This window comes from Oncorhynchus keta, chromosome 34 (assembly GCF_023373465.1).
Source record: "Oncorhynchus keta strain PuntledgeMale-10-30-2019 chromosome 34, Oket_V2, whole genome shotgun sequence".
Classification (NCBI taxonomy): Eukaryota; Metazoa; Chordata; class Actinopteri; order Salmoniformes; family Salmonidae; genus Oncorhynchus; species Oncorhynchus keta.
The window spans coordinates 40,179,332-40,251,420 of record NC_068454.1 but is presented as its reverse complement, the minus strand read 5'-3'; the positions used below and the strand labels follow the sequence as shown (position 1 = coordinate 40,251,420).

General features: G+C 41.9%; 3 protein-coding genes across 4 annotated transcripts; 1 reads left to right on the top strand and 2 right to left on the bottom strand.

Moving 5' to 3' along the window:
- Positions 1-7,556: 7,556 nt before the first annotated feature.
- Positions 7,557-18,845, top strand: LOC118367130 (polypeptide N-acetylgalactosaminyltransferase 5-like). Its single transcript, XM_035750206.2, has 10 exons — positions 7,557-9,227; positions 9,366-9,532; positions 9,867-9,986; positions 10,149-10,284; positions 11,611-11,730; positions 14,386-14,503; positions 14,757-15,086; positions 15,625-15,705; positions 17,218-17,370; positions 17,730-18,845. Exons 1-10 carry the CDS (start codon positions 8,083-8,085, stop codon positions 17,868-17,870), a joined length of 2,511 nt encoding a protein of 836 aa, XP_035606099.1. The 5' UTR covers positions 7,557-8,082; the 3' UTR covers positions 17,871-18,845.
- A 5,936-nt stretch (positions 18,846-24,781) lies between these two features.
- On the bottom strand, positions 24,782-32,844 carry LOC118367129 (cytohesin-interacting protein-like). The gene is made up of 8 exons (XM_035750205.2): positions 31,450-32,844; positions 30,866-30,915; positions 30,608-30,662; positions 30,394-30,496; positions 27,175-27,268; positions 26,805-26,871; positions 26,397-26,463; positions 24,782-26,168 (listed from the first exon to the last, which is right to left on the bottom strand). The coding sequence occupies exons 1-8, from the start codon at positions 31,780-31,782 to the stop codon at positions 25,714-25,716; spliced, it is 1,224 nt and encodes a 407-aa protein (XP_035606098.1). The 5' UTR covers positions 31,783-32,844; the 3' UTR covers positions 24,782-25,713.
- Positions 32,845-34,933: 2,089 nt separating this feature from the next.
- Positions 34,934-62,483, bottom strand: LOC118367128 (activin receptor type-1C-like). 2 transcript variants are annotated; one of them, XM_035750202.1, is made up of 9 exons: positions 62,266-62,483; positions 53,501-53,731; positions 46,853-47,104; positions 46,061-46,291; positions 45,720-45,887; positions 44,845-45,001; positions 44,144-44,268; positions 38,958-39,088; positions 34,934-37,505 (listed from the first exon to the last, which is right to left on the bottom strand). In XM_035750202.1, the coding sequence occupies exons 1-9, from the start codon at positions 62,333-62,335 to the stop codon at positions 37,380-37,382; spliced, it is 1,491 nt and encodes a 496-aa protein (XP_035606095.1). In that variant the 5' UTR covers positions 62,336-62,483; the 3' UTR covers positions 34,934-37,379. The 2 variants fall into 2 exon arrangements, with proteins under 2 accessions (XP_035606095.1, XP_035606096.1); XM_035750203.2 differs by lacking the exon at positions 38,958-39,088.
- Between the last annotated feature and the right edge of the window lie 9,606 nt (positions 62,484-72,089).

Sequence of the window (72,089 nt, the reverse complement as noted above, 5' to 3'; positions counted from 1 at the left end):
CATGCTCTCCTGCTCTCCACATGAAATATCAAACATTCTGTTCCTTACAGACCATTATGGCCTGTTGAAGGATGCAGTTTTAACATAGAAACAGAGCTTGTGTTATAATTCATTCGGATGAGAAATTCTAAATTATTTTTGAAATCGTTCTTATTTTCAACCCAATCTGTGACAAAACATTTTCATTGCCTTGGATGAGCACGGCTCCCAGAGAATCTAACGTGATTATTCCTGCCCTGGGAGAAGGGCTGTCTCCCTGCGCTCTGTCAAAAGGTCAATTATGGCCCCAAACCGCCATGCAGTGACACTGACCTGGAAAGAGTACTGATGACCCCACATCCAGGAGCCCAAAAGAGTTGATCATCTAACATGCACGCTGCCTGCAGCCATGGAAATCTGACATTTGTCCTTATTCAAATGAACACAAACAATATGCATCTCAGGCCTTTCCCTAACCTGTGCCAAACACAAGACATGAATGAGGACCAGCAATCTGTTTCGCAGATGTCCTCCATACATGTTCTAGTCTTTCCCTCCGAATGAAACCAACCCATGCAATCACACTGATACAGACGATACATGGTGCCCGTTTTTACACTTTCGATAATAGGTTCCGGTTGGATTTGCTTACATCAAACAATGTTATGAGCAGGTTTGAATAAGTATTGAGTGCAACGTTATTTTCACGTTAATGTGGTAGCCTATCATATACTAGTAATGGAATGCACACTTGCAAGCACAGCACTCTCACGCTGTGGTGGGCTAAGTATTGTACAGTACCACATTTAGCTGGTAATAATGAAACAGATATAGTACAGAGTGCTGGTGCCATAATACAGGTTTATACACAGTACATTCCCTCTGAATTGCGTTTGCCCGGAGCATTACCTTCCACTGTAAATGTTTATCCATGTAGACTTTCCATCTCATGCTGTTTGGTCTCTGTGCTGAAGGTAAAGGGGCGGCTGATGACCGTATGACACAGAGCAAGGGCTCTCATGTCTTCGGGGCGTTTCACAGAGCATGATCATGAAATGCAGAAACATGGAGCAGACGGTAAAAGGTTGAGCACGGGACCCATATTTCTCCGGGCACGTCAGTTAATTTCCTTTCGTTTTTGTTCCACATCACTTTTCTATTACGTTTTGGCCACATTGGCAACATCGTACAAATCATTATTTTGCTCACAAAATCTAATCATTACCCTCAAACGGAAAAAAATGGATAGCCAGTGAGGGGAATGTGGGGGAATTGTTATTTTTCACATTCTAATTCACATCACATTGAACCCAAAAGAAACACATATATCAGATTGGTTTGGCGCCTTTCGCCTGCAGCGATGCAGCACACACTGATATTAGTTTTAAATACAGATTGCTGGCAATGACACAGCAGAGGGGTCCCTGTCTGGTACACAAACCACAGCCAGGATTGCTTCACATAGCCGCCTCTCTGTAAGTGAGACACCTTCAATCAAAAAAGCTCAAATAAATGTCGTTCTTTGGCTCTGTCAACCGTAAACTGTTATTGATCCCAACAAATTAAATTGGTTCACGCTGATCGATCAAACACATTATCTGGTTTTCTTCTTCTCTTCAGTCTATTACCAGCAAGTGGAAACTCAAGAGGCATCAATAAATACAGCCGGGTCACCCAGGATAGATTCTCTATGCAGCCAGAGGGCTGTAAAAACAGTAGACCAAACCTAAGCACTTGTACTTAAAAGGTAATGGACCTGTATCGTGACTAAACGTTAAGTGCCTGAGGTAAGATACAGGACGGAGCTTTGTGGCACCTCCAAGGTCTGCTAGCAGACACTTGTATTTGTTTGTCTCTCTTTGCCCCTGCTAATATCTACCCCCCCCCCCCCTTGTGTAAGCCTTCCAGCTGGCATGCTGCTGTGCTTGGCAGGTTGGGGGGAACATGAGAATTAAACCTATATCGCACCAGCTACCAGTTCTCAAATATCAGCGGAGTCCAGCACTTCACAGGGGACTAGCAGGAGGAAAGCATGTCAAACGGCATAAACAACCAGCTCATCCTCACAGAGCTTCAAGAAAAAAAAAGTTTTCAGAAGAACATTTTCATCCTTCACAGGCATTTGTCAAAGATGGATTACATAGATGTAAGCATCGGACCACAAGTCATATTTGTGCACTAATTCGTGGACCAACGGGATGACTACGGGTACAGTTGTGGGAAAGGCACAAGGCAGGACAGGTTTTGGTTTCTCCAAAATAGGAGGACAGAGGGGGGACAGCTACTCCCCATAATTCCTGTCACTAACAGGTTTTCCCATTTCATAATTTCAATACTAACATCCTGAACTGCTAGAGTAGAACCACTGCCAGGTCTATTACACTGACCAGACAGGGAGAAGCGTGATGTCGTACTGTAACCCCACTAAAGCAGCCTTCTCAACTATTGGGTGTTCCCCAGCCCCACTTTCAGTACAACCATGGCTCACGGCCCAGAAATGCATTCCTTCCCTTCCCTTCTAAACAAACAGAAGCCATTAAACCCAAATATCAGAAGTATCAAAGTCATTCATACAGTACTAGTAAAACTCAGAGGTTGAAGAGGAAATTCATAGAGTAAAAAACACGATTCAGTTGACATTCTTATGAAATTCCATTAGGCTATTCTTTGTGATCATGACCTTAAATGCCTGAATGAGCTTAAAGACAGATCCAGATACCGTAAACAGAGATACAGACTATACCACAGGAAATGACACGTTTAGTTGACGTGACCGCACAGAAGGTGCATTTGCCTGGTGCTCGAGAAGAGCTATGGGTCTAATTATTCAACCCTTTGGAATAAGTCCAATGTTCTCGATACTGAGTGTAACCCCTTTATGACTGTCTAGGTCCATGGAAATGAAACCCTTTCACCTCCAGTGTCTCGTGTTAAAGAAGGCTTGCCTGAAGTCAACCCGAAACTATTTTCAGTTTTGGGCATTTCCTCTGAATACCATGAGAAGAATGACAGCTTGTCCACAAACTAAAGGGAGACTTCTAGAAATAAGACTATCCGCCCCTCCACTGTGATAGAGCACGGCTGATAAGTCTTTTATTATGGAAATTCATTTTAAACAGTGTAAAATGTGGGAGGCTCAGTTTTTTTGCCCATGTTTCTCCCACTATCACTCCAGCTATTGATAAGATGTCTAAATGTATTGCAGAATAATTCTGCAGGAAAAGAGATAAAAGGTTGCTGAATAAAATATGAGGTGAAGGCTGTAAATTGTAGCAATGCATATCATTTCATTCAAATGTAGGACGCAATTACCATCTGCTACACTCATCAGTTCCCTCCTTTATGACTTAATTATATGTTTAATGCTATCAGATCAAGGAAAGGGCAAAACAGATGAACGAGGGAGAAAGAGAGAAGATTCCGCAGCGAGACAAAAGGCAGATGAAAAGTAACATAAAGGATAGAATTGATTTCATTTACCGGGAAATAGAAAAAGCTCATTTAGATACAATGTTCCCTCATCTTCTTTGCCATTGTGAGATAATAAAGAAGCGTGTTTGCCAATAGGTCTGGTAGAAATGGAACAGAAAGAGTCAAGTTCCTCAAAACCAGATCGGCCCGCATTCATTTCTAAAGTACTGTGACTTTGTGACATTTTTTGAAAACGTTGTTGTGTGATCACGGACAAGAACCAATCTCTAATTGACATCAGTGCGGGATTTACGTAAAAGTAAATCCCGCACAATGTGTACCTTCAATTAACTCTCTCGCTGATGGAAACCCAGTCTACACAACCTTATACGATACACATCATTAATAGCAGTATTGAAGGTGCACTGTCCATATAATCAAGCAGATCATATCTTTTCACCTGCGTTTTATATCGCATGACATAACACTCTATGTGTTTCTGCATATGTACCAAGATGTTCAAATAAACTTCACCAAAGCCAGACCCCGAAATCATAATGAAATGGACTAAAACTTTATTTGAATGCATGTGTAGTCCAAATGGCTGAGGGGTATGTGGCTGCCTGGCCAGTGTCATCCCAGGTGCCAGCGGGCTCCATCTCCTAACTGTGTACCTTTGGCCAGAACTCATTACAGCCTGACATTTAGGACTCGCTGCCCATGCCAAGTCAGCCCACTGGATTGAGACAAATGATGTAGTTATTTTTTTATGTCACACATTAACTCACGTCCAGTGGGAGCCAAATCTGTATCACCTTCATATCAACTGGTGAAAGGATATGGATTTGACCATGGTGTTTGTGCTCCTTGCTTCCTTCTTGCTGGATGATGTGCGTGAGGTTTTGTTCACCAATGCAGAATAATTATGTTACCCTCTCATCCTCATATACACATCCATGGGTCATGCATGGTGTTCATAAAGTTCTGGTAGAGAGTCAACAAGACCTTCAACCTCTATGGTGTGGTTTCCGAGACACAGAGTAAATATAGTCATGGACTACAAAGCAACCTCAGTAGAGAATCTTCATTGAAAATGAAGGATTAGGCTTTATCGGTGTTGGGAAGCCGACCCTAAGAGTGGTAAATGCCTATTGTTATGTGACAAACCCCATAGTGTCTGTTAATAAAGTTCATCATCATAATTGACCTATCTTGTATAGTTACAACTAATCTTTGATAGAAGGCAACCAAATATTCCACACGAATATTTAAAAAAAAAAAAATATGACTGACAAGTTGCTCAACTTTACCTGGGTAGAATGCAGCGATGTTCCCTGTGCTGTTCTGTCCCCACAAACGCTGAGAAGAAATGAGAAAGAGACGGAAGACAAAGAGTGAATCAATAAGAATACATTTCATTGTTTCACCCCTGACAGCATATCCTATCTGATCTTTCTTTATCTACATCTTAATTCCAGCATAATGATAACGAATATTTTTGGACTATTCTATTCCAGATGATGAAATGAGTCAAACTATTCACATCAAGAGAAATGACTGAGATGAGAGAATGAGACAGATCTATTTGAAGAAGAAAAAAATTGTTTGAGTATTTCTGTGGGTAACAATGAGATTATGCTTTAAATGTATCAAATCATGTTCGGAACTTATTCTCCTTCAATCTTAGGAAATTTCCAATGAATGGTAGGGGTTTGATTTTGGACTACTAGACCAAAGGAAAGAACATGAAGAGAACAAAAGCTCCATCTTGTGGTGTGAAAGGAAATGGAACTTCAGAACAAGCAAATACATTCCTAGGTACTCTACACTACAGCACTGTGAGCACTATACTATACTATACTATACTATACTATACTATACTATAGTAAACCTCTCATAATAGAACCATTAGAATTCAATAAGGTAACAAATACTAGATGCAGGCAAGACATTGGTTAATATCAAGAATCTGTGAGATGGAGTACCAGAAAACATATTGGTTTGAAATACCATTCAAACCAATGATACTGTTTTGAGGGAAACAAATACAATGATACTGAATAGCAAATTAATGAGACAAATTAAGTGGGAATTAAATATTCCCTGGGGAGCAAACAATATATCATATGTAGTTGACCCTTGTCTTGTGAATGATATGGCAGACACTATTCTACCTGGTTGAAGGCCTAGTTTCATCATTATGGTACCTTTGCTGATTGAGATGTTCATAGATGAGAGGGTCTATGACACAGGGTGTGTCTCAAACGGCACCCTATTACCTATATAGTGCACTACTTTTGACCAGAGCCCTATGTGCCCTGGTCAAAACTAGTGTGCTGTAAAGGGAATAGGGTGCCATTTGAGACGCAGAAATAGTGTCCCTTACAGAGATTTGATGGACTAGAGATCTAGGGATGCTCCATGACAATTGAGTAGCAGGACTATATTGCTATATTATATGAAATGCTTAATTGCTGATTAAAGCTAGACAACCTCTGTATGTGTAAACATAGTATGCAGGAGATTTACAATATATTGAGTTTACAGCCATTGAGTGAACTGAAAACTTTAATTGAGTCTGGCTCATTTATCTGACTTGTACATTGTTAGGGGAATTGATAGATAATAGACCATTAAATTAAGCTGAAGTAAAAACCCAGTTGATGCATGTGCCATGGATATTTTTCACACAAATGGAAAATATGTTACAAAAAGAAAAAAGGGAAGTAATTGATTTCAAATTAATTGTGCAAAGGTCTCCCTGATGGGTACCATCTGTCAAAACAAGCTGTACATTCAGCAAATCTAATCGTAATTAATTAAATGGCTAACAAATTACATACATCATAGTTAACACTGGGAGAAACTACCGCAGGAAATGTTATGAAACAAATTAGCTTTAAGAATTAAAGAAAATTACATCACATAACTAAATATTACACTCATTTCCGCCAGCCATATTTCTTAATGAATTCCGTAATTAATTTAATTCACACATTGTGCATAATTTGGAGCTGAAAATGTCAGTGGGTCAGACTTAACCACCATTCTTGCTGGCTGTCGGTTCCAAAGAGAGACATATTAGCAAAACATGACCTCTTATGTAAATGACAGAGACCGAATGTTGTCATTTTAATTCCAAGGTCTGATTAGCATGTCCTAAAGATATCCTACAACTACATGTTGTCCATTTTACACATGCCCGTGTCAAATTAATAAGAGCTTCAATTGTCAGTCATGTTTTTTTCATAATCCCTCTCAATTTCAAAAGAAAATGGCTACCGGTAAACAAGGACAATATACAGCATATTGAGAATTCAGTACCTATCCCTATAACACAACATATGATGTAGATTTATTCACCTTAAACCAAAAAGTGATCTATTCATTCAATAAGCGCTGCATGTTTGTGGGTGCCACAATAGATAAATGATATTGAATACATGAATAACTTGTCCAATGAATAGGATATATAAACTGACACATGCATTGTGAGGCTTCAGGGCTTTCCTGAGGCCAATCATTTAGCCAAGCCACTAATGAAAGCCCATGTACTGTGGCTAAGGGCAGCCACCAGGAGAGACAACACAACATCCACCCCGCCTGCCTGCCTCCCACTCTCGCTCTCTCTAAGTGTTGGGGGGCACTTAAATGGTCTGGATGGAGCCAACAGGGCTCCCAAGAGATGACTGCTGATGAAGTGAAAACCTGTTGTGTCCTCTCTTAATCACTGGCTAATGGCTATTGCAATACAGCTTTTATGACGCTCGTGTGTGTGTGTGTGTGTGTGTGTGTGTGTGTGTGTGTGTGTGTGTGTGTGTGTGTGTGTGTGAGTCACTGAGTGACAAACACTCAGTTGAACGTTTTACTTCAATTGTGAATGTACGCATTGCAGACACCAAAGTAAGCGACACACCTGTACTGGTTACACCGGTTATGTTTGATTTACCCTATTATCACCATATTGACACGTCACACTTTGCTATAATTTCAAAGTTTAAAAAACGGATGTGCAAAGGTCCATTACTGACCCCAAAAAACTGTCGGGGGAAAGAAAAAAAGAAAGAAAAATCAGTTTTTGTTCAGGCCTACACTGTGCGACGCATCATGCTTTATTTTGTTTACGTTAGACAGGCCACGCCACTTTCACGCCACCTTCGACGTACCCTAAAACGGTTTACATAAAATGAAGCTGTCTATCCAGTCACTGTGTGTGCTCTCAACGTTGAAATATGTCGTTGACGGGCGCTACCTCCACGACAGAACAGGGCGCAAATGTGTCAAAGAACTCAAATGGAAGTCTGTGGTTTTGCATTCTCCTCAAGGGAATATGATATTTTCCTTTCTCATTCAAAGACATTAGGTGAAGGCAAGTAAGTGAACAACACATTGCAAGATAATTGCCTGTGTACTTCCATATTCGTGGGCAGCGCATGATACACATTGTACCGATCAGGGAAGTAAATGGGCAACGCGGAGGTAAGTTTTATTGATACATTGTTGCGTTTCGCTAAAAAAATCACAATAGTTCAACAAACTGTTGTTTGGCCAAAACCGCGTGGAATGCCACGCAGGCAATAGCCTACTAAAACTACCCCAAAGTAAAGAGAAGTTGAACGGGGAGGGGGAGAATAATGACTCGTGCATGCATTAATAAGATACTGTGACCTAGTATTTCCAGACGTACTGAAAATGAAGGCTGTAAGGAAATACTTTAGGGGTAGTGGGAGGGCACTTGCATTTGTTTTCATTGCATCTGTCATTTGGCTACTGTTTGATATGGTCGCACTTCGCATGTCAATGAATGATGTTAACAGCCAACTTCTGAAAGAAAGCGTAGCGAAGGAAAGGCTGACTGTCACACCGCAGGCCACGGAGCGTACACAGTTAGACTTAGACCTGGACGAGGCAGGTAATAAAGGTCCACTCCAGAATGAAAAGAAAGTCATTGAAGTGGGCAGAAAGCGAGGACCTGCTGCCAAAAAGGACCCGCAGTTGAAGGACAAAGTCAATTCACATGAGCAACCAGGGGGGAATGCCCAACCAAAGTCAGAACAAGGAAATTATGTCATTTTTAAGCCTAACCAAATCGAAACAGTGAATCATGTCACAGGACAGTTGAGTGTGCCTTTAAATACGAAAACGCCCGTCAAAGATAATTTGCCTGTCAAAGACCTGTCAAAAAAGGCAGTGGACTTGATGCTAAATGTGGTGAAGTCCGAGGATGAGAGAGTGGCAGTGCTTTCGAACTTCACCAAAGTGCCACCTGGTGTTCAAGAAGGAAAACATGTGGAAACATTGACCTCAAAAAAGACAGAGAAAGCAGAGGAAAATATAGGCCTAATGCAAAAAGCCAAAGCAAAAATGGACCAAAAGAAGAATGCGAGAGTCCGAGATCCACTGGAGCCTGGCATACAAGAAAGCTTTATAAAATACAAAGTTGCCGTGGACCGCACAGTTAAATCTGTCAAAAAGGATGTACTGAAAGGAAAGGAGGTGGTCGTCAATATTAAGGACAAACGGATCAATGCCGTGGATAAAGGTAAGCCGTATGCCTTAAAGGAGACCGTACTTCCTAGAGCAAAGTTTAAACGTCAACCAGGAGTTCCCACAAACTCCACAGACATTGGAAACACAGGCGTTCACAAAGTGCTGGCATTAGACATGACCGAAGCCCCCAGAGATGCCGACGCAATTGGGCAGTTTGGGAAAGCAGCCATGGTGCCCAGTGACAAAGAGCAGGAGGTGAGGAACCGGTGGAATGAAGGCCATTTCAACGTGTACCTGAGTGACCAGATCCCTGTGGACCGAGCCATCCCAGACACCAGACCGCATACGTGAGTCACACTCTGGCCTTGACCACATCATGCATACTCACGTATTCCCACACTTGTATTCCCTCATACAGACACCCATATAGTGATATAGTACAGTTAGCATTAGGTAACCTCTCTTGTTACTGTGTTGTTCTCCAGGTGTTCTGAGAGTGTGGTCCATGATGACTTGCCCACCACCAGTGTGATCTTCTGCTTTGTGGATGAGGTATGGTCCACTTTGCTCCGGTCCGTCCACAGTGTCCTCAATCGCTCTCCACCACACCTTCTCAAAGAGATCATCCTGGTAGATGACTTTAGTTCCAAAGGTAAGAGGGAGGAGGAGCTTTCCTGGTAAACAGTAGAGGATAGGTTCAGAGTTTTACCCTGCCGTCTGTTGTGTCCAGGGAAATTCTGTGCCCAACTGAAGACAATTTCATGACTCTAGGGCCAAGAAAATGTGTTCAACCTAGCTACTGAAGTTTTGTAAATGTATATTCTTAATTGTAGAATATGGCATTTTTTTGCAATATACTTTAAAGTTACAGATTTGGAGATCTTCAGACAGCAACGATAGCTTTATAAATAGGGCCTGGAGTTTTTCTTGGGCAGGTCACATAGTCGGAATGAACTCGGGGGCCCTAAACACATCTACTCTTTCAGAATATCTCAAGAACCACCTGGATGTGTACATGTCCCAGTTTCCCAAAGTGCGGATCGTCCGTCTGAGGGAGAGGCAGGGCCTGATCCGAGCTCGGCTGGCAGGAGCCGCCATTGCCAAAGGTAACCAACCACATCCTGCTATATCGTATGACCGCTCTCGCTTACATTGTATGCTGTTTAAACAAAATATTCAATGCAAAGAAATCTCAGTCTTGTCCTCCCGTACATGAGGCAGTCAAAGGGTTTGTTTGTCTTCAGTGGTTTGTTTGCATTTCCCTTCAGGTGATGTTTTGACTTTTCTTGACTCGCATATTGAATGCAACGTGGGCTGGTTGGAACCTCTGCTGGAGAGAGTGTACATAGACAGGAGGAAAGTGGCCTGCCCAGTCATCGACGTCATCGGTGACAAGGACATGAGGTAATGTATCATTACCATAATACTAAATGCTTGCGTCTCAAATGGTACATTTCCTGTATACTGTCCATTTGGAAAGTATTCAGACCCATTTGACTTTATATAGACAGGTGTGTGTGTGCCTTTCCAAATCATGTCCAATCAATTGAATTTACCACAGGTGGACTTCAATCAAGTTGTAGAAACATCTCGGGGATGATCAATGGAAACTAGATGCACCTGAGCTCATTTTTGAGTCTCTTAGAAACGGGTCTGAATACTTACACTACCGGTCAAAAGAACACCTACTCATTCAAGGGTTTTTATTTCATTTGGACTATTTTCTCAATTGTAGAATAATAGTGAAGACGTCAACTATGAAAAAACACATATGGAATCATGTAGTAACCCAGAAGGTGTTAAACAAATCAAAATATATTTTATATATAGCCACCCTTTGGCTTGAGAAGTGTTATTTCAAACTTTTGATTTCTTCACTATTATTCGACATTGTAGAAAATAAAGAAAAACCCTTTAATGTATAGGTGTTCTAAAACATTTGACCGGTACTGTATGTAGATAAGGTATACCTGTTATTATTTTGTATAAATTTGCACTACTACTACTACTACTAAACTACTACTACTTTAAAAGCTGTTGTCCTGTTCAATTGTCCTGTTAGCAATCGCCCATATTAGCGTACTTATTTCATTTCAAACTTCACATTTCTCTAGTGTAGGCTACTTTATCGGACTTATCAGTAACATTTTCTCAAGAAGTGATTATTTCGGTCGGTGTTACATTTTGGTTTATCGCCCCAGCTCTAATTTCAGAGTTATTATTCAACCTTATTGTCAAGGAGTTAGACCCCCCCCCAAATTTGGTCTGTCAGTATCTTCTGGGGGCACAATGTCTCTTTATTTACCTAGACTGGGCCGTTCTGGCTCGGACACTGCTTACTTATCTGACTATGTCCCTAGAGTTGCAAAATGTCTGATAACATTGCGGCAATGGAAGCTTTATGTGTTACCTACAAATCCTACCATCATTAGAAATATTACATTCACAGCTATCCATCTGATACATTTTCTGAATATTTGAGTCAACGGCCTTCTGACTTCTAGGGTTCATGTTGGACTTACCTGTATACATTGCTGTGAAAAGTAACTCCGACGACCAGAATTGTATCAACTTGTTTTTATGCAGTCAGGTTTGATGCAACATCCTGTTTACTGGATGTTGTTGATTATATGTGATTCGTCTGCGCTATCTTGAGTTTCGCACATTTCATTACCTCACGCATTGTTAATCCAGGAATGTAATATTTGTTTAATGATATTCTGTTTACAGCTATGCGTTGGTTGACAACTTCCAAAGAGGGGTATTCAAATGGCCCTTGGTGTTTTGGTGGCGCAGGTTATCAGAGGACGTCATTAAGAAGAATCACATGAAGGCTTCAGATCCCATCAGGTAGTTCTGGATTTCATTACGCCCCTCATTACTGTATGTTTACAAACACAGCAAATTGGCTAGTGTTTATTTTTCCTTCAGTGTAACATTTCTAGTGTTGATTCAGGGTGTTAAATTAACTCTAAGAGTGAGAATTACACATCACTCTGCAAGCCAGCGTAATGGGATTTGCTGGCCTGTAAAGCAGGAGGTTCCTAACACCACTGTTAGGGTAAAACTTGGCTTTCAAAGTAAGTAATTTTCACTGGGCACACACTGGTTGAATCAATGTTGTTTCCACGTCATTTCAATGAAACTACGTTGAACCAACATGGAATTGAAGTTGAATTGACGTCTACGCCCAGTGGGTTATGATATATGTCATGTATTGTCATAAACAGTTGCGTGATAACATAGGAGGAACGGTAGGAACTCACTTGGTGAAGTCCACAGGATTGAAAATTGGCTAATTAAAAAAATCTACATTTATTGGTCACATACACAGATAAGTTTCTAGCTCCCTCTTCCTCCCTTTATCTTTCAGCCCCTCCACTTCCCTTCTAACTCACCAAGTTACTCTCACTTTAACTAAACTAGACAGGGCTTTCACTCTTGTGCCTAATAGGTACACAAGAATACGCACAACAATCAAAAAATAAAAAAATATCAGAACGAGCGATGTCATAGTCCGGAATATACACTACCGTTCAAAAGTTTGCGGTCACTTAGAAATGTACTTGTTTTTGAAATAAAAGCCCTTTTTTTCCATTTAAAATAACATCAAATTGATCCGAAATATAGTGTAAACATTGTTAATGTTGTAAATTAATATTGTAGCTGGAAATGGCTTTTTAATTTTTTTTAAATTATGGAATATCTACATAGGCATACAGAGACCCATTATCAGCAACCATCACTCCTGTGTTCCAATGGCATGTTGTGTTAGCTAATCCAAGTTTATCATTTTAAACGGCTAATTGATCATTAGAAAAACATTTTGCTATTATGTTAGCACAGCTCAAAACTGTTGTGCTGATTTAAAGAAGCAATAAAACTGTCTGCCTTTAGAGTAGTTGAGTATCTGAAGCATCAGCATTTGTGAGTTCGATTACAGGCTCAAAATGGTCAGAAACAAAGACCTTTCTTCTGAAACCCGTCAGTCTATTCTTGTTCTGAGAAATGAAGGCTATTCCATGCGAGAAATTGCCAAGAAACTGAGGATCTCGTACAACGCTGTGTACTACTCCCTTCACAGAACAGGGCAATCTGGCTCTAATCAGAATAGAAAGAGAAGTGGGAGGCCCTGGTGCACAACTGAGCAAGAGGACATGTACATTAGCGTGACTCGTTTGAGAAACAGACGCCTCACAAGTCCTTAACTGGCAGCTTCATTAAATGGTACCCGCAAACATCCGTCTCAACGTCAACAGTGAAGAGGCGACTCCGGGATGCTGGCCTTCTTGGCAGAGTTCCAATGTCTGTGTTCTTTTGCCCATCTTAATCTTTTATTTTTATTGGCCAGTCTGAGTTATGGCTTTTTCTTTGAAACTCTGCAAACTTAACATTGTCACTAACCAGGTTTCCATCCAAACTGTTTATGTGTGTAAAGTGCATGATGGATAAACAAATGTCATGCCAGGCCTGATGGAAACAACATTTTTGGGTAAATTTTCCAAATGTTGGAAAAAACTAAATACGCTAGACAAGGTGGGCTCTCTATGTATTTGTAAAATGAATGTTGTTGGTGGAAACGCTTTTATGTGCAAATATTGTTATAATAACCATAATATTGAAGTAAACATGGAGTCATGTGATGACAATGTTGTGTGGTCCTCCCACTATGACTCATTGGGAAAGCATGCAATTTATTTAACTACAGATTAACTTCACAGTGCAAGGTGATGAGCTTGATGCTCCTTTCCAGTAAATATTGAGGGTGTTAATTGTGGTGACATGATGATCGATGCTTGGCTGCCATTTGACTAATAAATTGAATCTGTCTCTTTTGCCCATAATAATCTCTCTCATATGTGCTCTCTAGCCAACCATATATATATTTTTAATTTGGTACATGGGAATTTTAACCGCAAGAGGTATTTTTTTACGTGCACTACGCCATCACGCACAGCCTTTATCTGCAAGTCAATTTGATGGAAACGCATCTGTGGTGGGAAAATGAGCATATGAGATTTTTGGGAATATTTGCATGAAACCTAGCTAGTGTTGATTTAACACTGGAGAATTTGTTTTGTAGTAACAGTTGCGGATTAGTTGAAGTACATAAGTATTGAGGCCCTCTTCTAATACTTTGGAAATTCATCCTTCATTCCTTGTTTCCTCCAGTTAATCATCGATCTATACACGATTGGATAGGTCAATGCTAGTTTACGCCAACCTAATTACTTTCATCAATCAGTTGAGGTCAGCGACTACTTCAAGGAAAGGAGGAAGGAAGGATGCAGGATGGAAGTATTCCAACAGGGCCAAGTTTTGACTCCTCTGAATTACTCTTAAGTTAATAAGACCAAGGAGGAATGTTGTGTTTTGAGAGAAACTGAGTAATTCAATCTCCAGGAAATCTCAACAGAAAACGTTTCGCAGCAAAACAAATGGTACTTATTGCATAAGTTCAGGTTAGTCCCTCCCTTGTGTATGACTGTGTACTTTGTTTCTCAGGTGTCCCATCATGGCAGGAGGACTTTTCTCCATCGATAAGAAGTACTTCTATGAACTGGGCTCTTATGATCCTGGCTTGGATGTATGGGGTGGAGAGAACATGGAGATCTCTTTTAAGGTCAGTGACTCATTTCTTCTGGGGTTTTTTTGTGGTTTTTTTTTTGAGATTGAACTATTTGCAGGTTTTGTTATTCTTCAACCTGTTCCAGGAATACACACTTAACTACGCTCATGATCAAGGCCGCCTCTTAAATGGCACCCTATACCCTATGTAGTGCACTACTTTTGACCAGAGCCCGATGAGCAATAGGGTGCCGCGTGTGACTTCGATCAAATGTTCTGATCACATCCTACTTGTGTTGTTTTTGCAGATTTGGATGTGTGGAGGTGAGATCGAGATCATCCCATGTTCCAGAGTGGGCCACATTTTCCGAGGCGCCAACCCATACAAGTTCCCCAAGGACAGGCAGAAGACGGTCGAGCGTAACCTGGCCAGGGTGGCAGAGGTGTGGCTGGATGAGTACAAGGACCTGTTCTACGGCCATGGATACTACCATCTGCTGGATAGGAGTGTCATCGACATTGGCAACCTCACAGACCAGATCGAGCTCCGGAAGAAGCTCAAGTGCAAGAGCTTCAAATGGTACCTGGATAATGTGTACCCAGACATGGTTGCTCCATTGGTCAAAGCTGAGGGGCTAGTAGGTGTACTTTTTATTATAAAAATAATAGATTTTATATTTGTAGCACTTTTCCAGATGCTCAAAACCTTTATGCAGTTTATTCCTGTGGTTTATAACTTTATTTGAAATTCTTAAAATCATTGTCTCTACTGAATTAGTAGGAATCCAGTTTTTGCTTTTAGGCTGTTTATCTTAGAATATATTGCATTTGGTGCTCTTTTTCTGGCAAACAATTGTTACTCTTAGTTTATTTTTCCGTTAACTTATCCCGCATCTCGATGCTGACAGACAATTGTACTTTTTTTATGTGAGGGGGGTGTTTACTTGTCTGCTCTCAATGCCTCTGCAACACAGAGATTCCAATTGTCCTCTTATCTGAACAAAAAGTGACTGGATTGTGACAGTTGTCTGTCAGGATCTGTTGAAGGCTCAGAATGGAAAGAAATGATAAGCTTTTCTACTGTCAATAGTGCAGTGACGATGCCTACGTAAACTACTGTTATGACTGCTCAACGCATTGACATGAAATGTTATACCTGTGATCCTCCTTTGCTAGGTTTTCAATCGTGGAGTAAGAAAATGCCTCGCTCTGCAGAAAGGCTCCCTTGCCTTTGAGATATGTAATCTCAGCAAGCTGGTAAATACTCCTAAATTCCCCATTTGAAATGAACGGCTGTCTTATGACTATAACCCACTATGGAATCCCTGTTGAGTTCAACACACACCCAAGCGGCATTGAAAACCCCATTGTTATCATGAAGCCTAATTATACAGTGCCAGTTAAAAGTTTGGACACACCTACTCATTCAAGGGTTTTTCTTTATTTGTACTGTTTTCTACATTGTAGAATAATAGTGAACACATATGGAATCATATAGTATCCAAAAAAGTGTTAAACAAATACAAAATATATTTTGCATTCAAAGTAGCCACCATTTGCCTTGCACACTCTTGGCATTCCCTCAACCAGCTTCATGAGGTAGTCACCTGGACTGCATTTCAATTAACGGGATGTGTTTGAGCCAATCAGTTGTGTTGTGACAAGGTAGTTGTGGTATACAGAAGATATACCAATTCCATATTGTGGCAAGAACAGCTCAAATAAGAAAAGAGAAACGACAGTCCATCATTACTTCAAGACATGAAGGTCAGTCAAACTGGGGAAATTTCAAAAAATGTTAACGTTTCTTCAAGTGCAATCACAAACACCATCAAGCGTTGTGATGAAACTGGCTCTCATGAGGACCGCCACAGGAAAGACCCAGAGTTACCTCTGCTGCAGAAGATAAGTTCATTAGTTACCAGGTTCAGAAACTGTAGCCAAAATAAATGCTTCAGAGTTCAACTAACAGACACATCTCAACATCAATTGTTCAGAGAAGAATCAGGCCTTCATGGTCGAATTGCTGCAAAGAAACCACTACTAAAGGACACCAATAAGAAGAAGAGACTTGCTTTGGCCAAGATACACAAACAATGGACATTAGACCAGTAGAAATCTGTCCTTTGGTCTGATGAGTCCAAATTTGAGATGTTTTCTTCTAACCGCTGTGTCTTTGTGAGATCCAGAGTAGGTGAACTGTAGGCTGTGTAAGGGCTATTTGACCAAGAAGGAGAGTGATGGAGTGCTGCATCAGATGACCTGGCCTCCACAATCACCCAACCTCAACCCAATTGAGATGGTTTGGGATGAGTTGGACCGCAGTGAAGGAAAAGCAGCCAGCAAGTGCTCAGCATATGTGGGATCTTCTTCAAGACTGTTGGAAAAACATTCCTCATGAAGCTGGTTGAGCGAATGCCAAGAGTGTGCAAAGCTGTCAAGGCAAAGGGTGACTACTTTGCAGAATCTGAAATATAAAATATATTTGGATTTGTTTAACATTTTCGGTTACTACATGATTCCTCATGTTTCATAGTTTTGATGTCTTCGCTATTCAACAATGTAAAGAAAATAAAAATAAAAAAAAACCCTTGAATGAGTAGGTGTCTTCAAGCTTTTGACTGATACTGTATGTCTGGCATCACAAATTGCACCATATTCCCTAGATATTGCACTACCCTATGGGTCTCGGTCAAAAGCAGTGCACTATATAGGTAATGGTGCCATTTGGGACACATCTTAACTATCCCCTCTGTCCCTAAACCTCAGAATCAGCACTTCAATTACACCTGGATGAGGCACGTTCGCCAGAAAGATGTCTGTCTCACTGCTCAGGACAAAGGTAGCAGCCTGGCTATCCAGCCGTGCGACAACACCAAGCCACAGCTACGCTGGCTCCACAAGGCCTCCAACTCTGCTCTGGTAGGTTCGCTTTACAGTGGGCCTTTACCTCCTCTACTAGAGTTCTCTGGATATCGATTTTTGTGACGAATATTTGTTATTCTTATGCCAAGCTACTGTCAGCAACTAGCATACAGAAGATGTACAGTGTGCTTGAAGGTTGGAGTGAAGAGGAAATTCAATTCCTCTTGGAGGATAGTGGATGTTTATTTTAAATTGCTTCTTTATTGTTAAAACCATCGCATTTTTGGTCCTTAGCCCCGTCAGGGTTTGCACCTCAATTCACAACACCTTGGTTGGAGAGCGAGGTAGCAGCAGTGCTCCTTTGCTGATTGAAAGTGGTGCTTACTGTACTATTTCCCTGTGTCGTCTTTGTTCAGGTGGAGCACCTCGTTACGGAGCTTGCTTCCCAGCGTTTGTGTCTTGAGGCTGGGGCTCTGGGTGACCGCATGCAGCTGATGAGGTGTAAGCCTACCAGTCCCTACCAGAAGTGGCAGTTCACACACTACCACGCTGAATGACGGGAGTACAGGGCTACAGCACTGTTCATGCATTAGTGATCGACACTCCAGTACTTGACTGTGCTGTGTGTGTTTTGGATGTGGTCTGTTGCAATAGGAATACGCATGGTGTTGGTTTGAGGGTGGTGTTGGGATGTGCAATGTTTTTTTTTTTTATTTTTTTAATCATGATCAACTTTTGAATTTTGCATGACTTATGAGGCCCCGGAAATGATTTGAAAGGGCAGCTATTAGACAATGTAATCAGTGTTTTTGGATGCATTGTTTACTGGAGTTGCACTTTTTATTGAGCTCTTTGGTTTTACACTGTATGTTCATCAGCTTTGCAAAAACAAATGTTCTCTAAAGAGCCGTTGCATATCGACTATTTTTCTACAGATGTTCTCTATATTGTAGCTCTCGGTTTGACGACACAATTGACCATATTTCTTACTGTTTCAGTGCCAAATGGCTGGATATATTATGCCACTTTTCCATGATTCATGTAAATACATATTTTCTGTCCATGTACCATTTTCACTGTTTGAAATACCATTTTTATGTACAAATTGAAATTCATGCAGTGTGCATGAGCCTGTGTAGACATTACATATCACAGATAGCTTTGCTAAAGACATTTATTTGTATTTTTATGAGATTAAAAAGAATTGCATTGTATTATGTGAGGTTATGACTCCGCTCCGGGTTGACGTTTCCCCTAAGGTACCAATCTAGGTTCAACTTCCCTTCCCCCAATCCTAACCTCAACGATTAGTGGGGGGAAATGCAAAACTGACCCAAGATCGGTGTCTACGGGCCACTTCACCCTACACCTTATGTCTCACTTAGGATAATAAGAGCTGCTTCTTTATTACTATATGGTTATAGGTTTAGTACATACTGTATGTATATTTCTCTAACACTAGAGGGGACTGTTGTTGATAAAATTATATTCTTTCTCCTTTTTCTGAATAGATATTAAAAATTATCATTTAATGTGGGTTTCTTTTTTCAATTTTTTGCAACAAATATTTCACGAGAACCTATAGGCCTACACTTTTTCACTGTTCTTATGGAAATATTACAGCATGGAAAGGTATGGCTGTTACAGAGAGCTTTAGGGGTTAACTTTAGTAGTTGATCTTATGGCCTAACGGGAACTATATACATTTAAATAGCAGAACTTCTCGGGTTGATCACCTTAGAATAAAATAGAAATTGCGGTGAGTTTTAAGATGCTTACATTCATACTTCCAGTGCTTACCAAACTGAATTGAAATCTATACCGGCCAGGTTCCTTGGGAAAGTATTCAGACCGCTTGACTTTTTCCGCATTTTGTTACGTTACAATTACCCCATAATGACAAGGCCAAAACAGGTTTTTTTAAATGGTTTCACTTTTTTTTTTTTTAAAGCACCTTAATTACAAACCTATTCAGACCCTTTGCTATGAGACTTGAAATTAAGCTACGGTGTTTCCTTCAACTTGATTGGAGTCCACCTGTGGTAAAGTCAATTGATTGGACATGATTTGGAAAGGCACACACCTGTCTATATAAGGTCCCACAAAAACCAAGCCATGAGGTCGAAGAAATTATCTGTAGAACTCCAAGACAGGATTGTGTCTGGGGAAGGGTACCAAAATATTTATGCAGCATTGAAGGTCCCCAAGAACATAGTGGCTTTCATAAATGGAAGAAGTTTGGAACCAACCAGACTCTTCCTAGAGCTGGCTGCCCGGCCAAACTGAGCAATTGGGAGAGAAGGGCCTTGGTCAGGGAGGTAACCAAAAACCCAATGGTCACTGACAGAGCTCTAGACTTCCTCTGTGGAGATGGGAGAAAATTCCAGAAGGACAACAATCTCTGAAGCACTCCACCAATCAGGCCTTTATGGTAGAGTGGCCAGACAGGAAGTCACTCACTTCCAACAGGACAATGACCCTAAGCACACAGCCAAGACAACACAGGAGTGGCTTTCGGACAAGTCTTTGAATGTCCTCGAGTGGCTCAGCCAGAGCACGGACTTGAACCTGATCGAACATCTCTGGAGAGACCTGAAAATAGCTGTGCAGCGACGCACCCCATCCAACCTGACAGAGCTTGAGAGGATCTGCAGAGAAGAATGGGATAAACTCCCCAAATACAGGTGTGTAAAGCCTGTAGCGTCATACCCAAGAAGACTCAAGGCTGTAATCGCTGCCAAAGGTGCTTCAACAAAGTACTGAGTGAAGGGTCTGAATACTTATGTAAATGTCATATTTCAGGTTTTTATTTTGAATAAATGAGCAAATTTTTCTAAAAAAAAAAAATTCTTTATCACTATGGGTTATTGTGCGAAGATTCATGAGTGGAAAAAAAATGGTAATACATTTTTGAATAAGACTATAACGTAACAAAATGTGGAAAAAGCCAAGAGGTCTGAATACTTTTCCGAAGGCACTGTAAATCTGCTTGTAGGATTATTATGTCCCCAAGCCTCTTATTTGTTTTTGATCTACTAATCAAATACCTGCCTTACATAATTACATGTTTCCCACTGTTATTTTCAATTGAAGTGACTTAATTCTGGGGATTATATTATTACAATACTTCTGTGCATATTGAGCTCTTATCAGTGGTCATTTCAAGTCGGTGAGTAGGGACATAGCATTACAGTAAAACGTCAACATTTGAGATATAATACACAGTCTTTTAAGATCGTGTATTAGACAGATTAACAACCCCCTAACAATAGGTGATCGTTATGCCAGTTTGCATAGTGACTGGTTTAGCATGCCCCTCAGTCCACATCCAGCTCCTTGTAGTTGAAGTAAAGCTGCAGTATAGCCTACTTCAAGGAAACAGACATAAATAGAATGTTCTAGATTCTTCATCATGGACTCAAACTCGTCAATCTTTTGGCGAGTGTTACCTTTTGCGTGTCTTCCTGTAGGAGACAATGCTATATTTGGAGCTGATGTTGTGGTTGGAGAATATCTTATGAGGGGTTCGGCCAGACTTCTGTCCTCATGAAGACTGGGAACTGTTACCTTGACAGGCCAGGGAATCTTGGGAACCTTTGTCTGTCCTCCACCTCATCCTGACTCTCACTGTTGGGCTGTTGGGCTGTTGGGCATTCCCCTCAACCCCATCCACTTCCAGGTCCAGTGGAGGAGCAATGCTCTCCTCTGTGTCGACCATGTTTTTGTTTGTTTGTTCAAAATAGTTTTTTTGGACCCCCTCTTTGTGATGTTGAAAAATAGTCTGACTTCTCTTCTCTTCTCTTTTGTCGTATCAGTTGCCAGAGTTTGTAAATCCTCAGCTGGCCAATTGCGGGCGTCCATTCCAGTTATCCAAGGAAAACGCTCATTCTCGGTCCACGTTATCCTGTTTGATTGTAAGAGAGATTTACCATCCTGCATTTTAATCAATGATACGATGCCAGTTTGTCTTTTTTGTGCTAGTGTGCTTGTAGTTCTTCGAGTGTGTGGCCAATAAATGCCTCTTTGTCTGCGTGGCTTGAACAAGTGAACTGATTGTAACGATGCTTCAGTTGAAACCCTCCTGAGTGACCACCTTCTCCCTGTGACATTCTGAGGCTAGATTGACATTCTACTGTAGATATAGTCAAAAAGCAGGGTAAGCTACAGAGTAGAGTTTATTTCTATAGAGGCCCCATCCACATGTTGCATGTTTAAAAGTCCAATGCAGCCGTTTTTATCTCAAAGTCAAATAGTTTCTGGGTAACAATGAAGTACCGTAATGTAATTGTTTTCAATTAAATTTGTCCCAATTTTTTTTTTTTAAATAGCATCTTAGAAAATAGCAATTTTGCTTGGACTGTCTGTGTGGTCTGAGTGGGAAGGGGAAAATGAGTTATCATTGGCAGAGAGGTTTGTAACTCCCTTCCTTATTGGTCTATTGTGACTCCCTCCCACCAAAATAGGCTGACATTTCAGGCAGTCTTTTCAAACAGCTCTTACACTATAATGTTCACAGTATATCCCAACCTCAGAATGCAAAGAGTGTGCAAAGCTGTCATCAAGGCAAAGGGTAGCTACTTTGAAGAGTCTCAAATATAAAATATATTTAGATTTATTTAACACTTTTTTGGTTACTACATGATTCCATGTGTTATTTCATAGTTTTGATGTCTTCACTGTTATTCTACAATGTAGAAAATAGTACAAATAAAGAAAAATCCTTGAATGAGTAGGTGTGTCCAAACTCCTGACTGATACTGAAAGGGTGTCCAAGAATGTGGACACCCTTTCTAATGAGTGTATTTGGCTATTTCAGCCAAATCCGTTGCTGACAGATTTTTCAAATCGAGTACACAGCCATGCAATCTGCATAGACAAACATTGACAGTAGAATGGCCTTACTGAAGAGCTCATTGACTTTAAAACATGGCACCGTCATAGGATGCCACCTTTCCAACAAGTCAGTTCGTCAAATTTCTTCCCTGCTCGAGCTGCCCCGGTCAACTGTAAGTAACGTTATTGTGAAGTGGAAATATCTATTAGCAACAACGTAGTAGGCCACACAAGCTAAAATAACGAGACAGTTTTTTTAGCTTGCGTAAAATGGTCTGTCTTCAGTTGCAACACTCATTACCTATTGTAGTTCCAAATTGTTTCTGGAAGCAACATCAGCACAAGAACTGTTTGTCATTAGCTTCATGGAATGGGTTTCCATGGCCGAGCAGCCGCACACAAACCTAAGATCACCATGTGCAATGCCAAGAGTCGGCTGGAATTTTGTAAAGCTCGCTGACACTGGACTACGCAGCAGTGGAAACGTGTTCTATGAGGTGATGAATCACGCTTCGTCATCTGGCAGTCCGAGGAACAAATCTGTGTTTGGGGGATGCCAGGAGAACACTACCTGCTCCAATGCATATTGCTAACTGTAAAGTTTGGTGGAGGAGGAATAATGGTCTGGGGCTGTTTTTCCTTGTTTGGGCTAGGCCCTTAATTCCAGTGAAGGAAAATCTTAATGCTACAGCATACAATGACATTCTAGACAATTACGTCCTTACAACTTTGTGATATATAATATAATAATAAATAGTATAAAATTAAGAAAAACCCTTATCGAAACAGTGCAAATCAGCTGTCAGCTCAACTGGTTTTAATACACCAATGGTAAAATGATGGGAGAGTAGTCAGGATTGAGGGAAAGATGAACAGAGCAATGTACAGAGAGATCCTTGATGAAAACCTGCTCCAGAGCACTCAGGACCCCAGACTGGAGCGAAGTTTCACCTTCCAACAGGACAATGAACCTAAGCACACAGCCCAGACAACGCAGGAGTGGCTGAAGTAATATATATAATATATGCCATTTAGCAGACGCTTTTATCCAAAGCGACTTACAGTCATGTGTGCATACATTCTACGTATGGGTGGTCCCGGGAAGTCTCTGAATGTTCTTGAGTGGCCCAGACAGAGCCCAAACTTGAACCCGATCAAACATCTCTGGAGAGACCTGAAAATAGCTGTGCAGCGACGCTCCCCATCCAACCTGACAGAGCTTGAGAGGATCTGCAGAGAAGAATGGGAGAAACGCCCGAAATACAGGTGTGCCAATCTTGTAGCGTCAAACCCAAGAAGACTTGAGGCTGTAATCGCTGCCAAAGGTGCTTCAACAAAGTACTGAGTAAAGGCTCTGGATACATATGTAAATGTAATATATAAATGTGCAGTTTTTTGTTAATGTGCAAACATTTAAAAAAAAAAAAAACGTTTTTGCTTTGTCATTAGAGGTCACGTGTAGACTGATGAGGGGGAGAAAACTATTTAATCCATTTTAGAATAAGGCTGGAAAGTAACTAAATGTGAAAAAATTCAAGGGGTATGAATACTTTACGAATGCACTGTATATTGCTCCAGCCATTATCATGAGCCCGTCCTCCCCAATTTAGGTGCCACCAACCTCCTGTGAGTGCAATGTTGTCTCTTGCTGCAGAGTCCCCAGTCTTGAGGTTCTAAGTCAAGTAAAAAAAAAAAAATCTATCCATTTGAGTCTCAAGTCAGACGTGGGTCAAAGTCATGTGACGTTTGTGCTGCCTATTCTTTAATTAAAGTTACGTTTATGCTGCCTACCCTTTCATTTAAGTTACGTTTATGCTGCCTACCCTTTCATTTAAGTTACGTTTATGCTGCCTACCCTTTCATTTAAGTTACGTTTATGCTGCCTACCCTTTCATTTAAGTTACGTTTATGCTGCCTACCCTTTCATTTAAGTTACGTTTATGCTGCCTACCCTTTCATTTAAGTTACGTTTATGCTGCCTACCCTTTCATTTAAGTTACGTTTATGCTGCCTACCCTTTCATTTAAGTTACGTTTATGCTGCCTACCCTTTCATTTAAGTTACGTTTATGCTGCCTACCCTTTCATTTAAGTTACGTTTATGCTGCCTACCCTTTCATTTAAGTTACGTTTATGCTGCCTACCCTTTCATTTAAGTTACGTTTATGCTGCCTACCCTTTCATTTAAGTTACGTTTATGCTGCCTACCCTTTCATTTAAGTTATGTTTATGCTGACTACCCTTTCATTTAAGTTACGTTTATGCTACCTACCCTTTCATATAAGTTACATTTATGCTGCCTACCCTTTAATTTAAGTTACGTTTATGCTACCTACCCTTTCATATAAGTTACATTTATGTTGCCTACCCTTTAATTTAAGTTACGTTTATGCTGCCTACCCTTTAATTTAAGTTACATTTATGCTGCCTACCCTTTAATTTAAGTTACGTTTATGCTGCCTACCCTTTAATTTAAGTTACATTTATGCTGCCTACCCTTTAATTTAAGTTACGTTTATGCTGCCTACCCTTTCATTTAAGTTACGTTTATGCTGCCTATTCTTTCATTTAAATTACGTTTATGCTACCTACCCTTTCATTTAAGCAACAGAAGAAGGCAATATGAGAGTATGAGATAGAGAATATGTGACGAGTGACAGTTTATTTGTGCATTTTTTACAGGTCACTTGTGTTCAGAGAATTTCAAAACATATTTGCTTTGAACCTTAATAAAAGCAGCAATATGAAGACAGCAAGCATAAAACAAATTACATTACACAACACTCCAAGTTACTGAAAAATGTCCTGAATTACAGGAAACTTCAGATGTGTAGTTTATCAAGACAGAAAGTTGTAGATACATAAGCAAGCCAAATGTGGCAATGGGAACAGAAATAGTGAAGAACGTAGCACCTTCTCTGCCCACATCCTGTTTTGAACTGTGCAGTTAACCACGTAGCTAAGAACTCACACTTTTTTACGTGACAAAACTGCCAGACATGCTGTCCAATAACTTGTTTGATCACATGTAAATATGCAACGCATACATGTCTTAAGTTATATACAAGCAAAATGTTTAATTGAGGAAGATCGAGCCTTTTCATTCATAGTCTCTCTTAGTTATCACCCTACATCCAATGGTCACAATTTTAGAAATGGCAAGCACAATCTTTGTTTCATTGGCTGCACACACATGAACTGAGTTCTTGCGTTCCTTATTACAAATAACTGCATTCTTTATTACAAAGAAGTGTTACAATTTTAAGAATTGACACTGTTTCCTCTAGGATTTTGGTCAAGAACAAATCCTCTGAAAATGGTTGTGTGAAAGTGCAACACCAAAGCAAGTCCATCATGCACACAGTATCTGTAGATAACTGAAGGCTTTTTTTCAAAGGGAGAATGCTTGCTTCCTCCTAATGCTTCTCATGTCCATAATGCTCATATAGTATGTGTCTCTTCCCGATTCCAGGTATGGTATCCATATTAGGACTGTCTCAGCGAGAAATGTTTGTATTGAACATCAAATCACACAAAGACGTACTGTAGTGTTCGTTCATAGCTCAGTTCAGGTGTCCTCCTCCTCCACTGAGTGGTTGAATCCAGGGATGAACTTCAGGATGTGTTTGCGGACGCTGGCTCTTCTGGCCTTCCTGGGGAGAGTCCCAAACAGGGAGGAGACTCTGGAGGCATCCCATGTGGGGGAGGGGGAGGAGAGGGAACTACTGCGGCTGGACAGGCTACCGCTGTGGGTACGGCTGAGGCTCGCTGGGGGCCTGAGGGGCCCCTCCTCGGTGAAGTCTCTGGAGAAGAAGCAACTATCGTCTGGACTGGCCACACTGCAGGGGCTCGGGGAGCCCAGGTCGCCAAACACACTGGCCAGGTCACTGTCCTCCGTCATCCCACTCTGGCAGCTACTGTCACTGGAGAAGCGGTGGCCGCGGTGGCCACTGTGTCCTGACAGAGACATTGGAGACATCAGGGAGTCCATAGAGGGGTGTAGAGAACTGTCATTCAGGTTACCTTGAGACAAGAGAAGAGTAGTTAGTTGACAGTGTGAACTTATTCAATCACAGTATTCATGTGCATTATAAAGGATGTGGTTGATAGACAGGATTTTTCTCCCCAGTTCATTTCTCACAATGATGTTCAACAAAGCTCATTAATAGACAGATCAGCGACTCGTCATTTTCACATCAGCTAATGAGAAAGGAAGTTCTGCGGGTTTCAAAGCTGGGCAAAACCCCTCACCTCGTGTAAGACATTTTTCCTGTAATGTGAGCGCTTGCAACTCCACCCTTTTCTCTCTCAGGGTTTGCTGTGTGGACAAAGACGTAGAATGACGATTAGACTCGGTTGACTCGGAGGTCAGCCATACAGTACTTAACATGACCTGTATAATGACATGTTACCCTGTGACCCAATTCATCTATGTAGGGTCAGTGATGAAATGGTGTTGAGCATACATATAGCTATACTGAACCTGTTTCAATACTGTGCCACCGTTGTTCTGTCATGTGTGCTTAGTTGTGCTGTGCTGGGTGGGGTTATGTGGTTGGCTACAGCACAGAGCACACCACCCATATTTTCCACTGTAAGGTCTTATTCAACTAGGGTGTGTTATTGAAGCCAAACATTCGCCCTGTAAGAGAGACACACCTTGAGCAAGCTCATCTTCTTCTCCAGTTCAATCCTCTTCACCACCGTCCCACACACCGTCTCCATCCTGAGATTACACAGGGACTAAATGAGCCTACAAGCAGCCATAGTTCCTATAAGGTGCGCTAATTCTGACCATGTCCCATAGGGCACTTTATAGTGCACTACTTTGACCAGGGCCCATAGAGCTCTGTTCAAAAGTTGTGCACAATATTGGGGATAGGGTGCCATTTGAGATTCTCACAAATAATTCTGACACCGTGATACAATATCAAGGTTCATCAGAATGTTTCTATGCTCAATGTTTTTCTCATTCTTCAGAGTTAGACAGTAAACCTTTGGCTTGGGTCTCATTGCAGGTCTTACTCACCGTAATAGGTTGTTGGATTCTCGAATCAGGTCAACGATGCCCTGATGGCTTGACCCCTCAATGCTGACCCCATTGATGGTGACGATAACATCGCCTATGTGAACAGAGCAAGAGGAAGAGGGACAGAGAGTGAGAAAGAGAGAGAGAGAGATAGAGAGAAAGAGAGCATATGAGAGATAGACAGAGAGAGAAAGAGAGAGAGATAGAGAGAGAAAGAGAGCATATGAGAGAGATAGAGAAGAGAGAGAGAGAGAGAGAGAGAGAAAGAGAGATAGAGAGAGAGAGAGAAAGAGAGCATATGAGAGAGAGAAAGAGAGCATATGAGAGAGAGAGAGAGAGAGAGAGAGAGAGAGAAAGCATATGAGAGATAGACAGAGAGAGAAAGAGAGCATATGAGAGATAGACAGAGAGAGAAAGAGAGCATATGAGAGATAGACAGAGAGAAAAGAGAGCATATGAGAGATAGACAGAGAGAAAGAGAGAGAGAGACAGAGAGAGAAAGAGAGCATATGAAAGATAGACAGAGAGAGAAAGAGAGCATATGAAAGATAGACAGAGAGAAAAGAGAGAAAGAGAGAGAGATAGAGAGAGAGAGAAAAGAGAGCATATGAAAGATAGACAGAGAGAGAAAGAGAGCATATGAGAGATAGACAGAGAGAGAAAGAGAGCATATGAGAGATAGACAGAGAGAGAAAGAGAGATAGACAGAGAGAGAGAGAGAGCATATGAGAGATAGACAGAGAGAGAAAGAGAGCATATGAGAGATAGACAGAGAGAGAAAGAGAGCATATGAGAGATAGACAGAGAGAGAAAGAGAGCATATGAGAGAGACAGAGAGAGAAAGAGAGCATATGAGAGATAGACAGAGAGAGAAAGAGAGCATATGAAAGATAGACAGAGAGAGAAAGAGAGCATATGAGAGATAGACAGAGAGAGAAAGAGAGCATATGAAAGATAGACAGAGAGAGAAAGAGAGCATATGAAAGATAGACAGAGAGAGAAAGAGAGCATATGAAAGATAGACAGAGAGAGAAAGAGAGCATATGAGAGATAGACAGAGAGAGAAAGAGAGCATATGAGAGATAGACAGAGAGAGAAAGAGAGCATATGAGAGATAGACAGAGAGAGAAAGAGAAGTCAGGCATTTGCGTTGTTGGCCTTTCTCTGTGTGAAAGTTACATGTATTGTAATGGGTGTAACGTGGACATCTCTCTGATTCAATCAGATCAATCGTGGCAGAGGTGTAACTGCGTTGGAGCTGTCAAATCGGTGAGCAGCTGCTCTTGATCATTGTCACGAAGCCACACCCATCCCACTCGCATTAGAAGTTCAGAACGAGAAAGTGTTGGCTAAATAATAATGACGGCTCAAATTGAAAAATCATAAAACTATTCATTTCTACCAGCCTAATCGAGGTGTACTGTAGATCACATCTCACATTTCAGTGTTCGAACTTGTAAACAAGGCTGCATGGGATTTCTCATAATGCGACCCCGTGCAGCCAATGGCAATGTCCACTTTAAGTATAATGACAGGAACCGCTTGTGGATTTGACAGCCCGACACCACCAGAACAAACGCTACAGTGAGGGGAAAAAAGTATTTGATCCCCTGCTGATTTTGTACGTTTTCCCACTGAAAAAGAAATGATCAGTCTATAACTTTAATGGTAAATTTATTTGAACAGTGAGAGACAGAATAACAACAAAAATATCCAGAAAAACACATGTCAAAAATGTTATAAATTGATTTGCATTTTAATGAGGGAAATAAGTACTTGACCCTCTCTCAATCAGAAAGATTTCTGGCTCCCAGGTGTCTTTTATACGGGTAACGAGCTGAGATTAGGAACACTTAAAGGGAGTGCTCCTAATCTCAGTTTGTTACCTGTATAAAAGACACCTGTCCACAGAAGCAATCAATCAGATTCCAAACTCTCCACCATGGCCAAGACCAAAGAGCTCTCCAAGGATGTCAGGGACAAGATTGTAGACCTACACAAGGCTGGAATGGGCTACAAGACCACCGCCATGCAACTTGGTGAGAAGGTGACAACAGTTGGTGCGATTATTCGCAAATGGAAGAAACACAATAGAACTGTCAATCTCCCTTGGCCTGGTGCTCCATGCAAGATCTCACCTTGTGGAGTTGCAATGATCATGAGTACGGTGAGGAATCAGCCCAGAACTACACGGGAGGATCTTGTCAATGATCTCAAGGCAGCTGGGACCATAGTCACCAAGAAAACAATTGGACTGAAATCCTGCAGCGCCCGCAAGGTCCCCCTGCTCAAGAAAGCACATATACATGCCCGTCTGAAGTTTGCCAATGAACATCTGAATGATTCAGAGGACAATTGGGTGAACGTGTTGTGGTCAGATGAGACCAAAATCAACTCAACTCGCCGTGTTTGGAGGGGGGGGACTGCTACGTATGACCCCAAGAACACCATCCCCACGGTCAAACATGGAGGTGGAAACATTATGCTTTGGGGGTGTTTTTCTGCTAAGAGGACAGGACAAATTCACCACATCAAAGGGACGATGGACGGGGCCAAATCTTGGGTGAGAACTTCCTTCCCTCAGCCAGGGCATTGAAAATGGTTCGTGGATGGGTATTCCAGCATGACAATGACCCAAAACACACGGCCCAGGCAACAGAGGAGTGGCTCAAGAAGAAGCACATTAAGGTCCTGGAGTGGCCTAGCCAGTCTCCAGACCTTAATCCCATAGAACATCTGTGGAGGGAGCTGAAGGTTCGAGTTACCAAACGTCAGCCTCGAAACCTTAATGACTTGGAGAAGATCTGCAAAGAGGAGTGGCACAAAATCCCTCCAGAGATGTGTGCAAACCTGGTGGCCAACTACAAGAAACGTCTGACCTCTGTGATTGCCAACAAGGGTTTTGCCACCAAGTGCTAAGTCATGTTTTGCAGAGGGGTCAAATACTTATTTCCCTCATTAAAATGCAAATCAATTTATAACATTTTGGACATGTGTTTTTTCTGGATTTTTTGTTGTTATTCTGTCTCTCACTGTTCAAATAAACCTACCATTAAAATTATAGACGGATCATTTCTTTGTCAGTGGGAAAACGTACAAAACCAGCAGGGGATTGAATACTTTTTTCCCCTCACTGTATGCGGATGTCAGCTAAAGCAGATCTGTTTGAATAAAGCGCTGAGTTTGGGCCACAGAGGAAGTAGGAGGCGGGTGTCTCACCGGCGGTCAGACCTGCACTCTCAGCTGAGCTGTCCTCCTGCACCTTGCACACAAACGTGCACATCTCCACCGCCATGCTTTTCTTCAGCTGCATGCCATACGTCTAGAACAAGAGGAATCATACTTCTGTCACTAGGCAGTACTGATAGCGCAGATAAATATTTCTTGAAAATGTATTTTGCATTCCTTGTAAAAAACTGATTAAATGTCTTACCTGAATTTCAAATCCAAAAGTCTCATTGTCTTGCTTTTGCAACATAATGGTAGTCCTATGTGCAGGCAGAATTCAGTTACACACTTGTCATAACTTGAGTCAATAATTGTGTTTGTATCATAGTATTAACAGTCAATAAAATTTCAATCAAATGTATTTATAAAGCCCTTCTTACATCAGCTTTACAGCAACCCAGCCTAAAACCCCAAAGAGCAAGCAAACAGTGCACTATACAAATGACAAAGGGCTTGTATTTACCTCTGAGGGTCAGTGTAATCCACTAAGGAGTTTGAGCGGGCTCTGTTGGACTGGAAAGTCAAAAATATATTTGTATACATTTTCATACTTTTTTTTTTTAATTCACCTTTATTTAACCAGGTATGCAAGTTGAGAACAAGTTCTCATTTACAATCGCGACCTGGCGATTTCACAACAGTGAAAATATCTATTCTGATTATAAATTCATTTCATGTCAAATAAACAATATTTAGACCAGTCTCTTCATATTCTTGGTAAATAATGTGACAAAATATGTTAATTTATCTTAAACACAGTGTGTTTCCAGGTACATTTTTTCTGCGAGTGAACGAGTCTGTCTCATGTAAAACAAAAATATTACAATTGTCAAACAGCTTTTTGTCTTTGAAAGGGCTCCGTTTTGTTCTGGTAAGTGTTCATGTATTCCTCTCGGATGCCACTGAAACGGTTTCATATACTATCTACAAACATCAATGACCTCTAAGAATAACAAACTGTGTGCAGCTCATAGGTCACATGACTGAAATGATACACAGTAAAACTGTTCCATCTTTTCCTGTTTCTTTCCAAGGTTTCTCACTCACCTGTTGCCAGCCACTTGGCAGAGTCCCGGGAGTAGCCCCCCCATTCTGACTGGTTTTGTTATGGGGTTCCTTCAGAGAGCGCTGATACCACAGACGACCCTTCTTCCTCAGAGAGCCCTCCATAATGTAACTGTCCTGCCTGCTCTGTCGCAGGAGCCTGTTGAGGTTCGTGGTGGATTGCATGGTTGAGTGGAGCGCTCTCTCTTCACAGCACCATATTGCAGCTCTGCTACAGATAGTTCCGTACAGTACCTCTGCATGTGTCGTATGTGGTGTGTCCCTGCCCTGCTGTGCTGCTGAAAGCAAATGTGTCAAAGCGGAAATCCACACCATGTGACTATGGCGAACCTGTGTTCGTCAATCACAGCCCTGTGCTCACTTTTTTTTTCTTATATTTCTTGTGAACTGTTTGTCTGCTCTGCTGCGGCCGGGAAAAGGAATCTGCTTACGTTTTTTTTTCTTTTCAAACATCCCCCTTTTCTTTGTTCAGTCTGTGCGATTCGATTTATGGTCTGTCAGAAATCAGCAATGCATGAAAAACTACCACCTCTATGGTCGTGTCTAGCATCACCTGCTTCCCCTTACTCGAGTTTCTGTTTTCTGAATGGGTTCGAGTCAACCTGAGCCTCTCTGGTCCACCAAGCAAAGAGCTTTGTCTTGTGAGGACAGACAAAAGCAGGCTTTCGCTCGGGGCTAGAGACTTGCTTTACAAACACACGGCATGGGTCAATGGCTAGAAGCCACCAGAGGTGGTTTGATCAAAGAGGAAATCACACACAGGCCAATGGTCACGAATAAAAACAAAGTCGGATGTGCTAAAGAAGACTCTCGCAGGACATATAAAAAAATACTATTTTCCTAATTAATTTTCTAAGATAAAGAACAATATGTTTTAGATGATTATACAGTACCTTTCCTGTTGCATTCATTCAAATACACCAAAATGTATGATGCGTTTGGGATACAAAACCAATTAAAATTGGTCAAATACAAACATCAGAATGTCCCACACCTAAAGCCTGTCTTTGTGACACTGTCCCAAATGGCACTGTATTCCCTATATAGTGCACCACTTTTGACCAGAGCCCTATAGGTTGCCATTTGGGACCAGCCCTCACGAAACAGAATGGTTAACGGCAGTGTTGCCTCACTCTAATCCTATCTGGCCCATTGAACCTGTGTGACCCACGGCAGAGCCAGCTACCAAGCTTCGACGGGACTGTCAGGCCAGTAGATTTTCCCCTCCACTGTAACACTGTGTACAGACAAGGAATGCGCACCAAATGACACACTATTCGCTATACAGTGGCATTCGGGAATGTATTCAGACCCCTTGACCTTTTCCACATTTTGTTACGTTACAACCTTATTCTAAAATGGATTAAATAAAACATTTTACTCATGAATCTACACACAAGCCTCCAGAATTGTGCAAAATGTATACAAAAAAAACACAGACATATCATATTTACATAAGTATTTAGGATCTTTACTTGGTACTTTGTTGAAGCACCTTTGGCAGCCTCAAGTCTTCTTGGGAACGACGCGACAAGTTTGGCACACCTGTATTTGGAGAGTTTCTCCCATTCTTCTCTGCAAATCCTCTCAAGCTCTGTCCAGTTGGATGGGGAGTGTCGCTGCACAGCTATTTTCATGTCTCTCCAGTGATGTTCGATCGGGTCAAGTGAGGGCTCTGGCTGGGCCACTCAAGGACATTCAAAGACTTGTCCCGATGCCACTTCTGTGTTGTTTTGGCTGTGTGCTTAGGGTCGTTGTCCTGTTGGAAGAAGAACCTTTGCCCCAGTCAGGTCCTGAGAGCTCTGGAGCAAGTTTTCATCAAGGATCTCTCTGTATAGTGCTCTGTTCATCTTTTCCCCTCGATCCTGACTAGTCTCCCAGTCCCTGCCGCTGAAAAACATTCCCACAGCATGATGCTGCCACCACCATGCTTCACCGTAGGGATGGTGCCAGGGTTCTTCCAGACGTGATGCTTGGCATTCATGTTGATGTTGGTTTCATCAGACCAGAGAAACTTGTTTCTCATGGTCTGAGAGTCCTTTAGTTGCCTTTTGGCAAACTCCAAGCAGGCTGTCATGTGCCTTTTACTGAGGAGTGGCTTCCATCTGGCCACTCTACCATAAAGGCCTGATTGGTGGAGGGCTGCAGATATGGTTGTCTTTCTGGAATGTTCTCCCATCTCCACAGAGGAACTTTGAAGCTCTGTCAGAGTGACTATCGGGCTCTTGGTCACCTCCCCTGACCAAGGCCCTTCTCCACCGATTGCTCTGAAGAATTCTAGGAAGAATCTAGGTGGCTCCAAACTACTTCCATTTAAGAATGATGGAGGACACTGTGTTCTTGGGGACCTTCAATGCTGCAGAAATGTTTTGGTACCCTTCCCCATATCTGTGCCTCAACACAATCCTGTCTCGGAGCTCTACGGACAATTTCTTTGAACTCATGGCTTGGTTTTTGCTCTGACATGCACTGTCAACTGTGGGACCTTTTATAGACAGGTGTGTGCCTTTCAAGAAGTAGAAACATTTCAAGGATGACCAATGGAAACAGGATGCACCTGAGCTAACTTTCAAGTCTCATAGCAAAGGGTCTGTCTGAATACTTATGTAATTAAAAGGTATAATTTTTATATTTTTAATTTAAAAAAAAAAGAATTAAATCTAAAAACCTGTTTTTTTCTTTGTCATTATGGGATATTATGTGTAGATTGATGAGGAAACATTTATATTGAATCCATTTTAGAATAAGGCTGTAACGTAACAAAATGTGGAAAAGGGGTCTGAATACTTTTTGAATGCACTTTAGGGCTCTGGTCAAGTTGTGAAATATGTAGGGAATAGGGTGGCATTTGGAACACATGGCTCAACTAGAAATGTAATTCTGATGGTTGTCACATTTAACATATTGCAATATTTCATCATTTCCCTCAACTCTGCAGAACATAAACTAATTTGATTTGTACTGTCAGGCCTTGAATACTTCTACGTCGCCATTGGGGGGACAAGCCTGGTTTCAGAAATGTATCCCACATCGCCACATCTGTGAAGTTATGATTGTCCATGTTCCCAGTCACAGTGCTGTAGAATTGAACAGAGAATATGGTTAAACCGAAGCACATTCGGGAGTGGCTGATTCATCTGAGTAGTGCTGCTAACAGCCAAGGTGACAAGGCTTACTTCCCCCATTTAAAACGGACAAATCTGCTGTAGTTGTCAAGTTAGCCGTCTTGCCTTCTGAACCACAGTACATTTATGAATCCTCGCAGAGGATAAACGGATGACATACATAAGAACTTGTCATTTCAGGTAAACGACCGAAAATGAGAGGGAAACGCTCTCATTCCGGAAGTTCAAATCATGCCCTGATTCTATCATAATCTGTAATGGGGAATTACATATGACAAGAAAATAAGGTATTAAAAATAGCAAAGAAAATTTTCATTTTAAATTAAATGTAGTTTATTGACTCACCGTTGTCACATATTTTTAATAAATAGTGTAAGACTGAAAGACATATTGACATAAGAGACCCATATCTGAATTCACAACACAAAATAGTTTCTCTTGTCAACAGAAAGAATTAAGCAAATTCATTGGAGGATGACATTTCTCAACGCAAAACCTTCTTTAGAAAACAAATACCACAGTCCCAGAGCAGGCAACACTTCCAAATGGTGTCATACACAACTTTCAACAGATATTAGACCAGAAATGACAGAATAAGTCTCCTTTCTTCAGAACGACAGATGGTCTGTAGAAGCAAAACAATCCCACACGTCCTCTTGAGCAGTCGTCAAACATTGATCAGACTGTTCAGTTCCTCAGGGAAACTGACTCGGCTGTAGGCCATGACAACAAAAGCGCAGCTTCATGTCCAATTAGACAATTAACATTAGCTTGCTTGTCCACAGGATACAGGCAGAGCACTAAATACTGCAATGTCAATATATATTTTGTGGAAATTTTGTGGAAATAATTACACATATTAAAAGTGAAACGGTCATTGTTTTTACGTACAAAACATAATTGAAACATTGACTTCATGATACAGCTATATGGGCAGCAGAGCAGCAAGCCTGTCACTATGTACACCTATGAAGCTATTTGCACATTTCCAAACATACGTTGGCAAAATGTCTGTGCGATATTACACGTCGTATACCTCTGAACTTGCTGCAGGCCTACACAAACACGAGCACCAGGCCTGCCACGTTGTGTACAGGAGACACCCACAGCAGATTTAGCTTATGTCCCCGTTCCTAAGCCTGTTATGGCAAGAGATTACAAGCCAAGTCTGACAATGGCATTAGTGTTCACATAAGTAGTCGGAACACGGCCACGGTTCAAACTCGGCTCACTGAAAAATCCCTCGTTAGTAGACAAACAAAAATATTTGGTGAACAATTTGGTAATTTTTTTGTGTTTGCATATTATATTGGGTAAAGGGTGTACTGCTTTATGTACATTATACCAACAATGTGGTACATTTTGTACTTTATTTTTTTTTTAATTATATATTTTCACATTGGCATTTCATAGTGTCCCTACATATTGTAGCATTCAATTAAAGGCTTTGGATATAACAATATTTCTATGGAATAAAAGTCTTTCCATAATTCGATCTATATATTAAATATATTTAAATGTTTTTTTCTAAAACGTCTCTCTTCTGTAATATAAGAAAGGTTGTGCTTCACAGAGAAGATGTGATTGTTAGGCAAAATACATGTGAGTGTGGATGTGTTAAAAGGGGCAATCTGCAATAGCGACGTCCGTTCTTTCACTTTTATTACATTATTGATTCTTAAAAGAATAGAACTTGTAAACGAGCTAAGTAAAACTGTCGTAGCACATCGAAAACCAAAATATAAACTTGTTTTACGCCATTGTTTGTAAACAGTGCCATTGTACACAAATACTGTATATCCTCAAAGCATGGTTAAAACCAGAGATCCTATTAAATCACTATACTTAGTTCAACTATTAGTATTCTAGTTCCTAATTATAGGGTTAATACTATAATGTTGATATCATGGATGGTCAGTCATTGCATCTATAGCTTACATTTCTCCAGCCCCCCACCCCTCAGCTGTTAACCAAAATAGCAGTGGGTGTCCACTTTGTCATTGTTGTTGGTAGAACTGCAGATTGCCCCTTTAACAATAATATATTGTGTTATACAACATCTTAGACTTTGTTTTTCTTAAATACGGAGTATAGTTGATATAGGCATTATAAGTCATATACAACGATATATATGGATACGAAATAGAATAGGGCGGGGATGGGGGCAGCACCCGAAGTCGCAGATATCTTTATGGATGTATACCTTGTGTGTCCTTTACTAATCAGGCATAGCAGTGAGTGCATTACTCAGTAACATTTACAATAATTTTTGCATGTTGCCTAGCACTACAGTACATACACTATTATATGGCATGAAGCATTCAATGTGCAACTTCAAGCTTTGGGCACTTAAAAACATCTGAGGTAGCAGAGACAAAATCTGTACATTATAAATCATCCATTGTCATCTAAAAAGGTCACAGTTTCATTTCCTGTTCTTTCTTGATTGGGTGATGCAGTTCCAGTCACACACTGCAGGGCAGGACAGGAGTGTTCCCTGCTGGGTAGCAGCAGTAGGCTCCTTTGGAATCACAAGCTGAGAATGCACACTGCTGAGTCGTATTCATTAGTGCGCAACATAGCAAAAAATATATATATAATATTTCAGTTTCTTATTTGACAAATTCAGGTAGACCCCTCCCCGCTCCGGTCTGTTTTATTCTGTTTGGTTTCTAATGAATAACACCCAGTTGAGTGTTTCAGTGTGGTCCAGAGGCTGCTTTGCTCCCAACTAATAACAGTACATTGGACAGGGGGGGGCAGCAGCCAGTGGGCTAGCTTACCAAGCTAATCTTTGATGTCCTTGAGTACAGTCACCTGAGAGACGGTCTTCTTGACCCTCAGTGCGGTGAGGCGAGCTGCAGCATTGGCGTACCAGCACTCGCGCATCAGCTTGCCTATCACCCGCAGTGCCTAACGAATCAAGAGGGATTTTTATCAATGAACAGGCCCAGATTGTACATGGTCTGACCAGACTTTTACAGTGATTTAACACAGGGTCTTATCCAGAGCGACTTACAGTAAGTGCATTCAACTAAGGTACAATGCCTTTCGAAAGTATTCATACCCATTGACTTATTCCACATTTTGTTGCGTTTCAGCCCGAATAAAAAAATTATGAAATATTTTTTTGTTCTCACCAATCTACACACAATACGCCCTAATGACAAAGTGAAAACGTGATTTTGGAACAATTTTGAAAATATATTGAAAATACAGAAATATCTCGTTTACGTAAGGACTCACACCCCTGAGCCAATACTTTGTAGAAGCACCTTTGGCATCAATTACAGCTATGAGTCTTTCTGGGTAAGTCTAAGAGTTTCCACACCTGGATTGTGCAACATTTGACCACTATTCTTTTCAAAATTATTCAAGCTCTGTCAAATTGGTTGTTGATCATTGCTAGACAACCAATTTCAGGTCTTGCCATATATATTTGAAATAGATTTAAGTCAAAACTGTAACTCAGTCATTCAGTAACATTCACTGTCTTCTTGGTAAGCAACTCCAGTGTAGGTTTTCCCGTTGTTTAGGTTATTGTCCTGCTGAAAGGTAAATTCACCTCCCAATGTCTGGTGAAAAGCAGACTGAATCAGGTTTTCCTCTAGGATTTCACCTGTGCTTAGATCCATTCTGTTTCTTTTTTATCCTGAAAAACTCCCAAGTCCTTAATGATAGAATTAGGGACCTTACTGATAATTGTATGTGTTGGGTACAGAGATGAGGTAGTCATTCAAAAATCATGTTAAACACTTATTGCACACAGAGTGAGTCCATGCAACTTATTATGTGACTTGTTAAGCACATTTTTTACTCCTGAACTTACTTAGACTTGCCATGACAAAAGGGGTTGAATACTTATCGACACAAGATATTTCAGCTTTTCAATTTGTAAACATTTGGAAAAACATAATAACACTTTGACATTATTGTCTGCAGGCCAGTGACAAAACATCTCAATTAAATCCTTTTAAAATTCAGGCTACAGCAAAATGTGGAAAATGTCAAGGGGTCTGAATACTTTCCGAAGGCACTGTAGGTAACACAACCCCATATCACAGTCATCGCAAGTAAAAACCTTGTCACAAACAGCAGTTCAATGTATAATTCAAAATACTAGCCAAGTCAACATACAGTATTTACCTTATGGCACTGTAGTGGTAAAACACCAAAAAATTATAAAACATTCCAGTCTAGGGTTTTAAAATTCAGGTAGCTTCACCTAAATTCCCAGGCTTCCCGGTTGGATTATTCACAGATTTACTGCTGATTCCAGGAATCGTCCAACTAGAGAAAACATGGACATTTTGGGGAACTTTACCAGAATTCAGCGACCCTATTACAGTCAGAATCGTATCTCACCTCGCAGCTCTGCCACTGGTTGGGAATGTTAGGTCTCAGTTTCTGGTCACAGACAATCTTTCTCATGTCCTCCACAGAGGGATCTGAAGGCACCATATCATAGTAAGGCAACTGAAAATCTTCTTGAAGTCCTTTGGGAAAAAATAATTACATTTTTTTTTTTTATCAGTTCCACGGCACAAATGTACCTCCATGAGTCCCCCCCCCCCCGTAAGTAAGCATTTCACGGTTAGTCAATAAAATGTGATTGGAACGTTGTCTGCATAAGGATCTGCAGTGTGTATAGTATTTGTAATTTACCCCTGAAAATCATATGTTGATACAAAATCCCAGCATATCCCCCAAGGCAAAGAAGGGGGATATCCTGTGAAGCCTGTGAAGACAGACCAAAGTAGAGGGGGGTATTCTGTGAAGCCTGTGAAGACAGACCAAAGTAGAGGGGGGGGGGGGATATGCTGTGAAGCCTGTGAAGACAGACCAAAGTAGAGGGGGGATAAGACAGACCAAAGTAGAGGGGGATATGCTGTGAAGCCTGTGAAGACAGACCAAAGTAGAGGGGGGGAAGACAGACCAAAGTATATACTGTGAAGCCTGTGAAGACAGACCAAAGTAGAGGGGGGGTAGATATGCTGTGAAGCCTGTGAAGACAGACCAAAGTAGAGGGGGGATATGCTGTAGGGGGGGATATACTGTGAAGCCTGTGAAGACAGACCAAAGTAGAGGGGATATGCTGTGAAGCCTGTGAAGACAGGGAGGGGGGATATGCTGTGAAGCCTGTGAAGACAGACCAAAGTAGAGGGGGTGATATGCTGTGAAGCCTGTGAAGACAGACCAAAGTAGAGGGGGGATATGCTGTGAAGCCTGTGAAGACAGACCAAAGTAGAGGGGGGATATGCTGTGAAGCCTGTGAAGACAGACCAAAGTAGAGGGGGGCTATGCTGTGAAGACCAAAGTGTGAAGACAGACCAAAGTAGAGGGGGGGAGGATATGCTGTGAAGCCCGACCCAACATACTATAAGTCATAGTTATTCATTTCAAATCAATTGAGAATTTCAGACACACACATTCCAAAAACAAACATTGAAAAGTTTCAGCAACAAGTGCATGACTAAATATTGCATATTTCAAATGGAGTACTTCAAAAATACCAGAATACACATTGTAGAATGAGTAGATCACTACATAAACAAATTGATAGCTTCATAACTCAGAACAGTAAATAAAAGCACATTAAATTCACTACCCATTTAACAAACATTTCCCTTTTCAAAAAAAAAATTAAGAACAGGCTACGTAGACAGGATCCTGGATCTCCTCTTCAATGAGGTCAGCCTTGATCCAGCGCCGTATGTGAGGAAGCTGTGTGAGCTGTCCATCCCAGGACACCGGTCTGCCCAGTGTGAGAGGCCTGATAAGGAGGAGGCCATAGCTGGATTTGTGTCCCGCTTCAATCTTGGGAATGACTGAACCCAAGTGGGTGACTGAAGCCCACTTGATCAAAGTGGGGCACATGGACTTCCCCCCCCCCTCCTCTGCATCAATCCCTGTTGTTAGTTGTGGTCCTTCTGTAGCTCAGTTGGTAGAGCATGGCGCTTGTAACGCCAGGGTAGTGGGTTCGATTCCCGGGACCACCCATATGTAGAATGTATGCACACATGACTGTAAGTCGCTTTGGATAAAAGCGTCTGCTAAATGGCATATATTATTATTATTATTAGTTGCATATCCTAAAGCCTTACTTTACTTTTTCATGCATTCGGACGGGAGATGAGTGTTACAAATTGTACAAGTCAATGGGGTACTGCACACTTTAGGGCGGCCGGGTGCCTACACAGTGCCTTGCAAAAGTATTCATCCCCCTTGCCGTTTTTGTTGTGTTACAACCTGTAATTTAAATGGATTTTTATTTGGATTTCATGTAATGGACAGACACAAAATAGTCCAAATTGGTGAAGTGAAAAAAAGGACTTGTTTAAAAAAATGTAAAAGTGGTGCGGGCATATGTATTCACCCCCATTGCTATGAAGCCCCTAAAAAAGATATGGTGCAACCAATTACCTTCAGAAGTCACATAATTAGTTAAGTGTGTGTAATCTAAGTGTCACATGATCTCAATATAGAGTTTACATACACTTAGGTTGAAGTCATTAATACTAGTTTTTCAACCTCTCCACAAATGTCTTCTTAACAAACTATAGTTTTGGCAAGTTAGTTAGATCTACTTTGTGCATGACAAGTATTTTTTCCAACAATTGTTTACAAATTATGTCACTTATAATTCACTGTATCACAATTCCAGTGGGTCAGAAGTTACATACACTAACTTGACTGTGCCTTTAAACAGCTTGGAAAATTCCAGAAAATTATGTCATGGCTTTAGAAGCTTCTGATAGGCTAATTGGCATCATTTGAGTCAATTGTACCTGTGGATGTATTTCAAGGCCTACCTTCAAACTCAGTGCTTCTTTGCTTGACATCATGGGAAAATCAAAAGAAATCAGCAAAGACCTCAGGAAAAAAAAAACTTGTAGACCTCCACAAGTCTGGTTCATCCTTGGGAGCAATTTCTAAACACCTGAAGGTATCACGTTCATCTGTACAAACAATAGTATGCAAGTATAAACACCATGGGACCACGCAGCTGTCATACCGCTCAGGAAGGAGATGCGTTCTGTCTCCTAGAGATGAAAGTACTTCGGTGTGAAAAGAGCAAACCAATCCCAGAACAGCAGTAAAGGCCCCTTTGAAGATGCTGGAGGAAACAGGTACAAAAGTATCCATGTCCACAGTAAAACAAGTCCTATATCGACATAACCTGAAAGGCCGCTCAACAAAGAAGAAGCCACTGCTCCAAAACCGACATGAAAAAAAAGCCAGACTACAGTTTGCAACTGCCTGCACATGGGGACAAAGATCGTACTTTTTGGAGAAATGTCCTCTGGTCTGATGAAACAAATATAGAACTGTTTGGCCATAATGACCATCGTTATGTTTGGAGGAAAAAGGGGGATGCTTGCAAGCCGAAGAACACCATCCCAACCGTGAAGCATGGGGGTGGCAACATCGTGTTGTGGGGGTGCTTTGCTGCAGGAGGGACTGATGCACTTAACAAAATATATGGCACCATGAGGTGCCATCACCCCTGGTGAGACAAAACCGCAACTTGTCAGTGAAGAGCACTTTTTGCCAGTCCTGTCTGGTCCAGCGACGGTGGGTTTGTGCCCATAGGCGATGTTGTTGCCAGTGATGTCTGGTGAGGACCTGCCTTACAACAGGCAGTCCAGCCTTTCTCAGCCTATTGCGGACAGTCTGAGCACTGATGGATTGTGCGTTCCTGGTGTAACTCGGGCAGTTGTTGCCATCCTGTACCGGTCCCGCAGGTGTGATGTACCGATCCTGTGTAGATGTTGTTACACGTGGTCTGACACTGAGGACAATCAGCTGTCCATCCTGTCTCCCTGTCTTAGGCGTCTCACAGTACGGACATTGTAATTTATTGCCCTGGCCACATCTGCAGTCCTCATGCCTCCTTGCAGCATGTTCACACAGATGAGCAGGGACCCTGGGCATCTTTCTTTTGGTGTTTTTCAGAGTCAGTAGAAAGGCCTCATTTAGTGTCCTATGTTTTCATAACTGTGACCTTAATTGCCTACCGTCTGTCAGCTGTTAGTGTCTTAACAACCGTTCCACAGGTGCATGTTCATTAATTGTTCATGGTTCATTGAACCAGCATGGGAAACAGTGTTTAAACCCTTTACAATGAAGATCGGTGAAGTTAATTTGTAAAAATCCAACTATCTTTGAAAGACAGGGTCCTGAAAAAGGGACACTTCTTTTTTTGCTGAGTTTAGATGGCTAGACTATATTTGCTTTGCTTATATGGTGGTGAGGACAGTAGTCCTACTGACAACTTCAACAGGACGAGGATCAATTGATGTTTACAGATCATGAAAAGTATGCAGTTACATACTGTATAACTCTGATGAGAGAGATAAATGTGGAATAATCTGAAATGTGAAGTTCTGACAATACTCTTCAAGAGGTGATGATAATAAAAACAAATAGTTCTAACATTTAACAATCCCTTGAAAATGGCACGTAGTTGTCATTGGTTTTAGCAGAGCTGGTGGTCTCCTTGCCCCCCGGCAGCCAAATCGAACACTCTGCACCATGTTATTGATAAAAACCCATGCCGGCAGCATACCACCCTGCATCCCACTGCTGGCTTGTTTCTGAAGCTAAGCAGGGTTGGTCCTGGTCAGTCCCTGGATGGGAGACCAGATGCTGCTGGAAGTGGTATTGAAGGGCCAGTAGGAGGCACTCTTTCCTCTGGTCTAAAATAAAATATCCAAGGGTAGTGATTGGGGACACTGCCCTATGTAGGGTGCTGTCTTTTGGATGGGATGTTAAACGGGGTGTCCTGGCTAAATTCCCAAACTTTCCCTTATATGGTCACCTAATCATCCCCAGCTTACAATTGGCTCTTTCTTCCCCCTCCTCTCCACTGTAACTATTCCTCAGGTTGTTGCTGTAAATGATCATTTGTTCTCAGTCAACTTACCTGATAAAATAGGCTCAGAATGACCTTGTTACCTGGCAATGACCACAAGGGTATTTTAAAAAGCTGTCAGTCAAGGTGCGCTCATGAATATAAACTCCCTGACCACTCTGCCTGTTCTTTCGGGTTTCCTGATAGAGATGAGAGAAAAAAGGTACCGCTTGATTCAATTCTGAACATTTTAATAGTGTAAAAATATTACGGGTGACGTTTTGGTCATTCGAAAAGGCATTTTTTACTTGTGCTGTACCTTTAATATTTATAAATGTGACGAATCACGGAATAAAGTCATTTGAGTCATCTACCCAAATAAACCAATAACTGCATCAGTCACTGCTCCAGTGTAATTTATTCCAGTGCATTACCTGCACAGACTGGACACTTCCATTCCATTTGCTTAAGGTTGCTTTTGTACCAACAGTTAAACGACTTGACCTGTGTCCCAAATGACACCCTATTCCCTACATAGAGGTTCCCTGGTCAAAAGTAGTGTACTATACAGGGAATAGAATATTAGCTTCAGCTTTAAATAGTGTCATTTCTAGGAGTGTATTCGTTGCACAGTCTGTGGATTTCCATTTTATTTGCTTCAGTTTGCTTCTTCTTCTTTTTTTTTAATATAACTTACCCCTGACGGAACACCTCCGTGCCAGTTCCCAGAACACCAGGCCCAGGGAGTAGATATCGGCCCGCTTGAATGACTCAAAGCTGCTCATATTGATCGTGTCATCCAGCAGTTCTGGTGCCATGTACCTGCCGGGAGGGAGGATACACTTGTTAACTCCTAATTAACTGGGTTTTAGGGTGAGAGAGTCAACAATGACGCATATGTCCGTTCGAGTAAGAAGACTCAATGTCCTGGCAGAGATACGCAGACAGGCAGCAGGCACACAGAGATACGCACGGCCAGTTTATTATTATAGATACAGAGCTCCATGTGAGCTGTGGTGCAATCATTCTGCTAACAGTTTACAAGCAAAGCATATGGTGACCCTAAAAAATACAAATAAAAAGAGCTCTGAATGATGGAGAGAGCACGTGGAAGGGGATCGCTGTCAATTTCCTAAACGAAACGAGGGCGAGTGATGTGAGTTAAAGACTTGGTGCGTGTGCCAAATGGCATCCTATTCTCTAGTGCACTACTTTAGACCAGAGCTGTGGCATTTGGGACATACACAAAGCCAATGTGAGACCTTCCTGATCACCGGCCCAATATTTCTCCCTCCATCTCTCTAAAAGGACATAAAGATAAAATACTAATAATTGAATAAGTCGATTAAAGTGGCCAATAAACATGCCCTTCTCTCAGGTAAAAGCTGCCTCGTTTACCTTTTTGTTCCTACTCTGTGATTCGACGGTATGTCGATGGTGTTGGTGCTGGAGTCGTGTTTCACAGCCAATCCCAGGTCTGCTATGACTGCTGTCCCATTCTTCTTCACCAGGATGTTCTTAGACTTGATGTCTCTGTGGGCAATGGCAGGTTTCCCTGTAAGACAGATGCCAAATCAGAGTCATGTTACATGTCATTTCAACTTGCTAACGTGACACATGGGCTTTGCTGTCCCTGTTGTATGGCCCTTGCGAAATAGATGTCCAGGGCGAGGAATAATAGATTAATAATAGATAATAACACATTACAATACAGTTATACTTCATGTCATTTCAATAACTTGCTAACAGAAGTCTGGTGCTCACAATAGATTAACAGTAGTACTGTGTACACATCTGACACAAAGAAAACCCATTCAGAAGAAAATACCGTAGGTGTCATATTGTAACTATTGAAGCAGGGCTTTGGTTATGAATGTGACAAGGTCACTACAGCAAGTAACTCGCAACACCAAGAAGTGTGCTTGGGATAGTAGCGAAGAATAACAAGGTGCTCCACGAAAGAGGATTTTCTGCTGTTCGTGCTCTGTACAGTAGGAGGCCCTCACCTAGTCACAGTGAGTAATCTTCTGACCTTTGGTAAATAAATACATGTGAATCCTGTGGGATGTTAAATAGATAATCTATAGCAGGAATGGCATCATTGTAACACTAGACTGACAGATACACAGGTCTACAATTGTTACTAAATTGGAGGCTACTATACTGCAAAAAAAGAGCAGAGGGCAAATATATATATCTGTGGAGCTGTGGCTAGAACCTGGGAGCTGTAGTGCCCGATCTAGGCAGAGAGTATTGCGGTGCCGGTCCCTCACCCTGTGTGCCAATGATCTCCATGTGGAGGTGTGCCAGACCGCTGGTGATGGACAAGGCCAGGACGATCATGCCGTCCACAGACACTGTGTACCTGTTCAGGTAGTCGAACAGAGAGCCGTGCTCGTGGTACTCTGACACCAGCCACAGCTGGGTCCAAGAGCCGTTATCTGCAATGCAAAAACAGCAAAGGGCATGGTCATACACCTGAAGTTAGTGTATGCGTACAGTCCTATTGAGAACATTGGTCTCACATGGTCAAAACAATAGAGATGACCCTGGTCAAAAGTAGTGCACTTAATGAGGACCAGGTTGCCATTTGCCCAAATGTGTCAATAAGTACCTTTGTTATCGGCTGCGATGAATCCCAGGATGCTCTCGTGTCGGAGCATGATGGTCTGGTAGATCTCTGCCTCTCTGAACCAGGACCTCTCGTCTCGGGATGAGAAGATCTTCACCGCCACATCCTCCCCTCGCCACCTCCCTCGCCACACCTCCCCGAAGCGGCCCTTCCCAATGGTCTCCTGCAGCACGATGGTCCGAGCTATTGTCCGCTGTACCAGCAGCGGCAGCCCTGTGAAACAGAAACTAAATCAGTTTAATCAGGGTTTCATGTTTTATTTTTTTTTACCTTTATTTAACTAGGCAAGTCAGTTAAGAACAAATTGTTATTTACAATGACGGCCTACCCCGGATGGCATTGGGCCAATTGTGCGCCGCCCTATGGGACTCCCAATCACGTCCGGTTGTGATACAGCCTGGAATTGAACCAGGGTCTGTAGTGATGCCTCTAGCCCTGAGATGCAGTGCCTTAAAAAGCTGCGCCACTCGGGAGCCGTCAGGAGTTACAACTGATCTGCCAGGAACATCATCTCTCTCTGAACTCGACTTGTCTCTCTCACTTCCTGCCCATTGTGGCCATATCAAGCAAATCAAAATGGTGTTCAATATTAAAACATCAGATTGATTCGCTACACTAACCATGAGGTCTATCTATCAGAGTGCCATTAGCCTGCTCTCCTCTGGTGTGCGCCTAAATGGAATCCCCATTACAGACCCATTGACTTGAACAGGGATGTCCATTCCTGTGATTCTATTTCTCTGACTGTAAATGCATTTGTAGACTCTCTCTTACCGGAGCCTGAGCCGGACGTGCTCATGTCATAGATGAGATCTTTAATACACTTGTCGGGGGGCATGAGACTCTGGTCGTCCAGGGGCTCCTCCACGTCATTCTTGTGGGCCCTGTTGTTGGCACAGCGCTGGCCCTGCACCACACACACCCCCAGCAGGATGCTCACACACAGCAGGGCAGAGGGAACCAGGATGACCGCTGCCAGCTCCAGCCTGCCCCAGCCGGGCTCCTCCGAAGGCCTCTCAACATAGCCTACACGACACACAGAAGCATACACACCATACTATGTATTCAAAAACATAGGGCCTCATTCAGTAACAAGAAGGTCAGTAGATTAAAATGTGCAATGGCCCACACGTTTGTGATATAAGATTTCTTTTAAACGTGGATGGAGAATGTTTAGGGATTTAAAAAAATATATATACTTCCTGAACTCAAATAATACATAGGCAAATACTTCTCATGATCTCTATGCCCTCTAGTGGTCATTTTCAACTTTATTCATTAACCCATTACTTCCAACAATGTACAGTGCGTCAGTAACATACTGTACCAGCTTGTGGTCAAAATATGAAGCTGAAGAAATCTCACCAAAAACAAAAGGCCCCATTCTGTTCACCAGCAGCTAATGATGTTATGAATATGGTTGTGTCCCAAATGACAACCAAAGGTAGTGCCCTACCTTTGACCTGATCCCAATGGGGTTGCCAGTATCATTTACTCCATGATCATTTAGTCAGACCGAACCTGGCCTGGGTGCTATTCTGCTTAAAAACAACTTTGACTTGCAAAACGATGTTGTGAGTTAGTATGGACACAGAAAGGCACAGTAACCCAGGCTCGACAGAAAACCATCAATCCAGAAAATCAATCCAGCCCTTCAGCTAATCTAAATCCTCTCAGGATTTTGCAGATGCAAAGTTAGGTTTGCAATTAAACAACGTTTCTAAAAGTCCTGTTCTTTGGCCAGATGTTCTCAGGCAATCAGATTCGTCAGCAGCACAAGATACCGAAGCAGGGTTTTACTGGGCATAGGTTTTAGAAGTTCAGCTTGTTTTACCAATAATACAAATTCCATGGAGTCATGTACTGGCTGCAAAATGCATCTTGGAGATAAGTATCTAGACTATGAATCACTCAACATATGACATGTCTCTGGCTGTACTGCCAGACATATCCAGTGAGCTTAACTTTGTGTCGTTATTTGGGGAAATTAAACAAGCACTGACTGAATGACATTTATGCAAATGTCCCTGGAATTACCATGGAAATACGAATACTAAAAAAACTACTAAAGCAGTTACTTTTCAAAGTTGGAATAGCCTTAATATCAACAAAACAGAAAGTGCACTCTAGAGCTTAAGTGGCGTCATGTTATTTTGACCTGATGTTCTTATCCCCAATTACAGCAATAGCCTTCGAGTGTCCTCGTCTAGTAAGTCGTCTTGCATCATTGACAGGGTGAGAACTGTACCCAGATTCAGACATGTGGACACGACAACCCGAGTCAACTATTTCATAACATGTCTTCTTTCCCTTTGACCTAAAAGCCTTTCTACCACACGTCCAAGTAGAGCACAGCGAGTCACTCAACGAAGGGGGGTCCGTCTCTAACCTCCATTGCCCTACTGGTGAAGAGATTGAATGTTTTTCAACATGCATATCAGTTTGGATGCACTTGGGACATATCTACTTCCCCATATGCTTTGAATAGGCCAATTATCTGGGTCTAATGTCGGTAGTGGCCTGTGTTAGGACAGAAATTTCAAGTCATTCATCATTTTTTGACATATTCAAATATTTGTATCCAAATCTCAATATCTCCACGACGGTATGAAACAACGTGTTCTTAAGACTAGGCAAATTTCTGGAAATCAACGTCCCCGGTTTGAAACAAAGAACAGTCATTATGACAAGAAATAGAGTCTATAGAACAGGCTTCTCCATTCAAAACATTGATGGGCATAATGGGTGGACAGGCAGCCATTGTAACGTACCCATAGGAGCTAGATCACATATTCCATTTCTATGCACTAGGCAGATTTAGCATTTTACATGCACAGAGACATTTTATTGTAGATTTCAAACATTACAACTGTAGTGGGCTAAAGTGATCTCATCTACCCTTTGAACTTTCAGTCATGTGCTCTAACCGGTTACAATAAGATCCATAAAACATATCTAAATGAGCTTGTTTTCACGTGATCCATTGACGTCAGCGTTATATATACACACACACACTACGGTTCAAAAGTTTGCGGTAACTTAGAAATATCCTTGTTTTTGAAAAAAAAGCAAAACCAGGATGCGGGCCTTCTATGCAGAGTGGCAAAGATAAAAAGACTGGCCAATAAAAAGAAAAGATTAAGGTGGGCAAAAGAACAGACACTGGACAGAGGAATTCTGCCTAGAAGGCCAGCATCTCGGAGTCGCTCACCTTTTCCTGTTGTGGCTTTGAGACTGGTGTTTTGCGGGTACTATTTTTTTTGCCCCCTTTCTCTCCCCAATTTGGTGGTATCCAATTATTAGTAGTTACTTGTCACGGCCGGCTGCGACAGAGCCCGGGCTCGAACCCAGAGTCTCTGGTGGCCTTAGACCACTGCGCCACCCGGGAGGCCAGGCTGGTACTATTTAACGAAGCTGCCAGTTGAGGACTTGTGAGGCATCTGTTCCTCAAACTAGACACTAATGTACTTCTCCTCTTGCTCAGTTGTGCACCGGGGCCTCCCACTCTTTCTATTCTGGTTAGGGCCAGTTTGCACTGTTCTGTGAAGAGAGTAGTACACAGCGTTGTGCGAGATCTTCAGTTTCTGGCAATTTCTCACATGGAATAGCCTTCATTACTCAGAACAAAAATAGAGTGACGAGTGTTTGTTTCTGCCCATTTTGAGCCTGTAATCAAACCCACAAATGCTGATGCTCCAGATACTCAATTAGTCTAAAAGAAGGCCAGTTTTATTTCTTTTTTAAATCAGCACAACCGTTTTCAGCTGTGAAAACACAATTGCAAAAGGGTTTTCTAGTGATCAATTAGCCTTTTAAAATGATCAACTTGGATTAGCTAACAACGTGCCATTGGAACATAGGAGTGATGGTTGCTGATAAAGGGCCTCTGTACGCCCATTTAGATATTCCATTAAAACATCTCAGCCATTTCCAGCTACAATAGTCATTTACAACATTAACAATGTCTGCACTGTATTTCTGATCAATTTGATGTTATTTTAATGGACCAAAAATGTGAAAAAAAGTGACCCCAAACTTTTATATATATAGATATTATTTTTTATTTTTTTATTGTTTAACACTTTTTTGGTTACTACGTGATTCCATGTGTTATTTCATAGTTTTAATGTCTTCACCATTATTCTACAATGTAGAAAATAGTCCAAATAAAGAAAAACCCTGAATGTGTGTCACTGATTTCAAAGCCAAGATCAACTGTGACTTGAAGGTTAATGAAATATACTGGACAAAACATGTATAATAAGTATATGGAACAGATCCTTCTGTTTATTCTACTCACTCAAAATGTTTTACCTTTCATCAACATGTAAAAATGCAACATGTAAAATGCTTCACGAGCTGAAATAAACTAAATCCAGAAATGTTCCATATGCACAAGAACCTTATTTCTCTCAAATTTTGTGCACAAATTTGTTTCCATCCCTGTTAGTGAGCATTTCTCCTTTGCCAATATAATCCATCCACCTGACAGGTGCGGCATATCAAGAAGCTGATTAAACATCATGAGCATCACACAGGTGCACCTTCTGCTGGGGACAATAAAATGCCACCTTAAAATGTGCAGTTGTCACGTAACACAATGCCACAGATGTCTCAAGTTGAGGGAGCGCGCAATTGGCATGCTGACCGCAGGAAAGTCCACAAGAGCTATTGCCAGAGAATTGAACGTTAATTTCTTTACCATAAACTGCTTCGTTATAGAGAATTTGGCCTTACAACCGTAGACCACATGTATGGTGTTGTGTGGGTGAGCGGTTTACTGATGTCAACATTGTGAACAGAATGCCCCATGGTGACGGTGGGGCTATGGCATGGGCAAGTATAAGCTACGGACAGCGAACAATTGCATTTTATCGATGGCAATTTGAATGCACAGAGATACCGTGACGAGATCCCATTGTCGTGCCATTCATCCGCTGCCATCACCTCATGTTTCAGCATGATAATGAATGTCGCAAGGATCTGTACACAATTCCTAGAAGCTGAAAATGTCCCAGTTCTTCCATGGCCTACATAGTCACCAGAAATGTCACCCATTGCGCCAGTTTGTGATGCTGTGGATCGTTGCGTACGACAGTGTGTTCCAGTTCCCGCCAATATCCAGCAACTTTGCACAGCCATTGAAGAGGAGTGGGACAACATTCCACAGGCCACAAGCAACAGCCTGATCAACTCTATGCGAAGGAGATGTGTCGCGCTGCACGAGGCAAATGATGGTCGCACCAGATACGGACTGGTTTACTTTTTTCTTAAAGGTATCTGTGACCAACAGATGTCTATCTGTATTCCCAGACATGTGGAATCCATAGATTAGGGCCAAATTGACTTAAATTGACTGATTACCTTATATGAACTGTAAAACAGCTACATACACTTCATCCACAGGGATAGTAGTAAGTTATATCGTTGTCTAAGTGGCCTTTATGAGTTATTGATATAGCGCTTATCTTTTCTCTGTAGCTCAGGCAATTTGGAAGCTGTTCGACCGCTCTGCTTCGGTGCATACAATCAATGTGGTTACCAGGGGAACGGTAATCACGGTCATAGCACAGGCACAGAAGAATAGAGGAAATCGAGTCTAGTCCGTGCCCTCTTAAAATACAAGTCCGTAGCCTCTTAAATACAAGGTTGTCAGCAATAGTGCAGTTCTCCTCTGAAACAGCAGAGATCGCTTTAACATATCCCCCGTATCCATTCATACCCGAAGTTGTTCACAGACGATCGTCTACACAACAACTGACGAATGTTACCTTTAACAGCTTCATCATACTGTGTGTGTTGATTTTTCCCCTCAAAGAGTTTAAGTACACTCTGATGATTGGTCTGGGTCCTGTAGTGTCAATGTAAATCAGTTATTACCAGCCCTGGCCCTGGAGAGACACCGGGTGTGCAGGCCTTTGTTCTAGCCCCAGCACAGTCTGATTCGACTTAACTATTCTAAACCTTACATATACGATTCTAGATATAAGAAGCTTTATGACACACACACACACACACACACACACACACACACACACACACACACACACACACACACACACACACACACACACACACACACACACACACACACACACACACACAAAAATAGTTATATGGAAAAGGTCAGATAGGTCAATTATATGATATGAAGAGTACAATTCTAGGGTTTTGGGCTATTTAGGGAGCGAGCCGATGTTAACTTGCAAGGTACAGTGCTACTGCGAGCTGTACACTGAGCATACAAAACATGAGAAATGCCTGCTCTTTTCATGACAGACTGACCAGGGGAATCCAGGTTAAAGCTATGAACCCTATTGATGTCACTTGTTAAATCCTCTTCAAATCAGTATAGATGAAGGTGAGGAGGATTTTTAAGCCTTGAGACATGGATTGTGTATGTGTGCCATTCAGACAGTGAATGTACAAGACAAAATATTTCAGTGCCTTTGAACAGGTTATGGTAGTAGGTGCCAGGCACACCGGTTTGAGTGTGTCAAGAACTGCAACGCTCAAGAGTGTCCTGTGTGTATCAAAAATAGTCCACCACCCAAAGGACATGATGGGAGACTCCACCCAAAGGACACCCAATGAACTGAGGCACTTCTGAGGGCAAAAAGGGGCACAACTCAATATTAGGAAGGTGTTGCTAATGTTTTGTACAGTCATTGTATATCCATTTCGAGGCCTAAATCGTAATAATATACATTTGGCCGATTATAATGTGTACAAACCCTCACATTCCTAATGAAGAGTAACTTTGAGGAGAGCAAAGTGAAACGCCAGGAACTAAAAAGGGAGAAGCATGTGGATGTTATACAGCTACAAAGCACCATAACTAACTACAGATCTTCCATACCGAGCAGTAACAGAAATCAGGCGACGTTGAAACGTCAAAGACGAGAATGTTTACTCACCGAGGTCGCCGTGTTGAGAACAGCAACATGTACCGACAGCTTTTAACTAACCTACCTCTTAAGCCCTCTACCGTCGACAAAGCAGGCGGTTCGCTCTAACCAATTCCACACGCCTGGCCTGACGAGGTGTCTATAAACCTGACGGGCGGGATCACTGGCAGGCGGCGGGTAACCTCTGACAACATTATGTCACGGGATACGCTAGGCCAATCAATGGTAGCTCAGCTCCTCTGGCTAGACCACGGTCTGGGCGGGAAATCCCTCCTGGAATGCGCACGAGCTACAAACGATGTCCGCACGGGTTTTCTATTTCTTTATAACGCTTTCCTTTGGTAGAATAAACACAGGTCAGGCTGAGAGTCTTAAAATGGTTAAGGGACATGTGTTTGAGTTTCGAAAACCATGGGGTTTTAAATTCCAGAAAGTGAAAACCATAATGATTGGGCGATAGATTCTAATAACAGTACAATAGACTTTGCAATAAGTAGCATGACTTTATAAGTACCTGGATGCAGATGCAGGGTCTCGTTGTTGCAGAAGTCTGTGAAGCAGCAGTTCCTCTTGGAGACGTTCCGGGAGCTGTAGCAGAAGACCTGTCCCCTCATCTCAGCCGGGGACAGACAGGACTTGACGGCCTCCTCCTTCCCGTTGATGAGCATCACAGAGTTCCAGCAGGCCCCGTCTGCACCCGTCTCACAGGTGTTGTTGGCACATAGCTGGCACACACACTTCAGAGCTGAAACGCAACAGTGTGACATTAGATGCTTGGCTTTCTACATATACGCTTCTTAGTAAACTCCCAAGTTTGTGATTTTCTAGAGCCTTTCTTGCATATCACTTAGACTTCTGAAGAACAACATTATCAACTGTATACCTCATGTTTTAGGACAAGCCGTCTCAGGTACCACATGGAAACCAGTCGTTTTATCCATTTGGAACCATTTTGCATACATTCTTTCAGCAATACAATTGGAGGCGCTCAGTTGCCATTGACCAATGTCTACTACAGACCTCTAGGGATAGTGGCCATTATGGCTAGTGGCCACTCGTACTTTTGAAGCTGAAGCAATCCTACCTGTTATGTAATCCTGGACATGCTCTTAAAAACAAATAAAATAGTATTCTATAATGCCCTTTAGTTTTAACGCCCAGATAATATTGTGCTCTTTTTGGATGCCTACCCACTCCTGTCCTGTTTTGATAAAGCCACGAGGACAGCAGGGCTCTCCTACTCACAAGGAATTGGTGGTCTATTCTGTAGGATGGGACAAGTAGAGGAAGGGGGTGAATTTCCTCAGTGAATTTCTTTTTTTTATATAGTGAATATATAGACATGTCACCAAATAATTTATAAAAATAAAAAAATGTTTTGCAATAAAGATCTACAGTAGCCTAAACAGCACCATGTAGAGTGCACCATGGTGTAGCTGGAGGACAGCTAGCTTCCGTCCTCTTCTGTGTACATTGCCTTAAATACAAAACCTAGGAGGCTCATTGTTCTCACCCCCTTCCATACACAGTAATTAATAACAACTTCTGGAGGATGTCCTCCAATCTATCAGAGCGCTTGCAGCAAGAACTGACATGTTGTCCACCCAATCAAAGGATCAGAGAATATATCTAGTACTGAAAGCATAAGCTAAAGCTAGCTAGTTGCACTGCAGTGCATAAAATGTGGTGAGTAGTTGACTATGAGAGAAAGACAATAGTTGAACAGTTTTGAACAAATTCATTTCCTAAAAAATGAAGGTGAAGCAAGAGAGAGATATATTTCGTAAATGTTTCTACTTTCACTTACTTAGCTAGGGATCCCATGTTAGCTATCTGGCCATGACTATCCAAACACTGGAACTCTTTCAAGTCAAGGTAAGCTTTTGGTTTTACTAATTTATTGCCACCGGGGCCAGCCACTGTAACTACCAAATTGCTTACTGACTGTACACTGTACTCCATGATTGTAGCAGGTTTAACTTACTAACACGTTAGTTCTATTAGCTATGATGTTACTTTCGCTAATATGGTGACAACGATGTAGGCTGTGTGTAGCAGTTATGATAGGAAGGTTTGGCTTGGAAAGGTTCTTTCACTTGGTCACAGACAGCTGATGTGTTGTGCAAGCGAAGGGAAAAGCTGAGAGGTGGAAATCGCAGAGATGCGAGTAGGAATACAACAAGCCGTTTGTATGTGGCTGCTATGAAAACGGCACCGACTGCCACTGGATGGGACTACGTCCAACTTTTATAGGAGTAGAGGTAATGTTTGCCTGGTTGATACGGAGCTGTAGGGAATCTCTCATGTCCTTAACTCGGGTCCATGCTACATGTCTGAGCAAAGCTCAATTTCCCAGACTATCAGAACACCCCACAACACTGCTGATGGGAAGATGAATAGACTAATCCATTCCAAATATATTTTTTTGTTCTAAACAGTGTGGTAATGTATTCACTTGTCCAAATGCCTTTACAATATTCCTGGGTGACTTCCTCCATCACTCAGTTAATTTATGGAAGATCTACATAGGCGTACAGAAGCCCATTATCAGCAACCATCACTCCTGTGTTCCAATGACACGTTGTGTTAGCTAATCCAAGTTGATCATTTTAAAAGGCTAATTGATCATTAAAAAAAACCTTTGCAATTATGTTAGCACAGCTTAAAACTGTTGGGCTGATTTAAAGAAGCAATAAAACTGGCCTTTAGACTAATTGAGTATCTGGAGCATCAGCATTTGTGGGTTCGATTACAGGCTCAAAATGGCCAGAAACAAACACCTTTCTTCTGAAACGCATCAGTCTATTCTTGTTCTGAGAAATGAAGGATATTCCATGCAAGAAAATGCCAAGAAACTGAAGATCTCATACAACGCTGTGTACTACTCCCTTCACAGAACATCGCAAACTGGCTCTAACCAGAATAGAAAGAGTGGGAGGCCCCGGTGCACAACTTAGCAAGAGGACAAGTACATTAGTGTCTAGTTAGAGAAACAGATGCCTCACAAGTCCTCAACTGGCAGCTTCGTTAAATAGCACCTGCAAAACACCAGTCTCAACGCCACAACAGTGAAGAGGCGACTCCGGGACGCTGGACTTCTAGGCAGAGTTGCAAAGAAAAAGCCATGTTTCAGACTGGCCAATAAAAATAAAATATTAAGATGGGCAAAAGAACACAGACACTGAACAGAAGAATTCTGCCTAGAAGGCCAGCATCCCGGAGTTGCCTCTTCACTGTTGTGGTGTTGAGACTGGTGTTTTGCGGGTACTATTTAATGAAGCTGCCAGTTGAGGACTTGTGAGTCGTCTGTTTCTCAAACTAGAAAAGCTGAAATAAATAATTCTCTCTTCTATTATTCTGACATTTCACATTCTTAAAATAAAGTGGCCATCGTAACTGACCTAAGAGACAGGGAATTTTTACTAGGATTAAATGTCAGGAATTGTGAAAAACTGAGTTTTAAATGTATTTGGCTAAGGTGTATGTAAACTTCAACTGCATCTGGGATGATGCCAGCTCACTCCACACCAGTTTTTCCCATCTGAGCTGGGGTCAAAACTAGGCTGTCGCTCCATCTACCATTGATTGTTTACATTATACTCTGCCCTTCCTATAAGCCATAGTGAAAGTAGAGGACTTTCTTAGTGTGCCTGACCAATGGCAAGCATGGGCAGGCACACTAAGATAGAGGGTTTCTGGCATAAGAGGCACTCTACTGTGAACAGATGTCTGGTAAATTATACCTAATCATAAAGTGCAGACAGAGAGAAAGTAGCTACACTCAACCTAACCTGCCAATGGTACGACTGCAAATGAGGCAGAGTAGATGAGTGCCTGTTTACAAGAAAGAAAACTAAATGGGAGGGGGGAAACAGCTCCGACAGGCAGGCAACCTGTGGCTCTGGATAGAGTGCCTTGCGAAAGTATTCGGCCCCCTTGAACTTTGCGACCTTTTGCCACATTTCAGGTTTCAAACATAAAGATATAAAACTGTATTTTTTTGTGAAGAATCAACAACAAGTGGGACACAATCATGAAGTGGAACGACATTTATTGGATATTTCAAACTTTAACAAATCAAAAACTGAAAAATTGGGGCGTGCCAAATTATTCAGCCCCTTTACTTTCAGTGCAGCAAACTCTCTCCAGAAGTTCAGTGAGGATCTCTGAATGATCCAATGTTGACCTAAATGACTAATGATGATAAATACAATCCACCTGTGTGTAATCAAGTCTCCGTATAAATGCACCTGCACTGTGATCGTCTCAGAGGTCCGTTAAAAGTGCAGAGAGGATCATGAAGAACAAGGAACACACCAGGCAGGTCCGAGATACTGTTGTGAAGAAGTTTAAAGCCGGATTTGGATACAGAAAGATTTCCCAAGCTTTAAACATCCCAAGGAGCACTGTGCAAGCGATAATATTGAAATGGAAGGAGTATCAGACCACTGCAAATCTACCAAGACCTGGCTGTCCCTCTAAACTTTCAGCTCATACAAGGAGAAGACTGATCAGAGACGCAGCCAAGAGGCCCATGATCACTCTGGATGAACTGCAGAGATCTACACCTGAGGTGGGAGACTCTGTCCATAGGACAACAATCAGTCGTATATTGCACAAATCTGGCCTTTATGGAAGAGTGGCAAGAAAATAAGAAAAAAGTAAGGAGTGTCAAACAAAGATAACAGAAAAAATATTTAAATGTACAGGAGCCCTCTGCCTAGGTGACCTCACGGCGCCACGGAACTTCAATTGTATTGTTGTTTTTAAGTGGGTACAAAATTCTACTCTACGCTGTAAACTGCAGTGAATATCTCATTTGAATTACTGACCGAAAGCCCTGTGATTTGAATGTTTCATTCTGTTTGGATAAGTTGTGGGTCTACACTCAAAAGTTCAAAAGGTCTAGAAAAGCACAGTAGCAGGTCAGTCTGGCTGTATTCTGAGATGAGTCGTAACAGACGGCACATCATTCTCCCAAGTTGTCCCATAATAATGTGACCACATATGCGCCCAGCTATTCAGGAAATGTACTTACTTCCTATTGGGTTAAACAAAGCTGTAAACGAATCCAACAAGTTTGCAAAGTCACAAGCTTGATGGAGTCATTATGTGCAAGGACTGTGGGACCAAATACTGAACTCTGACTACTTTAATACACCAAGTGATTTTATCATATACAGTGGGGCAAAAAAGTATTTAGTCAGCCACCAATTGTGCAAGTTCTCCCACTTAAAAAGATGAGCAAGGCCTGTAATTTTCATCATAGGTACACTTCAACTATGACAGACAAAATTAGAAGAAAGAAAAATCCAGAAAATTACATTGTAGGATTTTTAATGAATTTATTTGCAAATTATGATGAAAAATAAGTATTTGGTCACCTACAAACAAGCAAGAATTCTGGCTCTCACAGACCTGTAACTTCTTCTTTAAGAGGCTCCTCTGTCCTCCACTCGTTACCTGTATTAATGGCACCTGTTTGAACTTGTTATCAGTATAAAAGACACCTGTCCACAACCTCAAACAGTCACACTCCAAACTCCACTATGGCCAAGACCAAAGAGCTGTCAAAGGACACCAGAAACAAAATTGTAGACCTGCACCAGGCTGGGAAGACTGAATCTACAATAGGTAAGCAGCTTGGTTGGAAGAAATCAACTGTGGGAGCAATTATTAGGAAATGGAAGACATACAAGACCACTGATAATCTCTGTAGATATAACGTGATTTGACGTCATTTCATCTGTGGCCAATGACCTTGAGCCTTCTTGGATGGGCAGTTCTAATGTAACGCTATGGCAGCACCGAAGGGGCTTGAATTTGAGCTCTACCCTTAGATTTGCCAGTGACGTAGTGTCCCCATGAGTGACAGAACACTGAGCCAATCATGGCGCAACTAGAGAACATTGCCAACCCCTACGCTCCGTATTTTCCACTGGCTGCCCCACCACAGAAAGCACTGAGCTAGGCTGAAACACCTGCATTTTGGAGTTGCCTTACTCAAGAAAGCAACAAAAAAAGAGACCATGTTTGTATGCGGCTTTATTAACTAAGTTATTTATTTATTTTTTACATTGTTTGCAAACTGATATGTGACACGTATTAATGACAATGCCTGCTGACTGCAGGAATGTCCACCAGAGCTGCTACCAGATAATTGAATGTTCAATTCTCTACCACATACCGCCTCCAACGTCATTTTAGAGAATTTAGCAGTACGTCCAACCGGACTAACAATCGCAGACCATGCATAACTAACCCAGCCCCTTCACATCCGGCTACTTCACCTGCAGAATCATCTGAGACCAGCCACCTGATGAAACTGAGGAGTATTTCGGTCTGTAATGAAGCCCTTTTGTGGGGAAAAACAAATTCTGATTGGCTGGGCTTGGCTTGGCTCCCCAGTAGGTGGGCCTATGCCCTGCAGGCCCACCCACGGCTGCTCAGTCATGTGAAATCCATAGATAAGGGCCTAATGAATTTATTTCAATTGACTGATTTCCTTGTATAAACTGTAACTCAGTAAACATGTGGGAAAACTTTGTTCAGTATAGTATACCAGTCAACTGTCTATCCTGCCCTCCATCCATAGTGACAGTTGGATCGTTTGTCCAGATCTGAAATGTGTTAACTAGCAATCATACCACGCATACAAATTAATCAAATCTGCACCAATTGTCTATATAAAATCCACAAGAGAGAAATAGCTGATAGGCAGGACCAGGTCCGTCATTACACATGATAGAAGAGTGCAGAGACGCAGCTCAAAAAGCTCCCTTAATGATCTTGTTAAGAGACAATACAATTATCCCACAACACCACAATCCAATGAATAATTGCATTATTGTTTTCAAGTGAGCACAATTCTACTCTAGGCTGTAATATGCAGTGAAAATGTAACTTGAATAACAGAGCAAAAGCCCTGTTATTTAAATGTTTCATTCCATTTGGATCAGTTGTGGGTCCACTCTCGATAGATTATAGAAAGGCACAATGGCAAACCAGTCTGGTTCTATTTTTACTTCTAATACTGATGAGCTGTCTGTTACCGATCATCATTCTCCCAAGTCATGACCACATAGGCCTACGTCAGGGTTACCAAAAACCCCAAGGAGTGCACCTGTTGGTTATTGCCCTAGCACTACACAGCTGATTCAAATAGTAAATTAATCAACAAGCTTTGATGATTTGAATCAGCTGTGTAGTGTTAGGGCAAAAAACAAAAAAACGCGCACCCCTTGGCGTCCCGAGAATCGAGTTTGGGAAACAACGGACTATATGCACCCAGCAGGCCCAGTTATTCAGGAAGGTTTAACACGCGTTCTGCTTCCTTTCCAATCCGAAGGGCTATTCGTCAACCGGGAACCTAATGCTTCAATACTTTTAAAAATGTATTATCTTTTACACCGAGTTTACAAAACATTAGGAACACTTCTTCTTTCCATGACCAGGTGAAAACTATGATCCCTTATTGATGTCACCTGTTAAATCCACTTCAATCAGTGTAGATGAAGGGGGGGAGACAGGTTAAAGCCTTGAAACAATTGAAACATTCAGAGGGTGAATGGGCAAGCAAAACAAAGGATTGAAATGCCTTTGAACGGGGAATGGTAGTGGGTGCCAGGCGCACCGGTTTGAGTGTGTCAATAACTGCAACGCTGCTGAGTTTTTCACCCTCAACAGTTTTCGGTGTGTATCAAGAATGGTCCACCATCCAAAGGACATCAAGCCAACCTGACACAACGGTGGCAACAATTGGAGTCAACATGGGCCAGCATCCCTGTGGAACGATTTCGACACCTTGTGGAGTCCATGCCCAGACAGAATGAAGCTGTTCTGAGGGCAAACGGAGGTGCAACTCAATATTAAGGTGTTCCTAATGTTTAGTACACTCAGTGTACGTGTGTCATAAACAACTAGTCAATGTTTTAATCTGATTACGCTACCTGCACACGTTCATCCACACTAATAATTACAGCATCCAAACTGCGCTAAATCCATTCCACTAAAGAATAGACATCTGTTACAAAACACGCAAAAGTTTAATGACATTCGGAGATTGTCAAACCAACCCTTCGATCGATCCTGTTTCAAGTTAATGTCACATGCACAAGTACAGTGAAATGCCTTCCTTGCAAGCACTAAACCCAACAACGTAAATACTAAAAATAACAAGTAGGAAGGAATGGATGCATTTTCGGTTTGTCGAAATTAACACCTCAATTAAATTGAGTTTGTCAAAACTGGTGATTATGAACGCTCAAAATGACTAAATCGGCATGCATTTACGCGTTGTTTATTGGCTGTGTGTGGTGCATTGGCACATAAATCTGTTGGTGGAAAATTATTTGCATTTGTTTTCTATGAGTATAGCATCCAAATGTTGAACATCTGAGTTCCAGAATTTTTGTCTGCAGCCGGCTCTGATCGTAGCGTAATGAAAACAGGCAGGGTGAGCTCGTCCGTGGTGGTCCGCGAACCCTCAATCTTCTGGCCGGGTAGACCTGCATGGAATCAACTGTGCCACCAAAAAAAAAAACACTGAAGTGGTAAAATCGACATCCTAGTTTATAAACAGAGTTGCTACAGTTATTGTTATTTATGGAGGTAATATAATTGTTTTTGTTAATTTTATGAGGGGGCATGGTGTTAATTTTTTATTTTCAGTACAAGGGGAGGGTCATGTGAAAATATTTAAGGTTGCGGAGGAGGAGGGTGCATTTTTGACACCTCGAGTTGGACCAGCAATGTAAAGAGGCTCTTATCATGATTTTACATTAAATCTACCTATTTAATCAATTTAAAAAATCATAGTACTGCAGAGAACGTTTTTAAATAATAACAAATGTAAAAGGTAATACAATGTGTTTGGTTCAGTTTAGAAAGATGGAACAAATTCAGTCTCAGCGAAATAAAATAATTTCAAGAGAGTAAATTAGGTTTATGACATAGTAGCCTACAGTTTGGCCAAGTCATATGAATTGAGCACATACATGTGAACTTCTATCACGTTGATTCCAAAATAAGCCAAGCGCTTTAGACTGATCTTTTGACATGAGCTATTTTTCGTATGGTTAGAGTGCAATTATTTTACTTAATATTCAGGATACAAAATGTGGTAACAAAAAGATGTATGCAAACTATATCATACATGAACTGCCTACATTTCAAGTCCAACTGCAACACAGAAAAAGTGCCTACAATTACCGCCTAAACAAGTTATCACGAAACACATGATACATGCAGTGGTCGCACAAAGTTTGTTTTATAGCCTACCTGTGCTCAGATGTGCGACGGATATAAATATCAACGCCGCTTCAACCGTGTTGAGCCTGGGATGAGTCATGGCCGGAGCCACATCTGCTTGGTTCGCGGACGCCCTGTCTATACCATGTTTCTCGAGAAAATCATGACTTTCGTGTTTAAATCCGTCACGTACACACTTCGCATTGCTCCACTGTAAATAAACAGTGAGAGAGCTGAATAAGCAGGCAGATTTGCTCCGCCTCTGTCGACTGGAATTTAAAAGGATTAACGCTCCCCAGCTAGCACATTAAAAGTTCTGGGGACGTCTGTTTTTGGTTTCACATTGGTTGTGGGAAGTAAGCCACATAGATTTCCAGACCCGCAATACGAATTGTTTTTCAAACAGAAGTGAAGTGTTCTGGGAATGTTCATTTTTAGGTTACAGGGAGGTTCTGAAAAAAATCTTGGGAGGTTTTTATCAACTCTCTGAGAATGGAAATCATAGTTTTTAAAACCAGTTGAACTGACAACAACTGACAGATTCGCTATGGCTTTAACCATCAATCTAGCAAGAGGGCAATATTTTCATAATTTAGTAGTGTTGTCCCAGCCCCCAGAAAGCTGTGACCTTTGGTTTTCACCTGGAGTTGTTTATTTATGTCTGAGCAAAACAACTATTGAACCGATATGATCTAATACACAATAAAAGTATAATAAAACATATACAAATATGATATGATAAATAAAACGAATTGTGAATGAATAAGCCTTTTCATACTTTATATGTCCATATATAGTTCTGTTTTTCTACCTAAAATATTTCACCTTCTTTATTACTTTAACAAACATATCATGACGCTGGTGATGTTCACAAATGTTACATATCTAAATCACCAACAGGTGTCCCTCCTATAAACAAGGAGAGAAGGGTTATCTAAAGAGCTCAATGTGTCTGCCTACAACGTAAAACAAATGTTTGACTTCCACACAAAATTACTTCTTCTTCTTACTTATTTTAGGTTTAAGGAAGTGCGTAGGTTGCATATTTCTTGCCAAATTCAAAAGCAATATAAAAGCATATAAATAGGCCTGTCTGGATTTGATTAGAGCTTTGATCTGGGTTGATTTGAATTGATTTTGATTTGATCGAAAATGCAAGCCTGATGCTACCTGAGCCTGATGAGCAATACATTAAATACATTTTATGAGCCCTACATTAAATCAAATCAAATGTTATTTGTCACATGCACCAGGCTTCCACCTAGCCACTCTACCATAAAGGCCTGCTTTGGAACCACCAAGACTCTTCCTAGAGGGGAGTCTTGGTCAGGGAGGTGAAGAGCCTTGGTCAGGGAGGTGATGAAGAACCCGATCGTCACTCTGACAGAGCTCCAGAGTTCTTCTGTGGAGATGGGAGAACCTTCCAGAAGGACAACCATCTCTGCAGCACTCCACCAATAAGGCTTTTATGAGAGAGTGGCTAGATGAAAGCCACTCCTCAGTAAAAGGCACATGACAGCCCGCTCGGAGTTTGCCAAAAGGCACCTAAAGACTCTCAGACCATGAAAAACAAGATTCTCTGGTCTGCTGAAACCAAGATTGAACTCTTTGCCCTGAATGCCAGGGGTCACATTTGGAGGAAACCTGGCACCATCCTTACAGTGAAGCATGGTGGTGGCAGCATCATGCTGTGGAGATGGGACAGGGCAGGGACTGGGAGACTAGTCAGGATTGAGGGAAAGATGAACGGAGCAAAGTACCTTAAGGAAAACCTGCTCCAGAGCACTCAGGACCTCAGGCTGGGGTGAAGGTTCACCTTCCAACAGGACAACAACCCTAAGCACACAGCCAAGACAATGCAGGTGTGGCTTGGGGACAAGTCTCTTAATGTCCTTGAGTGGCCCAGCCAGAGCCTGGACTTGACCTGATCGAAAATCTCTGAAGAGAACTGAAAACAGCTGTGCCGCGAAGCTCCCCATCCAACCTGACAGAGCTTGAGAGGATCTGCAGAGATTAATGGGTAAAACTTGAAGCGTCATACCCAAGAAGACTCGACGCTGTAATCGGTGCCAATAGTGCTTCAACAAAGTACTGAGTAAAGGGTCTGAATACTTATGTAACTGTGATATTTCAGCTTCATTTGTATTTTTCTTGCACAAATTTCTAATAATCTGTTTTTGCTTTGTCATTATGGGTATTTGTGTGTAGATTCATGAGGGGGAAAAAACGATTTAATCCATTTTAGAATAAAGCTGTAAGGTAACAAAATGTGAAAAAAATCAAGGGGTCTGAATACTTTCCGAATGCACTGCATCGATCAAATCAAATCAAATGTATTTATATAGCCCTTCGTACATCAGCTGATATCTCAAAGTGCTGTACAGAAACCCAGCCTAAAACCCCAAACAGCAAGCAATGCAGGTGTAGAAGCACGGTGGCTAGGAAAAACTCCCTAGAAAGGCCAAAACCTAGGAAGAAACCTAGAGAGGAACCAGGCTATGTGGGGTGGCCAGTCCTCTTCTGGCTGTGCCGGGTGGAGATTATAACAGAACATGGCCAAGATGTTCAAATGTTCATAAATGACCAGCATGGTCGAATAATAATAAGGCAGAACAGTTGAAACTGGAGCAGCAGCATGGCCAGGTGGAGATGGGGACAGCAAGGAGTCATCATGTCAGGTAGTCCTGGGGCATGGTCGTAGGGCTCAGGTCCTCCGAGAGAGAGAAAGAAAGAGAGAAAGAGAGAATTAGAGAGAGCACATGTGGGGTGGCCAGTCCTCTTCTGGCTGTGCCGGGTGGAGATTATAACAGAACATGGCCAAGATGTTCAAATGTTCATAAATGACCAGCATGGTCGAATAATAATAAGGCAGAACAGTTGAAACTGGAGCAGCAGCACGGCCAGGTGGACTGGGGACAGCAAGGAGTCATCATGTCAGGTAGTCCTGGGGCATGGTCCTAGGGCTCAGGTCCTTCGAGAGAGAGAAAGAAAGAGAGAAAGAGAGAATTAGAGAAAGCACACTTAAATTCACACAGGACACCGAATAGGACAGGAGAGGAGAAGTACTCCAGATATAACAAACCCTGACCCTAGCCCCCCGACACATAAACTACTGCAGCATAAATACTGGAGGCTGAGACAGGATGATCTACTTTGGATGCAATTTGAATGGAGTTGAAGCTCGCATGGGGCACTGATTTAAAGCAACGATATTCGAGTGATAGGCTTTTCTAAAACTCTGGAGCTGCAATAATAAAAACAAAACATCTTGACAATTAAAAAATTAGGTGACCCTCAAAAGCCAGATGGAGATGAGTAAATTAGACGTGTATTTGGTCTTTATATTACTGCAGCATACACTATGCTGGAGCAAATGCAGACCTGCCTGTCACAAGAAAAAAAGTAACCATGATGAGATGAAAGGTCTACAACATTCATTGTGAACTGCACTCCATACTGAGATGGGCTGTCTGTCCTGAGCATTGATGATTCATCATGCAGAGGCTGTAGAGAAGCCAGATTTAGACGTTTTATATAATTTATCCGTTCCATTTCACGGCATGCTGTTCAAATAAATTATATATTATTATTTACCGGTTTCTCTCAGTTATTTATCCCAGGAAAAGGGGGAGGTTTTGTGTGGTAAATACCGGTAAATCGCACACACCTGAACACACTTAACAAAATAAAGGAGATACAGAGTTTAAATAACATTCTTAGAGCGTTTTCTGAACTTTACTTGTATGGTAGGAAATGTACCTTGCTGACAGACCCTAAGATTCTTGGTCCTAAGACAGGTGTCCCAACACTTGCAGCAGCTAGAAGGCAGTGATGGTCTTTGATTTGAGCAGCTTGCACATATGATATACAGTACAAAACATCAGAGCAGCATGGCAATCCAGATGTGTTGTCCAGACTCCCCCTGAGTGATTGTAGGGGTCCTACCCCAAATCCACTGTGTAGAGTGTCATTTATAGATGACTTGCCAATCACTGCTAAATATATAGCACTTGAAACTGAGAAAGATCCTGTATTGAAAATAGTTACGCATTTATGTCAAAAGAAAGTTGGGATGACTCTGTCCTTTGGGGTTACAGGGTGTTGATTTCACAAAGCAAGCAAAGCAGACCACTGGCAGAAATACATGAGAGTCATTGGGGTATAGTTAAGATTAACTCCTTAGCTAGAAGTCTTCACCTCGGGCCTCATTGCTTAATTATACTGCAAAATTACTGCAATAAAAAAAACAGTGTTATTTTGGACACAGTATTTGCAGCATACTTCAGTTATACTGCAATCTGACTGCAATCTTTTTTTCATAAGGGATAAGGTCCACGGCAATCTGATTGTAATAAACCAATTAACATTCATTGTTTATTGATTATAATAAACCAATTAACGTTCATAGTCTATTTACATATTCCCTCCAAGTTTTGGTGCTGGTCCCACCCAAAAGCAAGAGTGTTCCATCCAAACAATCACTTCATCTGATTTGTTTTCATAATCAACTGTCAGAGTTCAGTCGAACCTCCTCTGCAGAGCACACTTTGCATCTGACTACGTTGCAAATCAGGCTATGTATACATGTGGATTTCCCAGCAGCTCCATCAAGCATCACCTAGATCTTGAAATCATCAGCAGCAGCAACCATTCCTCAAGTGTCCAGATAGTTATTTTCCTATTATAAGTAAAGGACATGGTATTCATGGGTTGCATGCTTCGTCACTATATCGTTTTGAAAATCCCTTTTTCAAATCAAATCAAATCAATTTTATTTGTCACATACACATGGTTAGCAGATGTTAATGCGAGTGTAGCGAAATGCTTGTGCTTCTAGTTCCGACAATGCAGTGATAACCAACAAGTAATCTAACTAACAATTCCAAAACTACTGTCTTATACACAGTGTAAGGGGATAAGGAATATGTACATAAGGATATATGAATGAGTGATGGTACAGAGCAGCATACAGTAGATGGTATCGAGTACAGTATATACATATGAGATGAGTGTGTAGACAAAGTAAACAAAGTGACATAGTTAAAGTGGCTAGTGATACATGTATTACATAAGGATGCAGTCAATGATGTAGAGTACAGTATATACGTATGCATATGAGATGAATAATGTAGGGTAAGTAACATTATATAAGGTAGCATTGTTTAAAGTGGCTAGTGATATATTTACATAATTTCCCATCAATTCCCATTATTAAAGTGGCTGGAGTTGGGTCAGTGTCAATGACAGTGTGTTGGCAGCAGTCACTTAATGTTAGTGGTGGCTGTTTAACAGTCTGATGGCCTTGAGATAGAAGCTGTTTTTCAGTCTCTCGGTCCCAGCTTTGATGCACCTGTACTGACCTCGCCTTCTGGATGATAGCAGGGTGAACAGGCAGTGGTTCGGGTGGTTGATGTCCTTGATGATCTTTATGGCCTTCCTGTAACATCGGGTGGTGTAGGTGTCCTGGAGGGCAGGTAGTTTGCCCCGGTAATGCGTTGTGCAGTCCTCACTACCCTCTGGAGAGCCTTACGGTTGAGGGCGGAGCAGTTGCCGTACCAGGCGGTGATACAGCCCGCCAGGATGCTCTCGATTGTGCATCTGTAGAAGTTTGTGAGTGCTTTTGGTGACAAGCCAAATTCCTTCAGCCTCCTGAGGTTGAAGAGGCGCTGCTGCGCCTTCTTCACGACGCTGTCAGTGTGAGTGGACCAATTCAGTTTGTCTGTGATGTGTATGCCGAGGAACTTAAAACTTGCTACCCTCTCCACTACTGTTCCATCGATGTGGATAGGGGGTGTTCCCTCTGCTGTTTCCTGAAGTCCACAATCATCTCCTTAGTTTTGTTGACGTTGAGTGTGAGGTTATTTTCCTGACACCACACTCCGAGGGCCCTCACCTCCTCCCTGTAGGCCGTCTCGTCGTTGTTGGTAATCAAGCCTACCACTGTTGTGTCGTCCGCAAACTTGATGATTGAGTTGGAGGCGTGCGTGGCCACGCAGTCGTGGGTGAACAGGGAGTACAGGAGAGGGCTCAGAACGCACCCTTGTGGGGCCCCGTGTTGAGGATCAGCGGGGAGGAGATGTTGTTGCCTACCCTCACCACCTGGGGGCGGCCCGTCAGGAAGTCCAGTACCCATTTGCACAGGGCGGGGTCGAGACCCAGGGTCTCGAGCTTGATGACGAGCTTGGAGGGTACTATGGTGTTGAATGCCGAGCTGTAGTCGATGAACAGCATTCTCACATAGGTATTCCTCTTGTCCAGGTGGGTTAGGGCAGTGTGCAGTGTGGTTGAGATTGCATCGTCTGTGGACCTATTTGGGCGGTAAGCAAATTGGAGTGGGTCTAGGGTGTCAGGTAGGGTGGAGGTGATATGGTCCTTGACTAGTCTCTCAAAGCACTTCATGATGACGGAAGTGAGTGCTACGGGGCGGTAGTCGTTTAGCTCAGTTACCTTAGCTTTCTTGGGAACAGGAACAATGGTGGCCCTCTTGAAGCATGTGGGAACAGCAGACTGGTATAGGGATTGATTGAATATGTCCGTAAACACACCGGCCAGCTGGTCTGCGCATGCTCTGAGGGCGCGGCTGGGGATGCCGTCTGGGCCTGCAGCCTTGCGAGGGTTAACACGTTTAAATGTCTTATACTCACCTCAGCTGCAGTGAAGGAGAGACCGCATGTTTTCGTTGCAGGCCGTGTCAGTGGCACTGTATTGTCCTCAAAGCGGGCAAAAAAGTTATTTTGTCTGCCTGGGAGCAAGACATCCTGGTCCGTGACTGGGCTGGGTTTCTTCTTGTAGTCCGTGATTGACTGTAGACCCTGCCACATGCCTCTTGTGTCTGAGCCATTGAATTGAGATTGCACTTTGTCTCTGTACTGACGCTTAGCTTGTTTAATAGCCTTGTGGAGGGAATAGCTGCATTGTTTATATTCGGACATGTTACCAGACACCTTGCCCTGATTAAAAGCAGTGGTTCGCGCTTTCAGTTTCACGCGAATGCTGCCATCAATCCACGGTTTCTGGTTAGGGAATGTTTTTATCGTTGCTATGGGAACGACATCTTCGACGCACGTTCTAATGAACTCGCACACCGAATCAGCGTATTCGTCAATATTTTCATCTGACGCAATACGAAACATGTCCCAGTCCACGTGATGGAAGCAGTCTTGGAGTGTAGAGTCAGCTTGGTCTGACCAGCGTTGGACAGACCTCAGCGTGGGAGCCTCTTGTTTTAGCTTCTGCCTGTAGGCAGGGATCAACAAAATGGAGTCGTGGTCAGCTTTCCCGAAAGGGGGGCGGGGCAGGGCCTTATATGCGTCGCGGAAGTTAGAGTAACAATGATCCAAGGTTTTACCACCCCTGGTTGCGCAATCGATATGCTGATAAAATTTAGGGAGTCTTGTTTTCAGATTAGCTTTGTTAAAATCCCCAGCTACAATGAATGCAGCCTCCGGATAAATGGTTTCCAGTTTGCACAGAGTTAAATAAAGTTTGTTCAGAGCCATCGATGTGTCTGCTTGGGGGGGGATATATACGGCTGTGATTATAATCGAAGAGAATTCTCTTGGAAGATAATGCGGTCTACATTTGATTGTGAGGAATTCTAAATCAGGTGAACAGAAGGATTTGAGTTCCTGTATGTTTCCTTCATCACACCATGTCCCGTTAGTCATGAGGCATACGCCCCCGCCACTCTTCTTACCAGAGAGATGTTTGTTTCTGTCGGCGCGATGCGTGGAGAAACCCGTTGGCTGCACCGCATCGGATAGCGTCTTCCCAGTAAGCCATGTTTCCGTGAAGCAGAGAACGTTGCAGTCTCTGATGTCCCTCTGGAATGCCACCCTTGCTCGGATTTCGTCAACCTTGTTGTCAAGAGACTGGACATTGGCAAGAAGAATGCTGGGAAGTGGTGCGCGATGTGCCCTTTTTCGGAGTCTGACCAGAACACCGCCTCGTTTCCCTCTTTTTCGGAGTCGTTTCCTTGGTCGCTGCATGCGATCCATTCCGTTGTCCTGTTTGTAAGGCAGAACACAGGATCCGCGTCGCGGAAAACATATTCTTGGTCGTACTGATGGTGAGTTGACGCTGATCTTATATTCAGTAGTTCTTCTCGACTGTATGTAATGAAACCTAAGATGACCTGGGGTACTAATGTAAGAAATAACACGTAAAAAAAAACAATAAACTGCATAGTTTCCTAGGAACGCGAAGTGAGGCGGCCATCTCAGTCGGCGCTGGAAGTTTCCACCACCATTTTCGTATTTTCGGACAATTTAGCCTGAATGGAGGATGCTTTATGTACATGCCGGTCACAAGTGTATTACTGGGAATGCATATCAATCTTAGACAATAGTGCAGATCTAGCGCCCCACTATTGGCTGCTTAGGCTACTGATATATGATCCCCCCAAAAAATGTAAAGCCTTCTGGCTGCTGAATGCAAGAATGAATGTATACCCCTTATGATATATCATACGACCTATAAAAGCCCCGGCTGGAGGTCTAGCTGGTTTGACTTTACTACAGGCATACAGTGGAAAGAAAAAGTATGTGGAGCCTTTGGAATTACCTGGATTTCTGCATAAAATGGTCATAAAATTTGATCTGATCTTCATCTGAGTCTCAACAATAGGCAAACACAGTGTGCTTAAACTAATAACACACACATTACTATATTTGTCTCGTCTATATTGAATACATAATTTATGGGAAAAGTATGTGAACCACGAGGCTAATGACTTCTCCAAAAGCTAATTGGAGTCAGGAGTCAGCTAACCTGGAGTCCAATCAATGAGACGAGATTGGCGATGTTGATTAGAGCTGCCCTGACCTATAGAAAATACTCACAAATATGAGTTTGCTATTCACAAGAAGCATTGCCTGATGTGAACCATGCTTCAAACAAAAGAAGACCAAAGATTAAGAATTGTTGACTTGCATAAAGTTGGAATGATTTACAAAAGTATCTCTAAAAGCCTTGATGTTCATCAGTCCACGGTAAGACAAACTGTCTATGAATGGAGAAAGTTCGGCACTGTCTCTACTCTCCCTAGGAGTGGCCGTCCTGCAAAGATATTACTGCAAGAGCGCAACACAGAATGCTCAATGATGTTAAGAAGAATCCTAGTGTCAGGTAAAGACTTACAGAAATCTCTGGAACATCTCTGTTGACGAGTCTACGATACGTAAAACACTAAACAAGAATGGTATTCATGGGAGGACACCACAGAAGAAGCCACTGCTGTCAAAAAAACATAGCTGCTCGTCTGAAGTTCGCAAAAGAGCAACTAGATGTTTACAGCGCTACTGGCAAAATATTCTGTGGACAGATGAAACTAAAGTTGAGTTATTTTGTAGGAACACACAACACTATGTGTGGAGAAAAATAGGCACAGCACAGCAACATCAAAATCTCATCCCAACTGTAAAGTGCGGCTGGCTTCCGGGTTGGATGGCGCTGTGTTAAGAAGCAGTGCGGCTTGGTTGGGTTGTGTATTGGAGGACGCATGACTTTCAACCTTCGTCTCTCCCGAGCCCGTACGGGAGTTGTAGCGATGAGATAAGATAGTAGCTACTAAACAATTGGATACCACGAAATTGGGGAGAAAAAGGGGTAAAAAAAATATATTTAAAAAAAATAATTATAGCCTGGTCCCAGATCTGTTTATGCTGTCTTGCTAACTCATGTATGATAGTTGTCATGCCATGTTGGCTTGGCTATACATAGGAGTTTGATATATAGCACAAACAGATCAAAGACCAAGCTAGAACTTGGCTGATTGTCAGAATAGAAAGGAACTACTCTAGAAATTGTTGGCTTTGTTACAGGAAAGATAAGAGAATTACTTTTTTTGTGTGGCA

What these genes read in the sequence shown, in the direction of transcription:
- LOC118367130 (XM_035750206.2), top strand. Translation starts at nt 8,083, where the DNA reads ATGAAGGCTGTAAGGAAATACTTTAGGGGTAGTGGGAGGGCACTTGCA. An exon ending in AGGAGCCGCCATTGCCAAAG is followed by an intron (nt 9,987 to 10,148) that starts GTAACCAACCAC and finishes ATTTCCCTTCAG; the next exon opens with GTGATGTTTTGACTTTTCTT. An exon ending in ATCGGTGACAAGGACATGAG is followed by an intron (nt 10,285 to 11,610) that starts GTAATGTATCAT and finishes TTCTGTTTACAG; the next exon opens with CTATGCGTTGGTTGACAACT.
- LOC118367129 (XM_035750205.2), bottom strand. Translation starts at nt 31,782, where the DNA reads ATGGTGTGGATTTCCGCTTTGACACATTTGCTTTCAGCAGCACAGCAG. An exon ending in TGCCAAGTGGCTGGCAACAG is followed by an intron (nt 30,916 to 31,449) that starts GTGAGTGAGAAA and finishes TTGACTTTCCAG; the next exon opens with TCCAACAGAGCCCGCTCAAA. An exon ending in GAATCCAACAACCTATTACG is followed by an intron (nt 26,872 to 27,174) that starts GTGAGTAAGACC and finishes GTGTAATCTCAG; the next exon opens with GATGGAGACGGTGTGTGGGA.
- LOC118367128 (XM_035750202.1), bottom strand. Translation starts at nt 62,335, where the DNA reads ATGACTCATCCCAGGCTCAACACGGTTGAAGCGGCGTTGATATTTATA. An exon ending in CACGTCCGGCTCAGGCTCCG is followed by an intron (nt 46,292 to 46,852) that starts GTAAGAGAGAGT and finishes TCTGTTTCACAG; the next exon opens with GGCTGCCGCTGCTGGTACAG. An exon ending in ACCAGTGGCAGAGCTGCGAG is followed by an intron (nt 37,506 to 38,957) that starts GTGAGATACGAT and finishes TTGATTCGTTAG; the next exon opens with GCACTGCGGGTGATAGGCAA.